The following is a 72,089-nucleotide window of genomic DNA, read 5'->3' on the forward strand; positions in this document are numbered from 1 at the left end:
ATCGATTTATAGCACATTTTAAAGTGATTTGGTAGCTTTTCAACGACCTAGGGCAACTAAATACAAAAACCTAGATATATATAGGGATATTTTCTCAAACAGGTGCTGGCCTTTTTCTCTTTCCGTGGAAGGACAAAACTGGCATCTGCTGAACGCATGAAAGAAGCAAAGACCTGATGACTTTGATCCAATAGCTGATGCATTTTCATGAAGGGGGATCCATCTGAGGTCCTTCGACAGCTTTTTCAAGCCAAGTCTTTGTGTCTGGGTTGCTCAGTCGGTAGAGCTTTCACCTTCGGATCACATGGTCATGGGTTCGATCAGGATCAGTGTATGAGTAGGTACGGTGAGTGTGGCGCTCCACCTCAGCAATACCAGGGGGTCTATAAGACCCCTGAGTTCTCAGCTGATACTGACAATAAGTCTCAGACTTATTTAATTTGAACAAGTGCAACTGCTATGACAACAACGTCAGTATCTGAGCTGCGAATCATGATGTGTCAGATGCTATCCTCTGCAGCTCTGCCTCAGATACTGACATTGTTGACATAACAGTTTCACTTGTTCAAAGACTTGGCTTGAATTAGCTGTGGATTGCCTTTGGAAGGAGGGAAGGATCTCAGATGGATCCCGTTCATGAAATTGCATCAGCTATTGAATCAAAGTCATCAGGTCTTTGCTTCTTTCATGCATTCAGGGGATGCCACACAGTTTCGTCCTTCCATGGAAAGGGAAAAAGGTCAGCATGGCAGACAACTTCTCCAAATTAGGTTCAACACCTGTTGCAATAAATGATAAACATATGCAAGTCATTGAGGAGTTCATAGTACTCATGTACGATAGAACTTCATAGAAGTAGTTCCTACAAGGAAGTGAATGCAAGTGAAGTGCATTCCAAGCAGGACATATATGGGGCCAGTGACTCTTGTGCAGTCCTGTTTGCCAAATTATGCGAGAAGCTGACACGATGTGGATGTAAAATAGCATGTTCTGGACACTGCAAATGGTTTAAGTTTGGACTTATCTGCACACCCCTCTGTGGTTGCAGTTGCTAGTACACTGGCCTGTCACTTGCCCAGCCACCATTGTAAATGAAAATGTGTTTATAATGACTTGATAACAAAACAAAAAGTAAGCACTAAGCTTTACCAAGCTAATAAATCACTTTCAAATGTTCCATAAATGGATTCTGTGTATGGTAATTAATACAAATACATGTACAACAAGCTCATGTGGATAAACCATAAGCAGGTGCACATTTCTGCAATTTATCGGCAGCCATATTGGAATACATGCCGCCATATTGGAACCTAATGTTATTTTTTATCTTACTTGGTAGGAATACCTCCAGAACATATTCTCTTATCGCTTTGCCCCAGCAAAGCGATATAGTCCAACACATTGGCCCAGTTGCAGACATTTTGAAAACTGGTGGTGGCCATCTTGAAATCTTAGGAATTCTGCGTGGCCAGAGGTTGATTATCAATTAGGGTCATATGAAGGTCATCTGTGCCAAATTTCACGCTTGTATCACCAAGTGCACTATGGTATCAAAATTCCGCCCTGCTATTAGGATTGAGCTCTCCTTTCTGGATTGATGCTCTCCTTCTGGTTTAGTAGATTTCATTTAAAGTTTTCACACAGTATATGATCAATATTAAAGCTCTGTATAACCTTTATCCATTAGGATTGAACCTCACCAACTGGATTGAGGCTCTCCTTCTGGTTTGTTTAGTAGATTTAAAGTCTCCACACAGCACAATATAGCAAAACATTTAATATGCCTGATATGGCTTTTATTGTGCCTTCAATTTGAGGTGCATTAGTTTAACTGAAGGGGTTCTGTGTAACCTTTATAGGTATAATTTTAACTATTTGTCATTTTCTAATGACTTGGGTATTTGTCACTTCTCATACTTTTTTCACACTGTATCAAAATGAGTATATATTTATATATGTGATTTGTATACTTTATATATGTGATTTCTAGGCATCATATCTGTTAAAATGATGAAATGAAATGTAATAATTGAAGAGCCAATGAACTTGGCATATGACTTGGTGGGGGTGGAGCATTCTGTATAAACTGATGATCACTGACACCTGCTGTATAGCACCTGAAGAAGCAAACAAGCGAAACGCGTTGTGCAAATAAAGAAAGCAAAATCAGTCCTGGAGTTGTGCGGTCCCTTCTTTTGAAGGTTTTTTCCTTTTAGTTGTATATATATATATATACATATTATATACGCATATATATACATATTATATACGCATATATATACATATTATATACACATATATATATATATATATATATATATATATATATATATATACACATACATATATATATATATATATATATACACATACATATATATATACATACATACATATATACATACATACATACATACATACATACATACATACATACATACATACATACATACATACATACATACATACATACATACATACATACATATATATATATATATATATATATATATATATGAGCCCATGTCTTTCAACATCTGTGCAAAGAGTGTGGCCTGGACACCGATGGCTCCAGAAATTACTGTATTCAACAACTTAAGAATCAGATGTCGTTAAGAGCGGGCCATCATAAGATCTTTCAAACGATCTGGGGTGCACCAGGTATTTTTTATATTGAATGTTAACCTACGCATGTTTAATTTTTTCTATTTGTTTTTCATATACATTAATGTTTTTCCAGGTGGCTGAGCAGCTATACTTTGCCCATGTGGCATTGTATACAGATTGAAGGTTCTACTCAGGGGAGAAAGCCCAAGGGACTACGCAGATCTCCTTCAGTCATGGCAGCACATGCCTAACGTTTGCGTTTCTGACCTTGCAAGAGGTTTGGCTAGGCACACCAACTTGAGGGCACCTGAGCGCATCCCTTTCAGCACACGAGGGTCTGCTGTTAGATCCAACTTTGGAGCCTGTGTATGGATGACAGTCAGCATCAGGAGGATTCTTAATTTCAAACAGCCAAAGATTCGACTCTCTCCGGCATCTCTGACGTTGGTCTTAGGCCTCACCCTCTCCTAGCACTCTCTGTTTATCTTCTTGTCTGTGGCCCATAGGGCAGGAGTATTAGCCCCTAATATTTGGCACTTTGACAGGAACGTTTATTCTTGCAGGAATAAGCCTATATACTTTATATACAAATGGTTGCATGACTTGAGGGTTAATATATTTTGGATCTGCGGTATTATTCCGACGGCCCATTATTCAAACTTTGCGTTGCCATTATAACTAAGCCTTAAAATGTTTCTCTTTTTCATCTAGGTGGCCGCAAAACAGTTGGGAAGAAGCCATGGACAAAGGAAGAAGCTTCTGCTGTGGAGAGGAACCTGGGTCGTTTCTTAAAGAGGTTCTAAGTGCCACAGAAAGAACTCTGCATGGCCTGCATCAATGCAGAACCAGAGACTTTAAAAGAGCGTGACTGGAAAGCATATTTTATCTATTATATTTTAAGAACAAGATATTGGCCCCGATTTAAGAACAAAATCACAGCCCTCAAGAGTAGCATCCCCCCATTCCCGCCACGCAGACATACTGTACCACCCTCGGAACTCCATTCAAATCCTCTCTACAACACTCAATATTTTGAGAAGCGTCTGGCTGCAGAACTGTTCCACGAGACGAGCTCAACACGGCCGAGGTGGTGACGTCACGTTCCAGCAGAAGAGGTCCTGCATAATTGTGTTCTAACCACTGGGGGCAGTAACGTTGAGTTCTTCTGCTTCTCCAAACAAAGAAGAAGGAGACTTGGACTGCAACTCTTAGCTCAGCTCGGCGAAATATAAGGTAAAACAACGAGAAAATATTACTATTCCAAGTCTTAACTTATAAAGTTAAACTGCCTGTAACCTAGCGTCATTAACATGAGTTTGTTTTTCTTTTTTGCTGTTTGGGTTGGACTTCTGTTCCGCGCCAAGTAGCCTAGCCTCTTAGCTTAGCTCACTGGAGTAATGTAATCGATCGAGACGGTATTAATATTACAAGTCTAACTGGCGTTAGGAGTTAAATGAGTTAGTTTTTTCCTTATTTTTTTGCTGTTTGTGTAACATGTACTTGTTTGACCTTTTGGTAAAATTCACGTAAGTATGTTATTAGCTAACGTGTAGCTAGCATTAGCTAACTGGCTCACTCGTATTTACACCGTGTTCTTGTTAGCTTTTAGATGCTTATCTTCTAGCACGCTTGTCTCCTAGGACAGTGTAGTGATAGCTGAGGTACAAATAAATGACTTTGAGGGGCTATTTCTAGTAGTTCATGAACCATCGTGGGATTGGGTAAATGACAACAGAAGAACGTATATAGCTACAGTCAGAAGCCTCAAGAATGGAACAGCTCTTTCTGTAGAATAACTACGATCAAAAGTACTTGACAGGACGTCGGAAAATGGAGCTAAAGTTAGTACTTTATATAAGAAAAAAAAGGTGGAATAAACATGGTACAAAACGTTCTTTTTGCTTGTTAGCTTAGCTTTCATTCATTCCCTCCAAAAGCTAGCTCAACATCACTGAATCACAACAACTTTCCCAGTCTTTTCCAACATCCGGTTTAGACGCAATGCATTGTGGAACATGCAGTTTCTTATTTAACCCTCACAATTCAGTGTCAAACAATGTTTCCCAAATAAATCAATATCAATAGACTGTATTAAATTAAATCAATCCTTTTAACTCTGCTTTTAACTGTAAATAATACTGTATGAATTTAGCAGCTTTTAGTCAATCATGCAAATGAATTATCATCACAAATTAACTATGTAACCCATTAAGTTACAAAACTTTCCACTAACGTGAGACCAGAGATCAAATACCCAAAAATCCAACTTTCTAACAACCCCTTTGTAAAGTTCCTCAAATTAGGCAAAAGAGGAGAACCGGCACTCACAAATAGGATTATTATTATTTAATGTTGGATGTTTCGGCCTGACGCCTTCTTCAGCAGAATATACAACGAATGGCATACAGGGAATGAGTAAGAAATACATGCACGAGCAAAACATACCGAGATATATTTTTATATATAGATATAAATATGTAAACATATTATACATAAATACATATGCATTTACATATAAATAGGCATCTCGAGTGTATTTAATAAATATCTCGCGTTCAATCCTTGACACACGGGCTGCTGTAGAACGCAAAAAGGACCTAGTGCGCATGCTCATAACTGTATGGTGTGTCCAAAAACGACTCAATAATTCTACTTCCGGCAGGCTTCCAGGTGCTTCAAAACGCCAGTGAGCACATTCATTGAAATGATAGCTGGGGGCGGGGCAATCCGCCCTCTAGTTATATTTTACCTCTATGAGTATTTCACTTTAAAACACTTCTGGGGTCATTTTAATGTCTACTCTGGCTTTGGTGTGCACCCCAGTCTGTTAAGTAGAATATTTTGAATATTTAAATATTGATTTCATCAGACATGCCTCCCTTACTAATTAACCGTTACTTATTCATCTACCACGATTAATTAATTCCAAACACACATCCCTGCTTCTGGTGACTGATAATCCTAATGCACAAGGGGGGTTGTGTTTTCTTTAACTTTTTTCGAAAATAAAAAAAAAGTTGAATTAGTTGAGACATCATAGCCTGTCAGCCTACGGATGTTGTAGGCTATGCACTTTGTATATCCCTGCTCTGCGAATTCAATGTAATTGTTACTGTACATTTTCTTTGTGTTTGTTTTTTCCCCCCAGATGCATCATTCCATCTTAAGAGCCACTGAGTCTGTACGGCTTGAAAAATGTACAACCTGCTGCACACTGTTCCATTGCCCTTGGTGTTTGAACTTCAAACCAGCCAGACTGCCGGGACTGCAGAAGCATATCAATGCCCATCAAAATAATGCACTCACTTTTGAAGGTATGTATGGATGAGCTATTTTTAAGAGAATTAGGACACTTGTTTGAAGGTATGTATGGATGAGCTATTTTTAAGAGAATTAGGACACTTGTTTGTGTTAGAGTACTGTAGAGGAGGCATTCCCATTATCTTTCAAATTGACACTGGGACTCATTCAATATTCAGACAGGGTGTGAACTGTGGGGTGATTGCTTTTCTCAGTCTGTAATAGAGAGGTCCTCTGTTATGTGGGTAATACAGTAGTTTTGGGAACTACAGCATGAGGGGGCAAATTGAACTAAAATTATATCCAATTGGCTTTTCAAGGCATGGCAAGGTTTTTGCCCACTGGACCAAACAGTGTCGAGCCCTCCTTCGAGGTGACCCGGCTTCAATATTGCAGCTGCCAAGACGCCGGGAACGGACGTTTTCTGAAGTGGTCAGTTTGAAATACATTTCAAACACTTGTATAATCAGAAGAACCATTGATTACTACAGGCGCTTCAAACACTTCATAGTTATTAACTAATGTTAAAGTGCATTGTAAAATCAATTATATTTTTCAGTCACCTTTCTCTTGTTGCTCTCTTGCATTACAGGAACATGACCACTCTCCTAGGAAGGCCAGGATCTCTGTCCAGGGCTCTCTGGAGGGCGTGGGCCAGTCTCCGACCAGCAACACCATGGCAGAAGACAGGCCACAAACACTTCATGTATGTGTTGAGAGCATATTATTAAATCTATTAGTTTACATTTTAACTTGTGTATATGACCAAATTGATTAGTTAACCTATGCACGTGCTATGAAATACTTCTCTACAAATGTCTGTTTTTTTAGACCTCAGAAACCAGTGGGCTGTTCCACAAAGCCAGCTAACTGAGTAACCCTGGCTTATCAAATAAAATCCAGAACAGCTCTTTACTTCAGCTTGAAAGGATTTGTGGGTGTTATTCTGTTGGCCAGCTTTATGAAACTCACTCTAGGACTTCTCACTAAAGGAACCCCTGCCAGTCAAAGCATAGGTATGGCTTATGACTACAGTCGATGATGATGACATGAGAAACATTGGGGGTTGTGTTAATTTATTTCAATTACATTTCATTCCTCAAATAGGACGCCGCAGTGATGAAGGCCGTGGAGGAAGCCTGTAAGTGGCTGGGCGACAACAGCCACCTCTTCCAGGGGGGTGTCCGTCGACCCAGAATTATGGACATATACGAGGTGGATTCTCTGCTAGCTCTGACCACCTACATCCTCTTTTTTTTTTTGAGTGAGGAACAACATGAGGATAGTTATGAGGATGAAGTCAGGGAACCATTTTTGTTCATGTTTGATCATCTGGATGACATGAATCTGTTTTTGTCCAAGGTCTACGATAACCGGGGGATTCGGGGGGAGGCATGCGTTAATCCGACAGACCTTTTCTCCGACTATGTGGCATCCGCGTGCGGTTAGGGTTAGGGTGCGGGTTTGGTTCGGGTTTAGTATTGAAATGTCGGAGCGCTGCGCTGTCGGAGGAATGCGCTGTCGGACTAACGTACTGCACCCGGATTCAGGTGTCTGCTGCGATCCAATAAAAGTTGTCTGACTGCACTCCTTGTTTTATTTCTGTCCTATTTTACAGCACAGTGTCTAAAAAAATGTATGGATTTGCACACTAGATACCCCATGAAGTTTAGTACACATTACATACACATTGCATTTGTCTCAGTGATGGATAATTTTGTTTCTGGTATGTTGCACTTAGCCTACATTATAAACGATAATCTACAAAGCAGAGGTTAATTTGATTGACTTCATGTATGAGCATGTGCTATCGCAACACAGTCTCACTCCGAAGAAGGCACATGTTGTATTTTAGTCAGAACCCCAAGATGCAAGGTGTGCCTTCGTCGGCGTCCGGCGACTTCATAATGCGCCTTCCTCGGCCTCCCATTGACATTGAATGCGGTCCAAAGGCGGCACATCGCTCCGTTTCCGGCGACTTCATAATGCGCCTTCTACGGTCACCAATAGACATTCATTGCGGTCCGAAAACGGCACATCGCTCCGTCTCCGGCGGTGATAATGCATTGGCTATCCAAAAGTGCGCTAATAAAGCTTGTTTAAAACGCACCAAACCACACGCCCGCACACACAGAAGCCTGTAAATATTATGAGCATTTCCATACTATTTTGGTAATTTTACGATGAGTATTTGTTGAGAACGAGACCTTTATTTAACGTTTACAACCCAGGACGTCACGTGATATTCCTTCCGCATGCGTGACATGATTGACAGTGTGAAAGATCTAATCAAAACTTCGATATTTACTATAATATATGTATATAATAGATGCGCTTGTCCATAAATCAATTATTCTGGCACTGAAATGCCTAATTTATCAAAATGTCCAGTATTAAATATTTAAGTGTAATTTCCTGGTTTCTGGCTTTCATTAAATCCCGCCTACTCCATCCGGTTTCTCATCACGTCCACATACATGGAAACAAAGGTAACGTTTCCGTATCCGCTCTAGACCGGAAGTGTAGTTATAGAAACCAACCCCGTTTCAAATGGTTTTAGCTTTCTTTTAAAGCCTTTTTAGATAAAAAGCATCAATCTTTTGCAGTCGCTTTGGAACAAATAGCAGCATTTATGTTTTCTCAAAACGATGGCCTGTTTTCTTGATACATTTAGCACGTAAACAATCACATTGATTCTGTTATCGATAGAAGCGTTATGACGTCATGATGTCGGCGACGGCGTTACCCATGATGCAGTGCGATATAACTTCTACCCGCGAAACGTAAGTTGTGTTATTATCCCTCTTGCATTATTTTATACAAATACATGGTTTAATCTGCACCACGACCACCATTAATCATAGAACCACAACACTGGGTTATTGCTAACAGGTTGGGGTGTGTAGCAAGTTGCAAGTTGGTCTGTTTGTATACCTTTAAAACTGTTTTACTGTGGCTAGACCCAAGCTATGCTAAGCTACAACAACAACATGAGTTTGGCTTTGTTTAGTAAGTGTGTACTCAATCTATCTGCCATGTTTGTTTGCACAACACTAAAAACGAAATGTATTCTTTATCTGTGTTTCCCATTTTGAGAGTATATCAAATTAATCAAATGGATGTTTCATGATTAGAGGCCAAAATGAATCCAATGAGCCAGTCATAAATATATTATTAGTGGGTTGGAGCAGAGGATTCAACTATAAAGGCTACCAGGAGTTATATAAAGAGATTTGAGAACAGGAACTATTTATCCAATGAATTTAAATGTGTTATGGGGTACTTGTTGTTATTGGGATACAACCAGGACAGGAATTTAAGGGAGGTCATGAAGGCCGTGGTTGCCCTTCTCCCCTGCGAGGAGCCGAGGATTATTTGCGAGGACGAGTGGTCGAGCGGTTTCCCTCAAAGGATCGGACTACACTCAGCCAGGGCCGGAGTGGGACTCCAAATCTGGCCGGGAGATACACGCCCACCCAGGCCACCCTGCGCGCGCGCAGCGCGCGCCGTTTTTTTTGGGGGGCCCTTTTTTTGGGGGGCCTTTTTTTTGGGGGGGCCTTACAAAAGGGGGGCCTTTTTGGGGGTTAAAGGTAGGGGGGAGGCCCGCAGCTGCACTGAGCTGCAAGCAACACTGACTGCATTGAATTGAAATTGACTGTGGTTGGCCTGGCCTGAGTTTAGGAAATATTTTTTTTTGCTGCATCACTTAAGCGCTGCGCTGGCTGTGGATGGCTGGCCTGACCTGATATTTTTTTTTGATGCAGGCCACTAGAGGGCAGGCCACCGGGAATAGTCCCGGTCCTCCCGACGGCCAATCCGGGCCTGCACTCAGCACGTCATTTCAAAGCGACGGCGAATTCCGCGATCACTAATGACGTCTCACACAGCTGGATCACTGGAACACAGCCAACACAGCCAACCGAAACGATCATATAGCTTGTCATTGCCATGAAAATAATATATATGCATAGAATAATATGCAGGTATAGAATAGTACAGAATAGAAGAATAGACTATTCATCGCAAATCTTCCTTCATCTCTTGTGTTCATTCCCTGCAACGGACACATGATTTGAAAGTCAGATGTGAAACGTTATCGATCTTATCGTTTACTATCCCCTATTGGCTGGCAGCCAGGTGATGCCTGTCAGTAACTAATACATGATTAGTAATCATGGGTCGAAAGGATACAAAAGGGGGTTCAACACCAAACACCGTGTTCACCAGACAAGATGAAGAAGACAGTGGCAATCGCATCTTGGCTATGGCTGCAGCTGCAAAAGCAGCAGAGAAGAAATGAGGAGCATGCCCTTTCACAGCGCAGGAGAGCACGTATGCGTCGCACAATACTCCTGCTACTCTACAAGGTAATAACCACCCGTTCTTAAATCAAATGTTAATAAGTAGCCAGGGAATTTCATGGATGCTAAAATCCTACAAGTCACACATCTTGTGTTTGGCATGCAGACTACATCAAGCAATCATTAAGATCAGAGTCATTTATATGGATGGATCGATGGATACATACATAGCAAGTAATGACAGACCATGAAGGGAGAGTGACATCTGCTGGATATGAGCAGTCATGACAGTATCACCAATTCCTTTGGAGTGCTCAGACTCATAATTGTAAAAGGCATCATAGCGTTCAATTTACACATCATGAAGACAAATGGTTCCAAAACTATTGTTCAAACTTAGGTCTATCCCTAGCTCTGGTCCAGCGTGTTAGACTATATTACATGGCAGTACAAAGGTTACATGATTCAGTGGTTGTGATGCTATTAACATACTTGCAGTCATATAGTTCATGTGTACATGCCAGCAATCACACACTTTCAACTCAATTCACAGGACCACAGTCCTGCTCTGGTGCAGTATGCCAGCATCAACAGGCATGTGCCAGTCCTGGCAATGTTCTTTGATCCTGAGAGGGATTTGCGCCCAGACTACCGCCTGGGGCGCGAGTCCATCCTGGCCCTCATCAGTCTTTTCCATTCAGAGGCGACCCATGGCTGGGGAAGGGACATCCTGGTGCTGGTGACTCTGTACTGGCTGGTGTCGTGTCAAATGAGGCATAAACTGTGGTTAGCAGGCTGGTTAGTTGTTATTAAGAAGTGGAGGATAAGAGACGTCTTGGCCAAGGTTTCCACTCATTCATTTATTCAGCATAGGCAGCATCATAACAGCAGAGAGCCAGGAGCCAAAGCTCCCTGCAGCCTGACGGCCTGTGACAATACTCGGGTGCAGTACGTTAGTCCGACAGCGCATTCCTCCGACAGCGCAGCGCTCCGACGTTTCCAATACTAAACCCGAACCAAACCCGCACCCTAACCCTAACCGCACGCGGATGCCACATAGTCGGAGAAAAGGTCTGTCGGATTAACGCATGCCTCCCACAATACTCACTAACTAGTCACTTACAGTCACCCTTATACAATGTCGCTCACACTCATTACAATGCAAACGGTTCATGTGGGGTGGGGGTCAAGCCTCCACCTGTTGATCAATGAGATCTTTGAACATTGGCAAATGGTACTGTCTCTCGTAGACAGATTCTTCTTTTGTTTTTCACTTCTGTTATTATGAGTGTCCTGCAGTACTGTAGTACCACCTGGTATGGATGTCTGTCTGTAGCTTTAAAGTCACAACTGCTGCAACAAGTGAACATTTGTTCAAAGATTGTTGGACAACCACTTCAGAGGCTCTATACATCTACGTATGATAACAGTATGATAAGGTTGGCAAGGAATATCACTTCAAACACTAGCCATGCTTTGTATGGAGAATATAGGTTGCTGCCTTCAGGAAGGAGATACAGTGTTCCTACATACAATAAGGTCAAACTGAGGAGGTCCTTTGTCCATCAGACGACATTGAGGCTTAATCAGGAATTATGAGCCAGGGGTGGGCTGAGTGGTGGACATTGCTTTGCATGTCTTTGTGTATGTATTTGTGTTTTGTTGTTTTCTTATGTCATGTCAAATGTGTATACTGTTATATGTTGCATACATGGCTGTTTCTGGGTCGCAAGACAAATTTCAGTGCAAACTGACAATAAAGTATTATCGTATCGTATCGTATCTCTATCTGATTAGCAGCTGTCTTGAGGAAGCTAGACCTTGTGACTCCAGGTTAAACAATAGAAGATGTAGATTACTTTTCACATCAGGGCAGAGTCCCTGATTATCTATGCAAGCACCTGGTTCACAACACTCATTTCTATGAGGCTTTTACTTAGCAAGATTACATTTCTATCTGATGTTTTACTTGAATACTGTTTCATAAAATATAGCACATGATACGACACTGGCCCATGGCCTGTCGTACGTGGTGGTGTCCCGGGCCTTCGATATCCCCAAAACCACCGTCCACAGGCTGGTCCACAGTGGCACTGATGGGATCGCAGCACTTCGAACACAGGTGATCCATTTTCAGTTCTGTTTATCATGAGAAATGATATTATAGCAACCTTTCATGCTTCAACATACAAACAACAACAACAACAACAACAACAGTAATTGAAACACAACACATAAAGACACAACAACTCTAAAATACAGATGCAATGCAGAAAATAATCATAATGTTTTTAACAACTATATGCAGGTCATCCGGTTCCCTGCTAATGATGATCTGGCAGAGGTTGGCCGCGGTTTTGCAACCTTGGGCAACAGCCCGGTGTTTGCCAAGTGTGTCGGTGCCATCGATGGGTGTCATATAAGGATTAAGATCCCCGCTGGGCCCCACAGCCAGGAATATCTGAACAGGAAGCTGTTCTATGCCATACAGGTACGTCATACGTTGCTTTTTTTTATTTATCTCTCTTCCCCCTTGACCCCCTTCTCCTTGTTCCCTTTTTTTTTATGTAAAGAACCAAAACTATGGGCCTTCAAAAACGCATTTCACCCACTGTTTTACACCTGTAAACCTGTGTTGTCACAATAAAGTTGATTCTGATTCTACAGCTGTAAGGCTTATGTGACGCAAAGGGGAGGTTCATCAACACTTTCGTGGGATATCCTGGCCGTGTTAACGACGCCAGAATCCTAAGAAACAGGTAAGATAATTTTATCATTTCGTCTTCCATAAAGATATCAAATAGCAATAAATAGTGGTGCTACATGATGGGACTAAGATATTGTGACATTATTTCACTATGTGGCTGAATCATGGTCCAAATGCCTGTAGTTGGCATCATTTTAATGGTGGGTGGGTGTGTGTGTGTGTGTGTGTGTGTGTGTGTGTGTGTGTGTGTGTGTGTGTGTGTGTGTGTGTGTGTGTGTGTGTGTGTGTGTGTGAATTCCAAATCTACATTACATTGGTGTGGGAGGCCCAGACATATTCCCCTTGCAGCACAATAAATAACAGATGTTCTTTTCTCCTCACAGTGGGATGTACAGGGATGTGCTGTACCCTCCTCCAGGGTACTTCATTGTGGGTGACGGTGGCTACCCCTGCATTAGTGCTCCCATCACGTTCCTCGCCCCCTTTCGGGATCCTGTGCAACCCATAAAAATCCGGTACAACCACCACCATGCCAAGGCTCGCTCCATTATTGAGCGGGCCTTTGGCAGGATGGAGGTTCGCTGGAGATGCCTGCTCTTCAAGGCCCTGGAGGTCCACAACATATTTGTACCAGCGGTCATCACGGCATGCTGTGTACTGCACAACATTTGCATAGATGCCGGGGACATTATTGAGGAGGAGGAGGAGGAGGAGGAGGAGGAAGAGATGTCCATGGATCCAGCTGGTCCACAGGGGGGGGAACAGAGTGGTGATGGTCTGCGGGACAGGATGGCAGCCGAACTGTCGGCTCCTCGGGCTTTACCTCACCATTTAAATGAGCATGATTATTTGTAGTTTGGTTATATTAAGAGGCATTATTTGGTTATATTAAGAGGCATTATTTGGTTATATTAAGAGGCATTATTTGGTTATAGTTATTGAGGCATTATTTGGTTACACTTTATTCATTGTAGAATTAAACATCTGGCCGTTGAAACACTAGACTTTCATTTAATTGTCCTACATGCCTACTGTAGTATGTCTAGTGTGTTTCTTCTATTTAAGTAGAAGAGTATGAGATGGAATTGGCAATTTGGTTTAAAGTTGATCATATGTGAGTTCAGTGAGTCATACACATGATCCTGGATGTGCAGATATTTCACATGTAGAACTGTTGATACCAACTGAACTGATACATTCTTGTTCTGATACTCAACTGATGTTCAGTCCGCCTCTGATGCCTGTGTTAATTTTGTGTGTTTGAAAACTTTTCCTTGCTTTCCTTGCCCAGCATGTGCAAATGCGGTCCTTGTACAAGATAAAACTGCCTTACCACTACTTGTGCTGCTGCCCTGATTTCCATAAATGACTGAAATGCTGTTGAACAAAGATGTGCCATTTTAATGGAAAAAAAAACATTTACATGGAAAAAAAAATGCCTCTGAAAGAAATCGAAATAATGCCTCCAAGAAAAAAATGTCTCTGGAAAATGAAATCAATAAAAGCTATTTCAAAAGAAAAACTCTGGACCACTTAAATGTCTTAAATACATTTTAGAGAGAGCTGGTGAAATCTAAAAGAAAGAAATAATGTTTTAAGAGTCCAAAACATTATTTCTTTCTTTTGGATTTCACCAGCTCCTCGAAGAGGCTGCTCCCCGAGCTCGCGCCGCTCTTCCTCCCTCCTCTGCTCTTCCTCGAGAAAATGTGCAATGGTCTTCCTTTTTTTGGGGTTTTGTGGTGGGGGATCAGCTGAGGTGGAGGGTGCTGATGGACCGGTGGGGGGCCTGGCAGAGGAAGATGATGATGTGGTGGTGGTGGTGGTGGTGGAGGAGGATGGACCAGTGGGGAGCCAGGCAGAGGAAGATGAGGAGGAAGAGCAGTGGGGGGGACAGACAGAGGTGGCTGGCTCACCTTCCTCCTGGGCCACCTGAGCCAGGTTGTGCCAGCTCCTGGCTCAAAGGGGCCAGAGGACATGAGCCAGCAGTTGAAAGTTGGGAGGACACACCCTCACTGGCCGTCTGGGTGGTCTCACTACATGAATCAATGAGAACCGGGGGCACCATAGAGGGGTTGCCCCCGATTGCGTCATGCATGGCGTCAAACCAGGGCCAGGTGTTGGGTGTGTCCTCCCCTCCTTCTGTCCCCCCCCCCCCCAGGGACATTTGATGTCCTACAAGAATAGAAGCAACATTGTAGTTGAGTTATGAGCCTATTTGAACAGTCTTACATGAGTTTCACACTGTGAGAGTATCTAAATGCACATAGCAAAGGATAAACAGCACTAAGCACTTGAAATTGCACCCATACCTTATATTTCCTTTTTAGATTGTCCCATTTTTTACCCAGCTTGGTGGTGGTAATGGTGGTGACAACCCCCATCTCTTTCTGTATTATCCTGAGGAACACAAAACATGTTACATGCACAGATTCTACTAATTACATCAATGACATATTTATGTGTTGGGAATGTGAAGGTAATGCTTCTTGGAATAGGGATGATGTCAGGAGATACACACATTCGTACAGTTGTCAACTCTACATACACTAAAATATGCATTGCAGTCCAGCCGACTCAAACATTGATAGACTAACAAAGATGAACATGTATTTCGTTGAAAGCTACAAGACAAGTATGTGTATATGCAGAATGTTATCCTGCAAATGAAATGACAAATGAAATGATAATTAATAAAACTCACGTCCAAGCTTTTTTTGAAGAATTCTCTGGAGGAGGAACGGATGGAGATGAGGCTCCGTGTCTCCTCATCTGTCCCTGTAAAGAATTATATTTGTGTGAAGCTCAACATATGTCCGAACCGAAAGTTCCTGGTTTACGATTTTTTTACATTTACAAACTCTGACATGTACACAACGTTCAGATTTCAAATATAAAGTGCTGACCCACAAGCCACAGATGTTACAAGTTGATCCGACCCGTATTGTTCAATAAAAAGCATTTAAATACGATCGCCGGCTATTTTCTATTTTATTTTTAATTGTTTTGTAATGTATCAGAGTGCAATACACCTCCCAACCATTAGTGTCGCATAGTTGAAAGCATCGGAGAAAATGGCCGGCGATTGAATTAAAATGCTTTTTTTATTGAACAATACGGGAGATACGGGTACTTATCCCGGGTCGGATCAACTTGTAACATCCGTGGCTCGTGGGAAAGCACTTTATATTTGAAATCTGAACGTTTATGTACATGTGAGAGTTGTCAATGTAAAAGAATCGCAACCCAGGAGCTTTCGGTTCCATGACGCTTGTGATAGACGAGCGTCATGTGAACCATTGCTAGTCAGATCAAAAATGTGTCTTTCGTTGATGAGACACTGACGATATGCACATGAGATTCATAAGATGGTTATTTACGGATATGGACTGGAGTCACTACAGTCCATATCCGTATATAAGCATTTTGTAGTGTTATGTACTGTTTATTACGGGGCCAGAGCTCTGCTCTGGAACCGTATTGTTATTGGCAGTATTCTGTCACTTCTGCCACTTTTCGCAGTTCTGGCTGAACCGTGCTGTCGCTTTTTACGAAACTCGGCCATATGGTAGATGGTCATGAAAAACGATCAAAAAATAATTCTCACAATCTTTCGTCCAAAGGTGGCGCTATAGCACTCAATTGAAAATGCCAACTTTGAACAGGTACAACTCATGCCCTGTTAGACCTACAGCCATGAAACTTGGATACACATATGCGTCTCCTCATGCTGAACAACTTTCACACTCTGACTTTTGACCTCTGACCTTTAGATCTCCCACCATTTTGAATTATATGAAAAACAGTCATTGGCTCCTAACTTCTGCATTTTTTCACTTATGGAAAATCCGTTGGAAATTTTTGTAGGCAGTGGTCCAAAGTTCAAGTGCTAAACGTTTCGTGCAGATTGCTCAAAAATCCCAGGAGGAGATAGATTTTAACTATTACAGTTTTATGAAAATTATTCATCTGTGCCTAAAACATACATGCAGACTCACATTTCTTTGAAACTTTGCAGAAATGTACAGGGTCATTCCAAATATCACTGAAACCAATCTTACTCCAATTGGCCAAAAGGGGGCGCTATAGCAATTTTTTGAAAAGGCAGACTTTAAACAGGCATAAGTCATGCCTCGTTTGGCCGAAAGTCGTGAAACTTGCTTACACATGTGCCTTGACTCATGAGGAACACACGTATCGATTTGACCATTAAGCTCCGCCCTTAGATTTTCCGCAATTTTGAGCAGTTTGAAAAATACTTGTTTTTGCCAGTTCTGGCTTAACCGTGCATACGCTTTTTACGAAACTCGGCCATATGGTAGATGCTCATGAAAAACTACCAAGAAATAATTCTCACACTCATTCGTCAAAGGGTGGCGCTATAGCACTCAATTGAAAGTGCCAACTTTGAACAGGTACAACTCATGCCCTGTTTGACCTACAACCATGAAACTTCGATACACACATGCGTCTCTTCATGCCCGACAACTTTCGTGGTCTGACTTTTGACCTCTGACCTTTAGATCGCCCACCATTTTGAATTATATGAAAAACAGTCATTGGCTCCTAACTTCTGCATTTTTTCACTTATGGAAAATCCGTTGGAAATGTTTGTAGGCAGAGGTCCAAAGTTCAAGTGTTAAACGTTTCGTGCAGATTGCTCAAAAATCCCAGGAGGAGATAGATTTTAACTATTACAGTTTTATGAAAATTATTCATCTGTGCCTAAAACATACATGCAGACTCACATTTCTTTGAAACTTTGCAGAAATGTACAGGGTCATTCCAAATATCACTGAAACCAATCTTACTCCAATTGGCCAAAAGGGGGCGCTATAGCAATTTTTTGAAAAGGCAGACTTTAAACAGGCATAAGTCATGCCTCGTTTGGCCGAAAGTCGTGAAACTTGCTTACACATGTGCCTTGACTCATGAGGAACACACGTATCAGTTTGACCATTAAGCTCCGCCCTTAGATTTTCCGCAATTTTGAGCAGTTTGAAAAACACTTAAACCCAGGATTTTCAGCTATTTGCGTGAAACTGTATCATCTGTGTGATCTCCTTTTTCACAGTTACTTGTCTGTTGGGCCAATGGCGTCTCCCTTAAATGAATGCCTCACAATCTCAAGGTCGCCAGTTCAAGCCTCACTTGATGCAGACTTAATTTAAGTTGAATTGCAAACAACATGACTGTATCAATGAATACTGTACATGTGCAAATGGTAAAGATAACCTGAAATGCTTATTTGAGAGTACGTTTTTTCAACGTATGACATACTTCATTCTGAAAATAGCTGATCTACAATCTCACAACTTTTCATGGTTTGTGAGCTTGTAGATTGGCTACTTTCACTAGTTTTGGTTCTGAGGAGATGTACAATTTCTTCATTGGTAAATGGTTTGTGAACGAGTGATCTTGGTGTTAGTGAAACAGGGGCTTGGTTCATGAAAGAAGGCAAGAGTTTATGATCTTCAACAGACAATATCAGCCTGGACAAAGCTATAGCACTATAGGTAGTGTTGCAGCCTATTAGTCTGAAGGTTGAGAGTTCGAATCCTGTTAATGGCAGTAGGTTGAGATGTCCAATCAAACCATTATGTTTCCATCTCTCTCTCTCATCAATCTATTGTTTCCATGTCACTCTCTCTCTCTTCAATCTATTCCGTTTCCATGTCTCTCTCTCTCTCTATTCACTGGCCCCGTATTATCGCTGCTTGCAGCTATATTTTTCTTTATGTTTTGTTGTATTGTATGTGGATCCTAACAAATAAACAGAACATGTTTACAAAACCACTGTTATTGTGCATCAATGTAGATGGCCACATTGGTATCTTTATAATTAACATTGTTGGTGTGCGGTGTTCACAGCAATTTAGTCCTGAAATAGTGAATGAAGCGCCTGCATGCGCAAACTTACAAACGTGAATGGGATCCTCGCTGGGTTTTTTTTTAGGAGCCATGCTGCTTCTGTTTGTTTGGGGACCAGCCACATGTGGAGGAGGAGAATTTATACGTCACGGGAGAAGGGAAAAAACAAAAAAAATGTGTACACGTGATGCGGAAGTCTGCCGCGGAGGAGCTGTTGAGAGTGGTCGAGCGTGCACTTTATGTACACTTGCTCAATGCGGAAGTGGAGAGCCTCCTCGCCTCCTCCACTCGACTCCACTCGCCTCCTCCAAGAATCACATGAACAATTGGACCGCGACTACTTCCGGTTCGAAGTCGGAGTGACCGAGTGGGAGTGAGCGAGTGGCCGAGATTTTCAGTATTGGAATTTGGCTATAGTGGCCTTAGGGCCCTAGATCAGTGGTTCTCAAACTAGTTCATGTCCAGGACCTCCAAATTGACACTTACTAGCCTGCGGACCCCAATTTGAAAAGATATACCAGAGACCCTCAAATAAAAGATGTTTTTTACAGCTCCAACAGTGATTTTCAACCATTTTAATTTCAGGGACCCCCAGTTTGACATGAATTATTTGCATTTATTGCATTATAATGGCATTTCTGTGTAGACTTGTACCAAATGGACACTAACGGTTCCATTTGTACACTCTCTGAGTTACAGACCCACAAGGGTTGGTTCCTAACTATCATTTAGCTGGGGACCCCCTGGAATTCCCTCAAGGGACCCCGGACCCCACTTTGAGAACCAATGCCCTAGATAATGCCAACAGATAAACAGCTCTTTACTCCCCAGTGACCTTGATTGGTGCAGGGTTAGGCATGGATCAGATTGTAAAGTATTTATTGCAACGCAGATAGTCTGCCTATGATATACTAATTATTTACCCTTCCTGCCCTGGCATTTGGTCTTTGTGCCCTCAAAAAATGGACAACAATAAAGGTGGCTTAAACTTATGACATTTCAGGCCTTCTCACAACTCATTGTGATGTCACATGAGCTATGGATCTAGCTATTAAAACTGAGATGTTACATATTAGTTTCTTTGACATGAAAAACATGTAGAAGTACTGCCATAAGGGTCTATTCGGTTCTGTACACTCCCATAGTTTATCTGGGGATTACAGTGTATGGAGCTATTAAAGGTATTGTGAAATGTTTTGGGCTTTATTAAGATTATGGATGTCTGGTTAAAGTCTCCTTTTCCTATTGTACATTGAAATTCAGAATATTTTGCTTTCTCTTACAGATTCTTGCTTTCTATTACAACCACACTCGTAAACAACAAAAAACCAAAAGGCACTTTTAAGAGCCTCTCTCTCTCTCTCTCTCCCCCCTCCTTCTCTACCACACCCCCCTCTCCCTCTCTCTCCCTCTCCCTCTCCCTCTCCCTCTCTCTCTCTCTCTCTCTCTCTCTCCTCAACCACACATCTTTCTCGTGTGTGTGTGTGTGTGTGTGTGTGTGTGTGTGTGTGTGTGTGTGTGTGTGTGTGTGTGTGTGTGCGTGTCTGTGTGCGTGTGCGTGTTTGCCCTTGTTTGTCTTCTATTTTTATTTTTAAGAAAAAAATGACAAAAAGAAAGACCATCATCTGCCCCTCCTGCTTTGCAACAACCTAGGCCAGGAAGACCACCTGTGCTACCTGTTCCACAGCCCTTCCAGTTAGTCTCCCAAAAGTAGCGGCCAAGCTGGAGAAGTATGGCCCGGATTGGGCCGAAAAGCAGAAGAAATATAAAAACGTGTCCCGGCAAGAGTTGCTGTAAGTATAACAATATGTATATCCTTCTAAAAATCATCGCAAAGTATGAAGAGTAGACAATTTTTTAGCAGAAAGGGGGCGTGAACCTTGAAGCTAAATTAAGCTATGTTTTGTCATTTTAGCTGTTAGTTTAGAGTAGCAAAGTATACATTTATGGGTATTTGTATTTGAAAATATAAAGCATTACATAAAAAAGCACCATAAAAATTCTATAAGCAAAAATAGTGTAATCAGGCTATCTTGATAATAAAAAAAAAGCAGTCTTAAAAACATTACAGGCTATAAAGAAGAGGAAGAAGAGGCCGCCGGAGACGGCCTAATTTCACGATTTTTCAAAAATAGCAGACCTACAAGCTCACAAGCTTGTAGATCTGCTATTTTTCAATAGTTAAAGCATAAAAAAATCCAGGTCTTAATGTGTTAAACTTAAAGGCTTTGTGCTTGAAAAAAAGAATAAAGTAAATAATTTACTGTTATATCATGCTTGTTTGTGAATGTATTTTTAATGTACACCTCATATTCGAACTATTAGGAGGTGGATGTTAAGTATAGTCTTGTGTAGGTCTACATCTGGTGCGGCTTGCAAAAAGGCATGTTTTGAATATCTGCAAACAACATACTGTATGTACTCTCAAGTGAAGTAAGTTTTTCATCTATCAGGAGGTAGAAGTATTAAATATTTGCCAAATGAGCTCACAGCTAAATTACTGGTGCTGTGGTATTATACACATCTTCAAAATAAAACGCACATCCTCCGTTTTTGTGGTGCTGAGCCAAACTATAAATATAGTGAAATCATGAACACAGATGGGGCTTGCAACTCACTTGAATGCTCCAAAAGTTTCTTTATTTAGCGACAACAGCTGGTATACGACATTTTGAGCCTTATGGTCTTTTTAGTATAAAAAAAAGTATAAAAAGTATAAGTGGCATGGAGATGGCTTTGGTAACCACTGGTGGTTTCATCTGAGGTCAACCTAATGAAATGGGGTGACAAGCTAACCATACAGTAGCCTATATCTAGGCACCATCAGTACGTTTTTATTGCTTGTGGTATAAAGTGCCGATATATGGACAAATAAAGCACATAACGTGTGTGCGGCATAATGTCAGCCTGAGCATTGCAAAAGCTGTGTGTGTGTGTGTGTGTGTGTGTGTGTGTGTGTGTGTGTGTGTGTGTGTGTGTGTGTGTGTGTGTGTGTTTTACTTTCCAGGAAGAGAAAGCCTGTAGTTTCTATTAGCTTGGAATCCCCTCCAATTATGTCGTTGATAAGCAGGTTTCGGTACTGTTCACACAGTTCACCAATGAGCCGCAGAGTGAGTCGACGGAAATGGTATGTACCATCTAATAATGACCATTAGTGAAGTTCTCCTTTAACCACGTTAAGCCTGACAGATGCCCTATTTTGGACATGCAGGGGCGGCCTTAATGATCTGGGGGCCCATTTCAAGAGCTCATATTATGCACCATATGCACCACCCGCAAAAATAAATAAAAATGAATGAATTAAAAAGTAATTTGTGGACTGAAGTTGGTTTGCTTCCACAATCCATAATGATGCATTTCCGAACTAAATTAATTAGGCTATCTGCACTTCGACCCGGCGGCACGCGAACGCCCATTGGGATGCCCCAAATTATTGGATCATCCACGAGGAGGGGGAGGCACCGGTCGCTGACGTCCTCCCGGTGACGAGCTACACCACACGTGTCATTGACAGGCTCCAGGAGGACGGGGTTTTTGAAGGGAGGTGTGCAAGGTTCAGGGAGCTGGGGTTCCCCTGGATGCCAGAGGTCCTGAGGAGGCTCCCCAGCTCCCATGTACTTTCCACCTCCGAGGCACAACAGGATACTCTGACCACCGTCCTCACCCTCGTGTCATGTGCTGGCATCTACATGAACGGGGAATACCTGGAGAACAAGGTGGTGAGGGGGTATTTGCTCCGGTCGAGTTATTCACAACTGGAACTCCAGCGGTTACACGTGCTTAGCCAGTTCGAGTGCAGGACCTTTGGCCTCTTGAAGCTGTTCAAGTTGGGGAAGGACATACCATATCGCATGGAGACGGACGCGGAGAGGGCGGCAAGGAAAAAAAAGGAGAAAAGGGAGGAGGAGAAGGAGGAGGAGCAACAACCCCAGGTTGTAGTTGAGGGCCTCTACCCAGAGGACCCCGAGCCGCTGCCTGAGCAGGATCCTCAGGAACTTGACCCGGCCGTGGAGACTCCCGCCACTGTGGACATGTCATTATAGGGCGAACATAATTAATTTTAATAAAAGTGTAGATTGGCTACGCGGGCATGGCCGCCACGACCGCCGAGTTCCATATGAAGAACATAATCGACTTCCTGAGCTTCGTCCTGTACAGCCCGCCTGCGGACTGCACCATCTCCAACGGCCGGGTGGTAGCGCTGATGCGGGAGGTCCACCACCGCCTCAAATCCATGAAGAGGAAGGTGACCGTCCACCGTAAGGCGGTCAAGGCCCGCCACCAAGGGCCACGGGCCAACTAATGACCTCAAAAGGGGACACAGTGACCTCAAAATGTCAACTTTGGTGCAATGTTTGCTTGTATTTTCTGCGAAGAGATTTGGTGTAGAGGGAGAATTACAGAGCCGACCCCCCCCCCCAGTCAAGTTGACCAAGTTTAGAGGGTTTAATGGGATATATCACCCAAAAAACTATTTTTATTTCTATACTAAGCCAATAATTTGATGACCAGCGGACCGGGAGGCAGCGGTTCCAGTAGCAGACACAAAGGAGACTCTTTATGTCTCCTACTGGAACCACTGCCGATCATCAAAAACAAAAAAAAACATCCATGAATTCAAGTCTCGGTGGACGTCAGGAACCTCCTCCCCTGGGAGAAAGCGTTCGTGATTGGAGGGGAGCACTTACACGCATGAGAATCATGCAGACAATACACACACACACACACACACACACACACACACACACACACACACACACACACACACACACACACACACACTCCTGTCTCTTAATGTGCTACTTGTGTTTTTAAGAGATTTTAAACATCTCCAAACAAAACACAGGAGTCCTCAAAACTCCACATGATTTGATTATGAAGTGAAAGCTGTCTGCTGTCTGCTCCATGTTTTTATTTGACTTAAATATATTTCTCTGTCTGTAATTTAGTTGATTGTAGTTGTGGAGAAAACACAAGTGTCCCAATATTCTCCAGAACACGTCACTGCTTTCTGATTGGTGGGGAACATAAGTAGAAGTGTCTCCCTGGGGCCATTTCACATAAATAGCCTCATCGGGCGTCAGGGTTAACATTGCCAACCTAACCTTTGGACAGCATCAATGATGAACCAGATTCAAGGCATCCTGGCAAGACTCCCAGCCCAGCAGGGCGGTAAGGCGGCAGCCAAGAAGAACCATCTTGGCGGCGAGACTACCCATACTGCTGCGGTCAAGGCTAAGGCTAAAATCAAACGTTGTGCAGCCAGAAAAATAAAAACAAATTAGCGCCAAGCAGTCGCACACAAACGCAGAGCTGTGGCTACAAAGAGAGTCGCTGCCGCTGATGCAAAGAACAGAGCCGCCCAAAAAGGCTTGACCCCAGCGGCTAAAGAAGAGCCACAGACCCTGTTCGGCCGACCGCTTCAACCCAAGACCACCAGAAAAAAAACCAAGAAATAAATCTACATACACGAACCCCCACAAAGGCTCTTTTAAGAGCCACCACATTTTCTATATAGAGTTCCTTCTCCTATAGCCCCATTGCAAGTCTAATGTCATCGCAAGGTGATTCGTGATAACCAAGCAGCTTATGGCGGTGTGAAGCGTCACAATGGCATAGTTGGCACAACTATGCCATTCTCTCAATGAATAGATAGATATTATACATGTATTGATCTCTATGGGGACACTGTCAAAAATAATAATCCAGATCTATCTATGAGAGAAGTAAACAACCATGTCTATGAACCAGCATCATTATGCACTACTTTACTGACTGAATTACATGTGAATAGTGAAGCTATAGACCAATCAATGACAAAGTCTCACATCCACCCAACAATGAATCAGGCTAACTAGTGTGAAACACTGGTGGAATTACTGTCATAGTCTATTTGATTAATGTTATGTTCAACAGTCCAGCTCAGCCTCCAACAGCCTGTACTTGTTTTAGTTTAGCATATCTAGTTATGGTCCAAGACCTTAGTTGTCATGTATACTTTGTTCATAACAGGTGATTGAAATGTAGCTTAAACTAAAGTAAGACTTTAGGCCACCATATCCGGTTCCGTTTCCGGTTTAACGGCATGTTCCGTTTCCGGTGTGGTTCTGTTTCCGGTATCGGAAAATCGGCCCCAAAAATATCGGTATCGTATCGAATTGAAGAAATGTGGTATCGGCACATCACTAGTCTCCATGGGGCGATTGAAAAAAGGTAATTTTGGGGGTGAACTATCCTTTTAAGTGGTTCGCATTGAACACACCCACCCTCAAATGTGTGTGAAAACGGCAAGCTTAAACGAAAAGGAAATACAAATAAATGAATGTACAAAAGTGTGGGGGGGGAGCACAGAATGTTGCTGGTACTTCAGTTCTCTTATACTTTAACGTTCTAGAGACCTAAAAGTCCCACATGTAGAGGGACAGCAGAGACAGGTGTTCCTGTTTCTGTCTGTATATTTAATATTGTTTTCACTTTGACAGGAAAGTGTGGAGACGTCATCCCTCACCCTGTGTTTCCCCAAAGGCTTACTGACAGTTGTTTTGTTTTGTATTTAAATGTAGCTTATATTCTGTACTTTAATAACCTGAAGAAAAAAAAGAAAAAATGCTACCTTGCGGCATAAAGCATTTTTTTTTGTGGGGGGGCTTCTTTGTTTTGACATTTGGACCATCCCTATTTTGACTGTCACAAAATAGGGGCACTATTTTGAAAGTGATTAATACTCTTTGAGTTCAAATACATATTTTTACACCAGCAGTGTACCCAGTGTTGCCAAAAACACAAAGCAATGTTTGTGCACATGTCTGGGAATGGTTAGTCTGTACATTCAGTATTTATAATAAATACTTTGTTGTGGCTATTGAAGAAAGAACATTATCTCCCTTGTGTTTTTTTTTTGTTTACCCAGACCTGCCGATTTGAAGACGTACACAAAAAAACCTATATGATGTTTTTAATGATTTTTATTATTTACAGACATCTCCAGCTTTAAGTAGTTAAATGATTAATTGAAATAATTAAAATGTTATCGCATTAAAAAAATCTTATTGTGGTAACATTTTAGATTTTACCCTGGACTATCTTGTGTGTGACTGTGTACCCATAGTGGATTATGTGAAACATTCGTTTTCTAAGCTTGTTTTAATTCAAGAATAGCTCAACAATTAATTGAGCTATTTTCCCTGCTTTTATTTGCTATTTTGCTTCATGGCTATTACTATTGTTATTGTATTTATATGAATGGTCTGCACTGGATTTCACTGCCTGGTCTAAGTGCATGTGCACACATTGACCCTCTACACACGATTGTTTCTCAGAAGATCCGAGGATCCCCAGGGATCCTTGACCTTGAGGGGGTTCCAGGGGATCCCTAGGTAAATGATTTAATGTAGCTAAAGCTGTTTAACCACTTTAACCCCATTTACTGTACACTGCGAGGCATTGTGAGCTTGTAGATCGGCTATTTTCATATTGTTTGACTCTTCCTTACGTAATTTGACAATTTGTCTAATTTGGTATTAAAAAGGTCTTGAAAGTGTCACGATATGAGACAAGTGTTGGACCCAAGTGCAGAACCAGGCAGGCAGGGAGGTAGACCAAGTTCAATGATGATCTATTATCAAACTTTCAATACAAGGTGGCAATGAAGCAGGACATACAAGGCAGGACACACCATGACATTAACTTTAATCTGACATGAGGATTTTCACAAACACAGGGCTTAAATAGATACAGGACTAACAAGACACAGGTGAACTCAAAGACAATCAACACAGGGATTGGCTGGGAGACTAACAGGACACAGGTGGAGAAACGAGTAATCACAGAGAGGTGAGACAAGACAGGTAGCAAACACTAGGGCAGACAGGAAACATTAGGACATCACTACATAATAAAAGTACAAGGAGAACATGACATAAAGTCATTAAATTGTAACTTTATAAATGTGCAGATACCCTTTATACACATACTGTATGTTGGTTTGTTTACTGTTTAGTAAGAAAACAATGTTACATATTGAGCTAATCATCTGGGGACCCCGCCAAAAATAATTTGGGGACCCCCCTGCCAGTTGTAGTTTGAGAAATATACCCCTGCAGTGTTCATTTTGACAGCAAATTTTGATTTAGTCTTAGTCTTTTGAATAACACACCATTTAGTTTTAGTCCTATTTTAGTCTTCTGAAATTGTTTAGTCTTAGTCTATGTCTTAGTCGACTAAATATCAAGTTATTCTCACACATGAGAAAAGCTAGTTATCTCCTCAACAACACAGCACCAGCAACCTACTGTACATGTTTATGCTGAGAAATATGTTGCATCACAGAAACTCCAGGCTGAACAAGGAGACTATAACACACATCAAGCACACATTTGAAAGAGCTGTTCAATTCAACGTATACAGCCAGGCAGTCCTACATACTTATTTTTCACTCTTTTTAGTTAAAACCATTTCGCTTTAAATTAACGCATTACTTTTTACGGCAACAAGTAACGCAACTAGTTACTTTTTTCCTGTCAGGGTAAGCCAATCAGAGACCGAGTTGGGGGGGTCTTGCCTTTTGGGGAAAATACACACACACACACACACACACACACACACACACACACACACACACACACACACACACACACACACACACACACACACACACACACACACACACACACACACACACACACTAAACTCGGCAACACGCCCACCACCAACACACACACAATGGTCAAATGTGTGCAGGACAGAAAATGTTGTCCACATCTAGTAAAAGCAATGCTAATCTCCTGAAGTACCTAACAAACTAGTGGCCAAAGACCCCACCGTCTCTGATACCACCGGCGGTGACCCAGGTGGAGCTACTTCATCTAAACAGCTACTGTAAAACTCAATTTTAAATCGCCACAGCATGTAAATAAGACTCAACTAACCAGATCGATTGCCAGGTAGGCTATGTTGTTGAGGACATGTTTCCTATCGCAACCGTTGAGTCTGAATACATTTATTTTTAAGTTAAGTAAAGTAACTAGTTACTTTAATATTTTAGTAACTAGTAAAGTAACTAGTTACTTTTTGAGAGCAGTAACTATAACAAGTTAATTTTAAAAAGTAACTTGCCCAATAGTAGATGGTAGATGTCCTTCCTATCTTTTTTCTTTTAATTGGCAGAATCCTCTGGACAAGAGCGCGGATCGTGGGAGATGGGTCAGGCTCCACAGAAATCCCTGATTGATTAGACCATGCAGAACCAGGTGACAGATGCAGCGTTTAATTGTATTAGGCATGCTTTCTCATCTAATATGACACTTTTCTCTTTAGCTAATGCAGTCCTTTTTGTCATTTTTTCTGCTTGTTTATTGTTCTGTCAGTATGTGGCGAGGGCTGCCAGGCTCTAACATAACTGGAATACCGGACAAGAAGAGATGTGGGACTTTGCAATTCACGAGGGACAGCAGAAACTACAAAGACTGAAAAAAACACAATATGGCAGACCGTGATTTTGTGACATTTCTACCATAATATGTTGGATATCTTTCCTTAAGTTTGACTATGTGCTAGACGGGCAACGCTCTCCTGAAGAGCACATTATTGAAGTTGGCGCCATTACCCTAAAGATCTCCTGACTTTGGGGTTGGAGAGGGAGCCGGAGGCCACGGTGAGTACTATATCATGATCTCAGAAGTTAGGGGGCAAAGATCAGATAATAGGTTTTTTCATAAACCCATCTTATTCATGCAACCTTACAGATTGTCAACTGCTGTCTCACCATGATTTCTGAGATTTCCAGATGTCAGTTGTGATTCTGTTAAGAAATAATTCATTTAAATAATGTTTTGGACAGATATTAAAAGGTAATGGTAACTTAATGCTGATCCCTTTCTTTCCCTACTGGTAAATAATCAAACAAATCTGTGATCTATATAAATGAAAGCTCTGTGACTCTACTGTTTGACCAGAATGGTCATTAGTATCATTGGTAACACTGAAGGGAGTAAGGAAGAGGCCCAATTTCTTTCCAATATGGCTGCTGTGCATAGAGCCAATTGGACAACAGTCCAATGTAGGGACAACCACAAAAAAAAGCATATTTAAAAAAAGCCTAGTTTCCTAGGCTGTGTGTTTTCCACTTGCTGTCGATTTGATCCAATGAAATCCAATGTAACTGGTCAGATGACCAATGATATCCAATGACATCGACAGGAAGTGGAAAACACAACCGCCTAGGAAACAGGTGAATAGACCAGGTAGGTCCATATGCTATTGTTACAGGGCCAGAGCTCAGCTCTGGACCTGTTTTGTTATTGGCAGTATTCTGTCACTTCTTCTTCTTCTTTTTCTTCTGCCACTTTTCGCAGTTCTGGCTGAACCGTGCAGTCGCTTTTTACGAAACTCGGCCATATGGTAGATGGTCATGAAAAACGATCAAAAAATAATTCTCACAATCTTTCGTCCAAAGGTGGCGCTATAGCACTCAATTGAAAATGCCAACTTTGAACAGGTACAACTCATGCCCTGTTTGACCTACAGCCATGAAACTTGGATACACATATGCGTCTCCTCATGCTGAACAACTTTCACACTCTGACTTTTGACCTCTGACCTTTAGATCTCCCACCATTTTGAATTATATGAAAAACAGTCATTGGCTCCTAACTTCTGCATTTTTTCACTTATGGAAATTCCGCCGCCTAGAAGTTGTCGGCAGAGGTCCAAAGTTCAAGTGTTAAACGTTTCGTGCAGATTGCTCCAAAATCCTAGGATTCCATAGATTTTAACTATTGCAGTTTTATGAAAATTATTCATCTGCGCCTAAAACATACATGCAGACTCACATTTCTTTGAAACTTTGCAGAAATGTACAGGGTCATTCCAAATATCACTGAAACCAATCTTACTCCAATTGGCCAAAGGGGGGCGCAATAGCAATTTTTTGAAAATGCAGACTTTAAACAGGCATAAGTCATGCCTCGTTTGGCCGAAAGTCGTGAAACTTGCTTACACATGTGCCTTGACTCATGAGGAACACACGTATCGATTTGACCATTAAGCTCCGCCCTTAGATTTTCCGCAATTTTGAGCAGTTTGAAAAATACTTGTTTTTGCCATTTCTGGCTTAACCTTGCATACGCTTTTTACGAAACTCGGCCATATGGTAGATGCTCATGAAAAACTACCAAGAAATAATTCTCACACTCATTCGTCAAAGGGTGGCGCTATAGCACTCATTTGAAAGTGCCAACTTTGAACAGGTACAACTCATGCCCTGTTTGACCTACAACCATGAAACTTCGATACACACATGCGTCTCTTCATGCCAGACAACTTTTGTGGTCTGACTTTTGACCTCTGATCTTTAGATCGCCCACCATTTTGAATTATATGAAAAACAGCCATTGGCTCCTAACTTCTGCATTTTTTCACTTATGGAAAATCCGTTCCCATCATTATGTCGGCAGAGGTCCAAAGTTCAAGTGTTAAACGTTTCGTGCAGATTGCTCCAAAATCCCAGGATTTCATAGATTTTAACTATTGCAGTTTTATGAAAATTATTCATCTGCCCCTAACACATACATGCAAGACTCACATTTCTTTGAAACGTTGCAGTAATGTAGAGAGTCATTCCAAATATCACTGAAACCAATCTCACTCCAATTGGCCAAAAGGGGGTGCTATAGCAATTTTTTGAAAATGCAAACTTTAAACAGGCAAAAGTCATGCCTCGTTTGGCCGAAAGTCGTGAAACTTGCTTACACTTGTGCCTTGACTCATGAGGAACACATCTATCGCTTTGACCAGTAAGCTCCGCCCTTAGATTGTCCGCAATTTTGAGCAGTTTGAAAAACACTTAAACCCAGGATTTTTCAGCTATTTGCGTGAAACTGTATCATCTGTGTGATCTCCTTTTTCACAGTTCCTTGTCTGTTAGTCCAATGGCGTCTCCCTTAAATGAGTGCCTCACAATCTCAAGGTCATCAGTTCAAGCCTCACTTGCAGACTTCATTTAAGTTGAATTGCAAACAACATGACTGTATCAATGAATACATGTGCAAATGGTAAAGATAACCTGAAATGCATATTTGAGAGTACGTTTTTCAACGTATGACATAAAATAGCCGATCTACAATCTCAATCTATTCCGTTTCCATGGCGCTCTCGCTCTCTCTCTCTCTCTCTCTCTCTCTCTCTCTCTCTCTCTCTCTCTCTCTCTCTCTCTCTCTCTCTCATCAAACTATTCCGTTTCCATGTCTCTCTCTCTCTCTCTCTCTCTCTCTCTCTCTCTCTCTCTCTCGCTCTCTCTCTCTCTCTCTCTCGCTCTCTCTCTCTCTCCTATTCCGTTTCTATCTCTCTCTCTCTCTCTCTCTCTCTTCTCCCCCCCCTATTTTTTCCCATCTGAATTATTTTATTTACTAATTAATAAGCGAATTAAAAGCATTCAAATTTGGAATTTGAACATTTTAAACATTTCAACATTCTTTGTTTAGACTTTCTCGTAGAATTCACCGGCCACATGAGAAGCGGCTGTAGAGGACACGTACGTCCAGCTCGTAGCCAGAACTCTCTTGGCCTTGTAGTAACGCGCCAGCCTGTGGACTCTGCTCTCAGTGAGAATCAGACGGAACTTGGGGTCTTTATCCTTTCTGTTATTCTCCAGGTGCTTTCTTATGGCCACGGCCTTCTTAATGAGATGGTACAGGTCCTCCGGGATGGCTGGAGCCAGCCCCATGGACCTGAGGATTCTCACAATCTTGTTTCCGGTGACCAGTGTTTCTTTGTGAAACACCTGTCCCAGCCAAGGGGCAAGTCTTAGATATTTACGATGAGGCCGACAAAATGGCCAGAGTGGCGCTGTTTTACCCTGCGCCGACCTGCGGTGTCAGAAATAATTTATTTTAACGCAAGTGAATGGGTTTTTTGACAAACTTTAGACTAGATTTTCTTACTGTAATAAAAATTGTCATAAATTCTATATGCTTCCAGTCGCTAGTTTAAAGTCTCCTTTCAATCATCAGGATATGCGTTTTGCTAAATTATGGTCCTATTTATTTTAAAATTGACGATAAAGTAGGCTATTCTCTAGGAGGGGCGGGATGATTTGATTGACAAGCATTTATACAGTCTATGGTCCCACCTGTCCCACACCAAAATAGTCCCTCAGAATCACACCAATCTGCGATGGGGTCAGGCCTTTCTTGGCCAGTTTGAGGATCTGCTCTTTGACTGCATCAACGCTTATTGTCAACCAGGTAGGAGCACTGCGCTTGTACGGGATGGCTGACTGGGACAAGCCCTTTCCGGGAGCGTGCATATGACCCATGATGACGGTAGAAGAAAAGGGCCCATATGCTATTGTTTGAGGCTTTGATTGTGTGACATCACACCATGCAAATACCCTCTGTTAGCACAAACCGTTTTCAGTGAGTGCTCTTGTCATTATTAAAAAAAGATTCAGGACAATATCAGTCACCAAAACCAGGGACATGTTTTAAATGAGTCTAATATAGTTTAAATGGAGTTTGAAGTTCAACACAGTTCTGGCATGGAATAAATGCTTATGTTCATTATTTGTCTTCCAGTGAAAAACTGCAAAGCCATAATCAGACGGTACAACGCAGTCCTGGAAGTCTATGGTGAGATCCATGAAAGCGGCCTTTGAGGAGATCGGCTTTGACTCAGTGTCCAAAACTCAGCATTGCATCCCCAGAAGCTTTTGAACCGTAGGTCAATGGCACGAGAAGGCTGAGACGCTGACCTCATGTCCAGAAGTGTCGCTCATGCCTTTACACCAGAGATAAGGCCGGGATAAATTAAATGAAGAACAGTGATTTATTGCTTATGGTATTTTCTTTGTTTGTAGAGGAGAGGTACAGTAGTTCTGAGATTTTCGGAACTACTGTACTCCTGATCTGTCTGCTGGTGAGTTTTCCAGTGACATAATGCTCAGAAAACGGTCAGACATTGACTACACAGAACCGGAAGTTCCAGACGCTGGCATGCAAAATTACGATCTCACGCAGCTCCTTCTCAATAACCCTAACGAGTCCATGACTGGTGTGTTTGATCATCTGCTCATCGCCGTTCCCCGCCACGCCGGGATTCCTGACACCATCGGAGCTTACCCAGGCACGCGACCGTGCAAGTATTTGTGTTTAAATGATCACAGGTATAGACCTATACACACATTGCAGAAATTGAATGAGCGCAGAAGAGCCCCACAAGGTTATCTCATTGGAAAGACTCCAGGCGATCGTCTGCAAACAAACATCATTCCAGTTGACCAAGTGTACACTGTGAGTCTGGCAAATTTTTATCCAAATTGGGTGGTGAGATGTCCAAAAGTGATACGTCTGTGGGAAATGCTCCCGCTATTGTAGACATCTTCAAAACAGAGGTAAATATGTGTTTTACTGGTTTACTGTTTACAGGGGTGGAAAAAGTACTCCCATTTTTTACTTAAGTAAACCGAGCCAGGAAGACCCTGCCTCCTGGATTTGAGATTAGAAATTCACGCATTTGAGGTGCAGGTCTAGGAGTGTTTTACTGTGGACACTCTAAGCTTCCTGCTGGGACTCACTTTGGTCCGTATGAAGTGCAGTCTTTATTTATTTATTAGATTGTTAAAGCTTGAATTGATAAGACTGCTAAGATTAGATTCATTTAGAGAAAACGTGTGGATTGTCCCAAATCGTTTTTATCATTTTAATTCCACACTCAATTATTCAATGTGAAAAGTTGCACTTCCTCTTAGGGACAATCTATGGAAAGGTGGATGTCACAGACGTGCAGGCAGTCTGTGAGAATGAACCATTCAGCGGTTGGAAACAATACAGTGGCCTTAGGGTAAAGTGCAACCAAAAGTGTGTTTGTTCACAAACACTTCACAAGGGACAAACAGGGCATAACAGCAGCCCCAATCCAGCTCTCCACTCACTGCTCTCACTTGTTGTCAACTGGCAGCACTTTATACCCAGCTGAGCTAATGAGCTTGGACTGCACCATGTCAAGGGGTGTTTTCTAGATCTTGAACATACATACATAAACATGCAATAAATAAATTAATCCACATCAATTATTTTAAAACTCTTAATTACTATATGTACGTAAGGCTTCCTTCAAAATGACTCTGTGCTACAACACTATTAGCAAATTAACAAACTATTAACAAATATAGTGCACTCTATATTGCAATTGCTCATACTGTGTGTGTGTGTGTGTGTGTGTGTGTGTGTGTGTGTGTGTGTGTGTGTGTGTGTGTGTGTATGTATGTATGTATATACGTATATATATATATATATATATATATATATATATATATATATATATATATATATGTATATATAGCACTAAGATAAACTATGCAAATTAACAAAAGTACAAAGATTTTTTTTTATTTTTACACAGTGCTATTTTTTGTCTTCTTTTTTTTTTGACATACTGTTCTGTTTTTTTCCCCCCTTTAACATCACTTATTACCCCTCAAAGTGTCCAAAGAAAAAAACATAAACCAAAACATTGTGCATGCTGCAAATGTTACCCCTTAAATGCAGATTACCTCAAATGTCATGAATAGGATCACAGATTAGACAGTACAATCATGTTCAGTATATGCATAGATTCAACCTACACACCATATCTAATAGGTGGTCTAACTTGTCTACCAGACCTGGTTTGATATGAGAATGTTTCAGATTGTTCACCAGTTGTCTTTGGCTGGAATACAACTGGGTGCTCTGGTGAACCTGTTGGTGTTTCACTTGTGTCACAGTCTGTTGTCCCTCAGTCTGTGTTCAAGTCAATGTCCTGTTCAACGCCAATATTTACTATTTGTACCGCCTAACTAAACCAAATTGACTAATAGTCCACACACCACATAGCATTTCAAGCCTAGAGGGAATAGCCGATCCACAAGCGCAGAGGTTGTGGGCACGCAGATCGGCCATCCCCGCACGGCAGACACTGTGTCTATGTGTGTGTGTGCACGTGTCCGCCGCAGACACCCTCCCTGCACTGGGAGGCATGCGTTAATCCGACAGACCTTTTCTCCGACTATGTGGCATCCGCGTGCGGTTAGGGTTAGGGTGCGGGTTTGGTTCGGGTTTAGTATTGGAAACGTCGGAGCGCTGCGCTGTCGGAGGAATGCGCTGTCGGACTAACGTACTGCACCCCCCTGCACTAGCAGACACACACACACACACACACACACACACACACACACACACACACACACACACACACACACACACACAGACAGACAGACAGACAGACAGACAGACAGACAGACAGACAGACAGACAGACAGACAGACAGACAGACAGACAGACAGACAGACATAGACGCGAGCAAGCCTACCTTCAGTAAGTCGTCTCCAATACGCATGGCACACAGATCTTTCCATATCATGGAGAAATAAAACTCCATCCACGGACTCATGGCTACGGCGCGTGTGTTGCAAGATGATCACGATCATGGTAAGTTTTTCTTTATTGGTTTCAAAACAACAAAGATGGCGATGCAATCAAATCACACAGCTGATCCGAGGGGTAACGTGCGCGTGGGCCGCGTGTCCTGCCTGTGGTGTGTAACAACAGGTCGTCGCCCGCGCGCGAGTGCACATGCGAGCACGAGCGGGGACACGCTTGTCTTGCCCCATGACTTCTCACCGGCAGATCTGTGTAAACTTTTGGTGTAGGGTCAGGAGCGCCCCCGCGTGTGTGCACATACGCGAGCGAGCATGTGACGTGCACACGCTTGCCCCGCCTGCTCTCACTGCTCACTGATAGTTTAGAGTCAGAATGTGCTCGCTCCGATCAAACTTTCGGTTCGAGTGGCGGTACTGCAGGTCCCCTGACTGACGTTATGGCGGCTTTAATGTTTTGTAATAACGTGTTTTGTGTGATCACGTGACCGAATCACATCATTTTTTTACTTATCTGTGGTCTAGATGAATGATATGAACCGACGATGTGCGGAAGGACCCAATCTAATGTAAAACACAAAAAAGACCTTATCCCGAGTATCCCGGTATTGGTGTTAAACGCCCTTGATTGCTATCTCGGTTTTGGCGGTGAATGTGTTAAAGGGGCACTGATTTGATATTGGATCATACCATTGAACCTCAATAATTCCTGCTTGTCCTGTGGCGGTGGGAGCTGTGTCACTGCTCTGACCTTTTCCTCATCTCCTTTGTGTGTCCCTGGACCCCCGGTTCAAACATCTAAAATTCCTTGATGATGAGATGAAGGACAATACATCCAGGTTAGACTAATATATTAAATATGAAAGACACTACTCCGATATTCACACAAATATCTTAATATGCCACATTGTAGCCTGTCTGTGCATAACCTTTTCTCCGATTTTAATTATCAATAAAAGATGATTTCCAGGTTGTTCTCCTTGCTGGCCACTTACACCAGCGTCTAACAACAGAGGAGATGGTGCTAGCTGTTTTACCTTATTTTGAGTCTTCTTGACGATCCACATAATGTTTTTTTCAACCCGGATGTAAACAACAATGTCTTTTCACCAAAAACGCTATCTGGGAAAAGAAATCCGAGATACATGTTTTTTTTTTATAAATCTGATAACATTGTAGTGGACGGGGTGGAAATGTTTCATTTCCGGGTGGTTCCTTCTCTCGAAGTCAAGGCATCATTCATCGCTTGGCGAAGAGCGCCCTCTAGCAAAATCACTAAAAACACCATGAAGATGTAATATTACGTCTTTGGTAGTGAAGCGTTGGATTTGAGATGACGTCATTTTATGTCCTTGGCAGTCAATGTGTTAACTCATTGACTGCCATGGGCGAGTACACTCGTCCGTTGGCACTTGGTCCACAGTTTCCAAGCACAAGTTTGACGAGTTTGGGGTTTTCAGTGGTTTCCCACAAGATGGCACTGTTCTGCAACTTATGAGCCATCATTTCAGGCTCGGTGACATCTAGGAGATCACGTGATCACAAGATTTACTCCTCCATCCACTTCCTGGTTAGCGTATTTGGGGAAATGTCTGTATCTTGCTTTCCTTTTTCCCCCTTGCATTTTTGGCAAGACATGGTCTCCCCCGATCATTGGTAATCACGGGTTTCACTGTGTTCCTCCGAAAAGAAAAAAAAAAAAATGGCATGGGGATAAAAAAATCAAGGTTATTAGCTATATCTCTGCTGTCCGGTAGACCAGCTAACTCCAAAATGTTAATTTTTCAGGAAATTACAAAAACAAAACAAAAAGTGGAATTAGGTGGTTTTGTTCATCATTGATAAGAACAGCTGAATGGATCTCCAAGCTCACAATGAGGTTGTAAGTCAAAAGGGGGTGGAGCCTGAAGTCAGCAAAAAAACAGCTAACTCCTCCCCTTTGGTGGACTTAGCTGGTTTAGCAGAAAGTTTGAGGATCCAATGGAGTTAGCTGGTTTTGTCAGAAGCTTATACTTTTAATTGGTTCAATATTTTTTTAATCAACACATAGACGTAAAGGGTTTTCAATAGCACTGATTTATGGGAAAAAAATGCAAAAGCAGAAACATTTAGTTAGCTGGTTTCTAGACCGCTCGTCTATCATTGAGCTGCTCTAACTGAAAAGTGCTATATAAAGTTTGTTGTTGTGCATTTTTTTAAAAAATGCAAACAGCTTTCTGGGGGCTCCTTGACTAACGCGCGTCGCAGCGTTAAGCCTTTACGTTGACGTTGTCAAAATGTAAACAACACCGGTTGGACGTGGGACATCATATTATGGAATATAAAGACTGGGGTAAAAGTTAATAATTACCACCATGCTCTCTGAAACCAAGACAATGTTGGCATATGGAACAAAAGTGCGTTCTCTTTCGTCATCTTTGTAGAAGGTGAGTAACTTAAGTAATTAATCTAATGCTGACGGAGGTGGAAAGTAACTAAGTACATGTACTCAAGTACCTGCTGTACTTGAGTAATTTTAAGGTATTTTTTACTTGACTGGAGTATTCCAATTTGCAGTACTTTTACTTCTATTCCAATACATCTCAGAGGCAAATATTATATTTTTACTCCACGATAATTATTTGAAAACTTTAGTAACTACTAGTTGCTTTGTAGATTTTAATTATTATGACAAAACATACATAAACCACTTCAGCCCTATTTAAACTTTGGCTATTTGAAAATAGCCGATCTAGCTCAAGTGATGCAACGCGTGTTGATTTTAGCCATGGACCCCCATCTGAAAATGTTTTGTGCCAGGGACCCCCAGAGAACATTTGTCTTAAAAATTAAAAAGTATAAAAATAATGTTCAAATACTGCACAAAAATAGCAGCTTGCATCACGGGTGAACTGGTTTTAGAGTATTAGGTATTTATTGTACAATATGGTCAAATTGGACAATATATAGCTCTGTTTTCATCATGTGTATCATGGGTGCAGCCATGGGTGGGCCATGGCCCATCTACATAGAAAGCTGGCCCACCCAATCGATTTAGCAAAATAATAATATATTTTAATACATTTGAAATGTTTTGATAATAAATTGGTAAAATCAGGCAAAAATAAGAATGAAATAACATAACCCTAACCTAACCCAAACCCTAACCCTAAAACCGACATAAAGTTGCCAAAAACAGAAAAAAAAATTCAAAATTCACCCAAAAAACGCAAAATGAGTCCATGAGTCCAGGACTTATTATTGTATCCAAAGCCACTGTCATTTGGTATTGTACAGTATGGTCAAATTGGACAATATACTGTAGCTCTGTTTTCATCATGTGTTGGGTGCAGCCATGGGGTGGGCCTGGGTGGGCCGTGGCCCACCTACATAGAAAGCTGTCCCACCCTATTGATTTTGCAAAAAAAAATATATATATATTTTAATTGAATTTAAATGTTTTGATAATAAATCGGTAAAATCAGGCAAAAATAAGAATGAAATAACATAACCCTAACCTAACCCAAACCCTAACCCTAAAACCGAAATAAAGTTGACAAAAACAGAAATCAAAATCCACCCAAAACTGCAAATTTTTCACCCAAAACCGCAAAATTTCGCGCGCGCAAAAGTCCAAAGGAGGGTTCCCAAAGCGAATCCAGGCCATTTCCACCACTGGCTATATGAGCTCTTTGATTCTGTTCCAGACCTACAGCATTTGCACATGTCGCTGATTGGCCACATTAGGCTCTTGATCTCCAGATGAAGCAAAGACTGTAACTTTGAAAAAAAACATCCTTTTGCTTTGGGATTTAATCATAATAGACATCAGAGCAGACAGATGTCTTCTATGTATGACTGGAAAGGACTCAAAATGGCCTTGGATGCATTGGAGACCATGAACTGTGTCTCCACTGATGTCAAGCAATGCAGGGTTCTCCTTTCTTGCTAGTGTCTCCACTCCAGTCTTCTTCCCTCTCATCACAGAACAGTTGTCCAAAAGAATACTGACGACTTGAACGACAGTTAAGGCTGTAGGACTCCAGAATAGCAGTCAATTCCTTTCTGAGGGTTGATGCATCTGCAACATGTGCTTTTCTTGAGGCCAAGTGATGTGTCACGACTTTCACCAAATCCTCGTCATGAAATCGTACCAGAACATTGAGCAGTCTGTCCATGTTCTCATTTGTGGTCTCATCAGCATTTAAAGAAACAAATCCTGTCTCCATCTTGTTAGACAACTCCTTTTTTTATGTGAGAGGAAATACCATGAGTGTACATAAAGGACATTTGTGTATTTGATACACTTAATCTTGACAGTGCATTCTTGTCCTGTGCAACACTCCATATCAACAATGGGTTGTGTGACAGTAAATGAAAGGTCATGTTCTGCAATAAAAGTGCAGATGCAAACCTTATGATTGCACACACGATAGGCTCTATGCACAGCAACCATATAGAGGATATGCTCATGCTTAAAGTGAATGGCACATCGAGTGGCAAAGCGAGTGGCAAAGCAACATGCAAAGTGAGTTTAACATTGTTTAATGTTGTTTAATGCAATCAGATTACGGGTCCATTTGGTTCCATTTGTACACTCTCAGAGTTATGGGGGTCCTTGCAATTAAAAGGTTTGAGAACCACTGTGTTACACTTAATGGAACGGAGCCTTCATTAGTATCATTGGTAACATCTGTGAAGGAAGTAAGAAGAAGCCCAATTTCCTTCCAATATGGCTGCTGTGCATAGACCCTATTGGTCATTGATTCGCGTGCCTCCTTGCATGTTGTTGATGCACGCGGTGGCACTGTAGTGTGTTGCAGAGCACGAACAACAGCTTTGTGAGCCGGTTCATTATTATGGCGGCAACCTTTTTGCCATTTTTGCCATAAAGCAGTTTTCTACACACACAACAAAAACATGCTCCTGGTTCTCTGACCTTTTTGCACCATGACCTGAACGGCTATCCCGTTTCAACATATCCATTCAGCCAAGCCCATCTCCGTTCATCTTTGACTGTGCGGTCAATGGCATTCACGTCCGAACCTTCTTTTATTACTAACGCCTCCATGATATCGCTCGACTACCGCGACCACGTGTGGGAGTCATTTAATTGCGAGAAAGAATGCAATGTAAGCTGGATAAACCGCCGCCTACTCCCTTGGAAACCAATCATGGTACCGTCCCAAATGAAACACCGCCCAGTATTTGCATTGGTGTTACAGGTACCAGGGTATGGCACCAAATAACATATATTTGTGACCTGGGAAACAGGTTAAAGTGGTTAAGAATAGAGGCAGTCTTTCCACCGAGTCCTCTCAGCTATGATTTATTCAAAACATATATTTTTACAATACATTCCCTGTCTACTGCTGCATTGTCCTTTTACTTATTATTTACCCAGTATATAACAATACAACATATTTTACTCAGCATATAATAATACTGTATATTTTACTGTCTATTTAGACATATTGACATTTTCCTTATTCATAGAACCTTCAAAATTACATCAGAATCAAAACAAAATACAATAAACATTCGCTCTGTCATCTGCAATCTACAATACATTCAAAAGAAAAACCTTGTAACCTCTGTGTCACTCTTATTTTCATTACCACTTCCCAAATCCGTTTTGGGTAATACTGTAACTTGCATCTAAACTGCATTTTATATAAATATGCTCTAAGTGTATGTTGCTCCTCTACTGTACACTTTACAGTACTACCCACACTGGGGTTAAACGCATGCACAGTGAGCACTGTTGTTCAGATGAAAATATGGAGGGATTTTATAAGTCGAAGTCAACATTGGTAGTAGAGGATGGTTTGAGGATGGCTGCAAACTACAGAGTACCGCCAAAGTTTGACAAGCCAGGCCATATAAATTAGTAGGGCAGTTTGGCTCCCAGAGCACCCAAAAAACACATCTCTGTAACCTGTTTTTTTTTAGAACCCTAAAGGTGCTTAGTTATGATTTCTTCTTGTTGCCCTGGTCAATTAATGGCCCATGGGTTTAATTTGTAACCCTTTCTTACATATATTTTCAAAATATTACTACCCCCTACCCAAACCATAACATGGAGAACACAGAGAATACCATAACTCTTGAAGTAAACAAACTACAGAGACAAATGAACACATTTTTCTATACTAGACCATACCCGTAGGGGAATATGAGCACCCAAAGTGGGCAGTTTGGCTTATGCGCTGAGAACAGACAGTTTATCAGGGATCGAAAGTGAATTTGTACTGTAGTCGTGTCCCGTCGTGGAGGCACAGAACACACACAAACACCCGTCGGCTGTCAGCTTGGGGAACAACTAAAGAAACAACAGCTGACTTGCACAGGAAAGGACACCCACATCTGTAAACCGTGTGATAAGAACCTCACTTTAGGTGACTTGAATATACACCAGCATGTCCACACAGGAGAAAAACCTTTCCACTGGAAACAGTGCGACAAGAGCTTCAGTCAATTATATAATCTGAAGACACACCAACAAATTCACACAGGAGAAAATCCTTTCCTTTGTAAACAGTGTAACAAATGTTTCAGTGAGTTAGGTAATCTGAAGAGACACCAGAGTATTCACACAGGAGAAAAAACATTCCTCTGTAAACAATGTGACAAGAGTTTCAATAGGTTAGCTCACCTGAAGCTCACCAACGAATCCACACAGGAGAACAACCCTTCTTCTGTAAACAGTGTCACAATGATTCAGTGAGTTAGGTAATCTGAAAACACACAAGTTTACCCACACAGGAGAAAAACCTTTCCATTGTAAACAATGCGACAAGGGCTTCAAAATACTCTGAAAAGACACCAGCATATCCACACAGGAGAAAAACCTTTCCACTGTAAACACTGTGACAAAAGTTTATGTCATTTAGGTAGACTGAAGACACACCATTGTATCCACACCGGAGAAAAACCTTTCCAATGTAAGTAGTGTGACAAGAGTTACATTGAATCTTGTAAAATGGTAAATGGTGCATTTATGTAGCACTTTTATCCGAAGCGCTTTACATGGATTGTGCATTACATTCACCCATTCACACACACACACACACACACACACACACACACACACACACACACACACACACACACACACACACACACACACACACACACACACACACTCATACACCGATGCAGGAAACCATGCAAGGCACCAACCACCAACCTGCTCATTGGGAGCAATTAAGGGTTCAGCGTCGTGCTCACATTGTAACTTTACTTTACTTTATTATGGATCCCCATTAGCACTTGCCTAAGCATGGCTATTCTTCCTGGGGTCCGTCACACCCAAATACACATCATACACAACAATGCTACAGATACAAACACAGGCAATAGTCCACCTACAAAAGTTAAGAAATACATGTCAGACATTTTACAATATTGTATATTTCATGATCAAAGGGAGAAAAGGGTTACCCATACCTCTTACAGTTTTTCTTTTTTTAATACAATAAACAAGTCAATAAAATGATAATGGCTAACCACAAATCATTAGGTTCATGAAATATTGGAAGATACTGTTTTACCATCATTTTGAATCCTTCTCTTGTATTGGCTTGAATAATATAACCTGGCAATGAATTCCACCTTACAATAGCTCTATACATAACCGTTTTCTGCATACCAAAGTTATCACTTTGGGAAAATTAAACCTTCCATCTATTGCATGTCTTGTTTGATATTCATGATGTGCACAATGTTTTAATAACTTTTTATATAATATCTCTGGAGATTGTGTGACTTTTATGTTTCTGATGACATTTAAAAAAAAATAAGTTGACCTTTGAATAACAGACAGCCATCTCAGACTGTCATGCATGTCTTTTACAGTTCTGTAGGGACAATTTAATGCACAGCATGCAGCTTTAACTTGTAATTTCTCCATATCCATCATTGGGGCACTAGACCAAAATACAAAACAATAATCAAGCTGTGACAGAACTAAAGCTTTTAAGACCTGTCCTGACCCTTAGAAATTATTTGTGTAACTGAAACAGCCCTTCACATTGTGTGTGGTTGAAAGTAATACCTAAGAGTGTTGTCTCTTGTACCTGGTCAATGGGAATATTGTTTATATTTAAGTTCAATTTTGGTTCAGATATCATCTGATACTTTGATCCCATTAATATAGACTTTGTCTTACCAACATTAAGTACAAGTTTATTACTCTTTACCCATTCTATTACTAACTTTAATTCATTATCTAAAATAGTATTTATCTCATCTGTAGTTAATCCTGCAGCATATATGGTCGAGTCATCTGCATACATCGAGATTTTATGTAGAACTAACGGAAGATCATTTATAAAAATTGACAACAATACGGGCCTTGAGCAACTTCCCTGAGGAACTCCACGATTAAGATGACTGACCTTTGAAAAACTACCATAAAAAACAAAACAACTGTATGCTTTCTGTTACTTAAAGGAGTAGTTCACCCAAAAAAGTACTTATTTTCTATCAATTGCACACCCCATGAAGCCTTCAATTCATGGATTTATTTTTGTTTTGGTCGCATTCCTAAGCCAATAATTTGATGACCGACGGAAAGATGCTAATGTATCCGGTAGGAGACACACAGTAGACTCTTTGTGTCTCCTACCGGAAATATACCCGGTCATCAAATTATTGGCTCAGGAATGTGTCAAAAACAAAAATAAATCCATGAATTCAAGGCTTCATGGGGTGTGCAATTGATAGAAAATAAGTATTACTACTCCTTTAAGTAACTCTCCATCCAATGTAATGCAGTGACAGTGAAACCATATTGTTTAAGATTATCTAATAACAAAAGATGATATTTCAAATCAAACACTGCACTAAAATCAAGTAAAACAGCCCCCACCAATCTTCCATTATCAATCTCACATTGCCAATCATCTGTGTCACGGTCGTGCAAGTGGAGTGACCAGGCCTGTAGGCATGCTGATATTCTGTATTTAACTCATTTGAATCAAAATAAAGTTGTATTTGTTGAAAAATAATTCTCTCCCTTTCCTAAAGCTGGTAACAAGCTTATAGGGCGACTATTTGTACCAGAAAATGGTGCAGCTGTATGTTTTTGTAAGTGGCAAGTTTTTAGCTATCTTCCAAGCCTGAGGACAGAAGGATGTCTCAATACTCAAGTTAACAATATGACAAACAGGGACAGCAATGCAATTGGCAACCAAACTGAGAACATTTAACATCTACATTGTCAACCCCTGGTGGTCTATCTTTACATTTATTAAGCAGACACTCAACTTCATTAACGGTTACTTTTGCTAGTTTAAATTTACAGTTATTGTTATTCTTTGAGTTTTTAATTAATGTAGTTGAGGGATTTTGCATATTGCTCCGTAAACAGTTGATCTTAGAATAAAAATAATCAATAAAATAATTGGCAATTTCAACTGGTTTGGTCAAACATTTTCCATCCACTTCAAGATAAGATGGGCAGGATTTAGGTTTTCTGCCCATCATGTCATGTACTAGCCTGGGACCAGACAAATCTGCGAGTGCAAAAAAAAATTACACTCTGCGATTTGGGTCTGGCACCGCTCCATAGAGAATCCATTTCTTGCTCCAGAAGACGTGTGTGACCAATCAGGGCCCAGTATTTGAATATGGGAGACTGTAATTGGTAGTTGGTTGTAGGTCTAACCAATTGCGTCGAGGGCCATTGTTTTGATGAGGGCCATCTTCCATGAGGACGTTTTTTTTCCCCAAGGGGCGGGCCCTTGGAAAAAAAAACGTCCTCATGGAAGCACCAGACTCATATCCACGCAGTGATATAGTCTGTCTACGCCAGGCTAGTCGTGTACTACATTCCACATTTTCTTTTTATAATGTTTCAAATGTTTTATTTTGTTCTCATAGAATAATTGTTTTTTTTTTCTTTTTGTGTAGAGCTGTAACATAATTTCGTAGCCCCTTTTAAATTTGCCAATCAGACTAAAAACTTGATAAGATCGCTGACGCTGCTTGTTTTGCTTCATCTCTTAATCTCATTGATTCTCTTAATTCAGTGTCCAACCAGGGTGATTTCAAATTCCTTACTGTGTATTTTCTAATTGGAGCATGTTTTTCAATAACTTGTAAAAATAATACAGTTTACAGTTTACATTGTAGGCATTTATCAGACGCTCTTAATCCAGAGCGATTTACTGTACAGTAAGCAAGGACACAAGATAATACATCATAATACATCATAATGCACATAATACATCAAATGCATAACAATTGTAATTTAATAATAAAGTAATAGATAGTAAACCAATAATCTAATGATAACTAATACATACGTAAGCCAGGAACCTATCATCAGCCTGCATTGAAACTATACACACTATAGGATGCCAGGCCAACAATGACCTGGCATCAGTCACATAACATGCTATCGAAGTTACATTTTAGCCTTTGCATAATCCTGCAAGGTCGTTTAATGTATTAAAGACTTATTAAGAAGTGCATCGTCTGGATTTTCCTTGTCCAATACTTTCTTCCAACATATGTTTTTGATATCATCAATAAATACTTCTTCATTAAATGTTTTTATTGATCTCCTATAAACAATTTTTGGTCCTGATTTAGGCGCCTTTGCTTTTCTTACAGCTACTACTAAATTATGATCAGTACAGCCCACTGGTATGGATAATGCTTTAGAACATAAATAACTGCAGTTTGTGAATATTATGATCAAGGCATGTTTCACTTTTACCACCATCTTTCCTTATACACACTTGTGTTGGTTTTTCCACCATCTGTATTAAATTACATGCTCTAGCAGTTGATTGAAGCTTCTCTTTAAGTGGGCAGTTAGTCGAGTTCCAGTCAATAATTATATCACCTAAAAATGTGTTTCATGACCAAGATCACATACTCTATCTAACATTAAACACAGTTGATTAAGAACATCCATATTTGCACTTGGTGGTCTATAGACATATCCTATAAACGTTAAGGCACTAGGTGGGCCAAATGCTACACCTGTTTAGTCTTCTACAAATAATTTACAATTCAAACAGTGCAGTTTTACATTTGTTAACTTAATGTTTTTCCTTTTGAACCATTTATCTATGAATCAATGTAAGGCAATACATTACAAAAACACATTACAAGAAAACAACTTATTACAGAAACAATGTACCCAATGAACACATAAAACAAAAAAAATCAATGAAGTTTTAGGTCTCCTATATGCCATTACAACGGAATTTTCTTATGGCTTGGAGCAATAAAAATAAGACAAAGACACGATGCCAGCAATATTTAACCCCATTGATTCCGAAAACAGAAATTAAAGGAGGCGGACTGTTGTCGGCAATACAGATTTGCTTGCCAGGAACTGTCCGCCCCCCTTTTCTCAGACTGGGTAAGAGGTAAATTACTGAAAATGGCAATGCCAACTCCAAACAGCCCCAAAGACAATGCCAGCACTATTTGACCCTACTAATTCCGAAAACAGAAATTGGTCTAAAGGTCAGGACTTGTGCAGAGCAGTGACAAATGGTGATTGGAAACTTCCCAAGCACATACTTTTATGTGCCACAGTCCGTCACTTGTACCGCAGCAAGCAGTTGACAACCATTCTGTGGAAACTGGGCCACTGCGAGTTATATGATTTTGGGTTGGAGCTGGGGACTGCCCTGGCAAAGGCCATTGATGAAGTGTCGACACACCTCACACCCTCCATCATCACAGGGGATGGGAATGAGGTATTCCACAACGAGTGGGACAACCTCAACAAATTCACAACAAATGTCCATGGCTCAAATATAGTTAACAATGCTGGCGGCTTCATGGTGCAGGAGACAAAGCCTGGTGCCACAAGCAGTCAGGAGAGGACACTTCCTACATATGTCAGGACCATGGACCGACGACTGAAGCTGGACGCACCCGAGACCCTCCCTCCGCTAAATATTGGCATCAGAGTTGGCCCCAAGTTCCATGCAAAAATGCGTCCTTCATCCCTCCTGCTGAGAATGACCACTAGTTCAAGGTCTGTCTTCAAGTGTACTACATTTGGATGCTGAGCAGGTTTGGGTGTTCCTTGTAATACCTATGCATATGTTTGAATTCATGGTATAATTAATTGAAATTGGTTTATGCATTATATTGATATGGTGAAATGATGGTTTCAGGGTGATCTCAAGTAATGAAAAGCAGAAGGTGCCGAGTTCGGGCGGCTTCATCTCTTCCACTGGTGTTCCCCCCCAAAATAACTAGACTATCGACTATTACATGCCAATCAACCAGCCCATCACACAGTAGGAGGTGGTGCAGGAACTACTGAGGCATTCTGAGGAAGCCACAGCTGCGGTCGGTCAGAAGTACACGATCAACACCTTTGATCTGGGCGTGTGCATGAAGGCCCTGCCGATTGTCTGGAAGTTCCCGAAAAAGTACAAGAGCCACATAGTCCTCCTAGGGCAGTTCCACACTGCCATGAACTACCTCGGAAAGGTCACTAATCAAAAGTGCCATGGTTCAGGCTATGCTGAAATCCTCCTTGAGGCTCAGCTGGCCACAAGTGGCTGCCTGAAGAGTGTGCTAAGTGGAAAGGCATACGCCAAGGCCCTCTTCTGCTTCAAGACAGTCTGCGAAGCACTGGAGCGACTGCTGCTGGAGCGCTTCATCGAGGAGGAGGATGTCCAGCTCACACCTGAGGCTCATGGTCCTCGACCATGCTCTTCAGGATGACTCTGCCCTCAATATAATCAGATATTATTTGGCATACCAAGACAAAGTTTGCAAAGGTCATCTTGGTAAGACTGCGATGTTCTGGCTGTCTGTCATGGACCACGGGCGGCTCATTTTAATGCTCCTCTATTCCGTGAAGACCAACAATCTGGTGCTTTTCCATAAATGTAATGGGGACATGGCGGACTTGTTCTTCGCATTTGATGGTCAGAACTACTCCAGGAACTGGGTGAAACCATTTCTGATGAATGGTGGGATGGAGCTATTGATCAGATTAATACATCAACATCCTGTCAATTTAAAATCTTTCATAGACTTCATTACTGCAAATCTAAACTTGCCACGATATATCCTGGAATTGATGATAAATGTGACCGTGCTCTATCACCAGCTAACCACACTCTTATGTTTTGGTCTTGCCCCAAATTGGTACATTTCTGGACTAAAATCTTGAACATTTTGTCTGTTATTCTTTCGGTCCGTCTGGAGCCTTCACCCCAGATAGCCATTTTTGGAGTTCCACCAGATTTCCAGCTTCTAACCACAAAATAAATCTAATATAGTAGCATTTACCACACTGATAGCGAGACGCATCATTTTGTTAGGATGGAAATCCCCAACCCCTCCTTCTGTTGCTATGTGGCTTAAAGATGTCATGGGTTTCTTAAAATTAGAAAAGATTAAATGTACAACTAGAGGGTCAACAGAAAAGTTATTTTCTAGCTGGCAACCATTTATTACTTACTTTGAGAACCTGACAGTACATCCAACGGGCTAACTGTCATATATATTTATTTTATTTTATTTTTGACCAATGAGGACCTAGACCTGTGTGTGTCTGTGGTGGGATGTGTGACTGGTGGACGGCAATTTGTGACAGCATTTCGACTCTATGTTGCTTACATGGGCTTGTGGCGCGTGGTTTGCATCTGGATAATCCATCTTGTGTGTTTATTTTTGTTTGTGTCCATTTATTTTTTCTTGTGAATATTTTTTTTATTTTATTTATTGTTTGTTTTGTTTATTGTTTATTGATTTTTTTTATTGTCTTTTGAAAAGGAAAATATGACAGCATAACAATATGGGAGGAGGGTTGGGGAAAGGGAGAAAATGAAAAAATGTCTAACTGCCAACTTGTTAAAATGTCAACTCTACGTAACTCTAATAAAGATACTTATTAAAAAAAAGACTACTACAGGTAATTTAAATAAATACATAAGTAAATATTAATTATGCGTTAATGCAACAGCATTGTTCCCACTTCATCAGGTACCAGGTATGGTTTGAGGTCTTCCTCACCAACCTGGAACTGACTCATCCTAGTGCCACGGATCCCATGAAGAAAGGAGCCATCGCTGTGGCGCGCTCCCTCATTCCTGGTGCCCTGAGTGCTGTAGACAAGACCATGGAAGAGACCTTCATGAAGTTTGCCAAGTCCTCAGGTATTCATCAATAGTCATGATGCGCAGCTTGCGGAGCTAGTTCAGGCAGGCAACTCAAAGCAGAGCGCCAACCTGATCAGGTGACTAGGGTTACATGGCGGCTTTCCGACATGTCGCCTTTCCGACGTTAACGAACCCTATACCTAACCCTCACCCTAACCCTAACCGCACGCGGAAGCCACTAGTCGGAGTGGCGAGATGTCGGCATGGAAGACGGTTACCGGTGACTAGTCACATGCACTCTTCTCCTGATCTGGGCGGTTATTTAAACTTCTCTGCCTACCTGTTCATTCTGGCTTCTCTCTATGGCTGTGCTGTAATTGTAGTGTGTTCTATGCTTCTGTGTTTTAATTTGCACAATATCCCCCCAGAAGCACCTGTTTAGTTTAATGCTCTGGTGCAGTGCTTGCACTATATGCTTTCCTGTTTCAGCTCATCCAATGCCAGGATCAGAGCAACCTGGCCTTCCAGCTGCTTGTCAAGTCACATTTACGGGAGGAATCGCTTGATCTTGATGAGCTGATGTGCTATTCCCTTTCACCTGTCCCTCACTCCCTGGGCACTCCTGATGGGTTCTTTGCGAAGATTAACAAAGCTGCCATGCTGCACTTACATTTGGCGGAATATGCTGGACCAGATGGTGGCCAAGAAGAATTTCATTTTCTCCACTGACTCCTACCAGCCTGATTCCATCAAGGCACAGGAGAGGCTGAGGCGCGGATCTTCGGAGAAGTTCATAGTGCAAGGTCCAGCCACCAGGAAAGCCCAGGACTTTAAGTTCTGTCTGGGCAATGAGGATAACAAGCGACAGCTCTGCCAGTTGATGCTTAAGTCGGTGAGACGGGAAAACGGATGTGACTGGCACTCTGTCCTAGACTGGGCTCTTATGGCTATGAACTGTATGCACAGTGTTCATGGTTATCAACTGGTATTTGGTCAAAAATCCTAACCTTCCCTCTGTATTAGTTGATAAGCTACCTGCACTGGAGCAACAGGTAGTTCATATAGTGAACAAGACACAGACACTGACAACGAACAGGAGAGTGACTGGGAGCAGGGGTACGTCCACTAGTGACTCAAAAGGATGTGACACAAACTGAAATGGAGCACACTGTCTGTGATGATAACACTGTTCTTTCTGCCAATGTAAAGTTAACCCTTTAAGACCTGGAACGCATCTGTGTCACTTTTAGATTTATTTAGGCTATTCAAAAATAGCAGTGTGCACACACCGAGTGCCGCACTATGAGCTTGTAGATCTGCTATTTTTTTTTAAATCTCTAAAAAAAAATGTTTTAGATTTTTTTCCAAAAAATGTTTTGAATCGCCTCAGGTCTTAATGGGTTAAAAACAGGACAGACTGCAACCTTTATGAAAAGAGATGAAAGTGTTCCATGTAGAGCTAAAGTTCTATGCAGAGCAGGAAAGGCCACAGGAGGGTACAACAATTGGTATAACCTGCAACTTCTTGAAACTGATGAAAGTCATGGTCAAGAAGAGGCAGTTGATCTGTCCTGTGTTAATAGTCTGAGCATTGAATCAGAAGTCAGGGATGCTGATGTGGTAATAACAATAGACATTTGATCCAGCTAAACAATAATGATGTTTTTGAAGAAGTTGAAGATGCAGGCCAAAAGTGTGTTTCCACCCGATGAAAATACTGAAAGGGTATTGTGCCCAAAGCCAGACTTGTAGCCAGAGGTTTTGAAGAGCTTAATATCCAACAGCTACAGAAAGATTCACCAACCCTTTCTATGACGTCCTGGATGTTCTCATCAAACCTTCGAGCCTAGGAGCAAGCCAAGTTCAGAGGTACCACCCAGAAAAGTATTTCATCTTTGCATTGACGCCCCAACAAGTTCGAGAAGTATGCATATCCAGAGACTTCCTACCAGGTGGCAGGAGGGACTACATGGTTCAAATTCAAATGAGGTTTTGTTTGTCAGAGACGAGTTGTCCTCAGGAGGACAATTACCCAAACAGTCTGTGTATACAAGTCAACGGGAAAGGCGCCTCTGAATCCCTAAGGTTATTGCTAGCTGTGATGTGTCAAAATCAGTGGAAAGTCCATTCTATGGACATTAAATCTGCATTTTTGCAGGGCATGGGGTTGTCAAGGGACATTCATGTCCATCCACCCCCAGAAACAGACAGTAAAGGGGTTCTATGGAAATTAAATAAATGTGTATGGTCTAGCTGATGCATCACTTTATTGGTATAATAGAGTGAAATAAATCATGCTGGGCACAGGTGGTAAAGTGTCACAAGTGGATCCTGCAGTCTTTTATTGGCTAGATAAACATTCCAAAGTTAAAGGTGTACTTGATGTCATGTAGATGATTTTCTTTGGGCAGGCACACACAACTTTGTAACTGATTCCTCGGCTGAAGTCTGCGTTCCATGTGGGACGTGAGGAACATGAGAATTTCTGCTATGTGGGAATGGATATTGCCACTGTTAAGGGTGTAATAGAGATGCATCAGCACAGCTATATTGAAAACCTGCAATACATTCACATGCAACCAGCACGTGCTATACAAAGGGAACAAAAATAGGACAGATTCTTTGGGTTGCAAAGCAGACCAGACCTGATGTTATGTTTGATTTTTGTATTTTGGCATCCATTCTAAAAGAAATGCTACTGTTCAGTCAATTCATGATGCAAATAAGGTGATTCGTAAACTTAAAGCTGAAGAGGTTACTCTGAAATTTCAACATTTGGGTAATAATGATGTTTTGAACTTGATTGTTTTCAGTGATGCTTCGCTGGGAAACTTGCCAGATGGAGGTACACAAGGAGGGACATTTATCACCATCATGCGGGAGAGGGGGTGTTTTCTCCTCTTTGTTGGCAATCTAAAAGGATCAGATGTGTGGTGTGGAGCACCCTTGCGGGAGAGACTCATGTCAGATGTAATAGACAATGCAATCTTCCTTGCCACACTCTTGTCTGAGCTCACTACTGGGACTGTTGAACTAAATGCTCTCACGTTGTATGATGCCCTTAAGTCAACAGGTCATAGAGAAGAGACTTTGTTTAGACATAAGCGGAATCAAAGAGCTCATTCAGAGCAAGTAAATCAAAAAGTTACTCTGGACAGTGTGCTGACTGTCTAACAAAAAAGGGAGCATCGCCTCTATTGCTCTTGAAAACACTTAGTGATTGACTTTGGAATCCAGCCTAAATGTTATGCCCTTAAAAAAAAGAAAGGGGAAATGGCGATTGCATTGGATAAGACGATTGTATTTTGTTATTTTGTTGATTTGTTTTTTGAAATGCACTTTTCAGTAGTGCATCTGTTTTATGGGATGCCTGAATTCATTATTTATTTTCCTTTTTCTTTTAAAGAAAAAAGAGGGAGATTGTTAACTTATGTTGCTCCTCCTCTATTGTACACTTTACGGTACTACCCACACTGGGGTTAAACGCATGCACAGTGAGCACTGTTGTTCAGATGAAAATATGGAGGTAACCGGTGTTGCAGTTCTACTGCCTGTTCACTGTGAATAAAGTGAGTTAAAAGGAATAAATATTTTGTTTATTAAGTCGAAGTCAACACTAAGCACCACTATAGGACTTGCATATACCAGTAACAGTTTTACTGAATGAATATATTTACAGCTGCATGGTTTGAAACCATTTCCCCAAAAACGTTTTTAACGCTGTTCAATTACTCTCCAAATATACACATACACATAATATAATAAATATATTAGTATATACATCAAAACACAAACCTAATGGAGATGTGATACCCAGATACTTTACAATTAACGCGGCACAAGACGGAACACAACGTGGGTAGACGCCATTACATGACGTTTACCTTTACAAACAATGAGAATGTTTGACGTGTTTTGATTGACGTTGATTGATCGATTGAATACTTTATTAACAGTTTGTCAATTCTACAGAGGTTTACAATGATTGTTAAAAGATAACACAAAAAGCCCTATGGGATTGTTTCCATTGTGGTCTTGTGTATTTAATTCATTAAGACATTTAAGGACCTACAATATAATAAACAAGACATAATCAACGCCAGTAGCAATGCATGTACTGTATATATGTACACGTACAGTAAACATGGGTCTTGGGGCTCCTGTCTACAAATTGCAGAGAGGTGCTCTTTTATGGCGGTTTTGAAGGAGGTTAAGGAGTTACACTTTTTGATGTTTGTTGGTAGGGCATTCCACATTTTGGTGGCACAGCAGTAGAACACATTTTACCCCATGTTTGTGCCTAATCTGGGTTGAGCGAGATCAGTGGAGCTCCCTCTCATAACGTATCGATAGATCAGATGATCGGTCATTGGTTGATCGGCTTTGTTACATTTTCACAATAAGAGTCTTATAAAGGTATAAAAAAACATAATCCATAAAAAACGATGAAAATGTTCAAATGTTTTTTTTTGCTGATTTCAAAAACTGTGACCTGTGCTTGTGGACGGGCGGAAGTGAACGGTGTGCGTGTATGAGTTCATATTTCCTACATACCTACTATTAGTTTGTTTTTTATTTTATAAAAAATACAATGAAAACAAACAGGATGAGTTGCTCCTTTTGGTGTGGTTTCTCCATGAAGAGACGTTTGTTCTCCTCAGATTCATTCTGTAGTTTCTGCTGCATCATCACCTGTTCTCCTGACTGACACCTGATGGAGACACACAGGGACATCACATGAGAGGGACGTGTGTGTGTGTGTGTGCGTGCGTGCGTGAATACGTGTGTGTGTGTGTGTGTGTGTGTGTGTGTGTGTGTGTGTGTGCGTGCGTGCGTGCGTGCGTGCGTGCGTGCGTGCGTGCGTGCGTGCGTGCGTGCGCGCGCGTGCGTGCGTGCGTGCATGCATTGTTCTCACCAGTGTGTTCATCTCCATGAGTTCCTTCTCTTTCTGCTGCAGCTGCACCTTCAGACTCTCCACCTGCTGCTCCAACTGCACCATATAAGAGAAAGAAAGAAAGAATGAGTAAGTAAGTTAATATTGTTTCAGGAACAGTACTGGCTCAGTTTTAGTGAGCCCTCATGTCGTGACAGATTGACACCAGCAGAGGGCAGTCATGGACAACCAGTGTTCAGTGATGCGAATGTCTCTAGTGACAGATGCCACACAAACACTCTTTATTTGACTTAGGCCCAATTTCATACAAACTCTTTTAGTATGATCTAACTAAGCAGTGTTTGATAAAACTATAAATACATTGTGTGTTTATTTCATTTGATAAAACTATAAATGCATTGTGTTTATCTAATTTGATAAAACTATAAACGCATTGTGTGTTTTATCTAATTTGATAAAACTATAAACGCATTGTGTGTTTTATCTAATTTGATAAAACTATAAATGCATTGTGTGTTTATTTCATTTGATAAAACTATAAATGCATTCTGTTTATTTAATTTGATAAAACTATAAATGCACTGTGTGTTTATCTAATTTGATAAAACTATAAATGTATTGTGTGTTTATCTAATTTGATAAAACTACAAATGCATTGTGTTTATTTAATTTGATAACACTATAAATACATTGTGTGTTTATTTACCAGACTCTTCTCCTCTTTCTCTGCTTTCAGCTGTTCAACCAGGACCTGATTCTCTGATAGAATAATGTGTTCCTGTTTGAAGGGATGAAGAGAATACAAATAAAACAATAATATCTCAGGAACACCTGGTTGACATTTCATAACATCTGGCAAGAATGTCCACTTGAACTCTACTACAATGTGGGGTTCAAATGTCAACTTTTGATTGAATTGAATTCATTCAAGTCTTCACTATATGATAGAGGCCCTGGAAAATTAGATGCTACATGTCAATGGGCTTTGCTTTCAATTCATTATGACACATTGTGAGAATGTACAAACATGGATGTAACTCCATCTGGCTGGTAGACACAACCAGATAAGAAAAACATATGTATCCATTTGGCAGAGGGTGAATGACATTAGCATATTTGCATTTCCACCAGAATAATAAAATGGATTAAGTCAATACACAGTAGATGAGTGTAATTGTTTATCAAACCATAGTTTCGTCTTCATCTATCACAGACATCACATCAGCCTCTGTCTGGCTGGGAGCTTCACTCATGGTGTCATATCCTGAAGAGGACACCATTGGTCTAGGATGTCTCTTCATCAGCCAATCAGAGACCTTGGCAGGTGACCAGCGGTATGAACTTCCTGGTTCAGATGGTGTTCCGCCGCTCACTGTAACACACAGCAAGATATTTACATTAATACAAATCATAATCATCATCATCGTAATGCACAATTGCATATTTAAATATTAACTCATGTGTTTTCTATCTACTTATAATCATGTCTAGAGCCCGCCTCCTTCCAGTTTCTGCCATACATATAGTGAACAGTCAATAGTAATTGTAATATGTTCTGGCCCACCAACCATCTACATCAAGGTTGTCGAACTCAACCTTTTTTATGTAGGCCTGAGAGCTTCCAACAATCAAACTCTTTGATTGTTGGAAGTCTTTTTTATTGAAGTGATGAACTATAATGTAATATTCAGGAACATATCAATGAATCACAATATGATTAATGCTCATTAATAATCATCATCATCGTAATGCACAATTGCATATTTAAATATTAACAAGGAATACATTTTTAGTTCATGGATTGTTACTGAAATAACTTATATTAAAGTCTAGGTAATATTTGTCAGTTATCTGAGTTATCTTGTCAGTAATCTTTAGAACAGTGATTCTTAAACATTTTTAATTTCAAGGATCCCAAGAGTGTACAAATGGAACATAATGGTCCATTTTGTTCCATTTGTATACTCTCAGAATTACAGTCCTATAAGGGTCAATTTGGTTCCTAACTATCAATCATTTAGCTCGGGACACCCTGGAACCCCTTTAAGGACCACTGGGGGTCCCTGGGCCCCACTGAGAACTATTGCAATTCTATTGATACTCACGGCTATGCATATGGCCTATGTCTTTGCTGTTCCTTCTCCTGACAGCTGGCAGGGTTGGTTCTTCTGGCTCCTTCACCACAAACTTCAACATCCTGTCTATCATCTCCTCCTCTCTCCTCCTCCATTGCTCCTCTTTGTCTCTTAATGTCAGCTTCCTGTTCGGTCTTTCAGACGGAGTCATCTGTCTTGTCTCACGTTCCACCCTGAAGTGTCCTCTGTTCCTCGTCACCATGTCTTCTAGTTTCTCCATCAGCTCTGTCACTTCTGAAATGTCATAGTTGTAGAACTGGAGAACATGGTACCTGTAGCCACATTTCTCCAGGATCCACCTCAGAGCTTCTCCTTCAGACTCTATGTACTCCTCAACACGTCTCTCTCCCAGCCACCGTCCCCAGATAAACAGAACCAGACTGTGTCTCCAGACTCTGTCCCCCAGCAGCTCCATGTGTTCCTCCACTGATCTCCTGTCAGCTTCAGAGAAACTGGTCCTGACATCAACAGTCACCAGGACAGCGTGGGGTCCAGGGGAACACAGAGTCACACCGTGTAGGAGGACGTCTTTGATCTTCTGTGATGGCGGTGTAGTCGACCAGTCTGGACAGTTCACCACACTCACCTTTCTCTCAGCAACTCGTCTCTGTTGCCTGACACATTGTGTCAGTTTAGGCTGGGTTTTAAACTCCTGGAATATGAGGTTTACTGTATGTTAGTCAAAATAATGAATACATGTGACTTGGTTTTAAACAAAACTTTCATTTAAATTACTATTCTGTCTTTATTAAATACTGTAGTTCCACATTGAGCTTGACAGAGACGAACACACATTGGTTTATTATTCTCCATTACTTTGTCTAACAGTGCCACTACAAATTAAACAGTAATTAACTATATGGAATAAATGAACCAAAATATACTGGCTTGAATGTGAATACTTATTCAGTGTAGTGCTACTATGGATACATTATCTGTGACAGTTTGATAAACAGATCACAGTGAAATATGAATATATAACAGAATGAAATGTTACAAATCTATATTTTTGGATTGTGTTAAAATCTGTCAATCATACTTTTAACCACTGCATGTAAATCAAGACAACCATCACCCATGATCTAATGGAGACCCCCTTTTGCAGCAGACTCCCATCTGAAAATATTTTGTGCCGGGGACCCCCATACAAGATTTGAGTTGTTAAACTGAAAGATATCCCAATTTTTTCTAGATTTTTCTAGATTTTATTTTAAAATAGCCGGCCGATCTACAAGCTCACAACACGTTGCATCGCGACACGTTGTGATCTTGTAGATCGGCTATTTTCAAATAGCCAATTTATACAGTGGTTGATCATTTTGACGCTATAGCTTTGCTGGGGACCCCTTGAAACCCCCTCAAGGACCCTTGGGGGTCCCGGACGCCACTTTGAGAACCACTGATCTAATGACAGAATATTCTGTATTGATCACTGACCATTTATTGATCACATGATTCTCAATCATTAAAGACAGCACATACTGTCACATTATCATCAGACAACATGTATATGTGATTTCTATTGTGTTTACATTGATGTATTTCCATCAAATGTATTTACTCACCGTCAATAAAGAGTCTGTAAACACATACTCCTGCAGTATGAAGTTTCCAGCTAAGCTCCTTCCATACTGCTCTCCTCCAACCAACATCAGCCTGACATCTGGAACACTCTGATGTTCTCCTGGAACAAACTATACATTAGTTCACTGAACACTGATATGACTGTTTAGGACTTGGATTCACACATTCACTTCTATTCATTATTATATACAGTATATACAGTACAATGAACACTGATGTGACTGTTTAGGACCTGGATTCACATTCAGCTTTATCCTCAGTGGTGTAAAGTAACTAAATACATTTACTCAAGTACTGTACTCAAGTACTGTACTTAAGTACAATTAAATGAGTGAATTATTAAGCACCTAACTTGTAACATTGCAAATAGGCTATGTTAGGTTTTAATGATGCGGCGACGGGACGCGCGCGTGTTGTGTTGGAACTGTTGCAGGTACGAAGTACAAAGACACTTTCCATCCCTGATATACTGTCTCTGCACAGCGCATAAACCAAACTGCACATGCTTTTGCTGCTCATATCCCTGGACGGGTATGGACTAGTTCATTTTTATTTATAAAACATTCTGACTGAACTGACCACAGAGCTGTACTAATGTATCACTCATGATATACAGTATGTTATCATGAGATCAGTTATGTAAATGTGCTGAGCATTAATACACTGATCGCTATGTCATTCCATCAGCATAATGTCTCACATGTCATTGTTGTCGGGTGGAATCTTCTATGTTCAAAATCGTTCCTTTTTAATAATCATTTTCAAAACAACAATCAAAAATAGAAGATCTACAAGCTCACAATGCATCCCGATTCAACTTGTTGTGAGCTTGTAGATCGGCTATTTTTGCTACTTTTGTGACACTATAGTATGAAAAACTAGGGCATTATTTTATGAAAAAATATTGAAATAAGGAGATACAAGGTTTCTGCCTGACTGCAACGATATGAATAATGCTAAAAAAATAGAGGCCGTTGTACTCCTTACACCCAAGGACTGTAAATGATGGCAAAAATTCACTGAAGTAAATGTCATGGGGTCACACAAATCTATAGGGTTCGTCCAGGAATCTGTCTATTAGTTTATGAGATATTTAATGTGCAAAGTTGACATTTTGGCTTGAGGGTTGCTCTAGAGAAAAGGCCATGGGGTCACCAATAGGGGACATCCTCTGAGGGGCATGAATGTGCTCAGCAACTTACATTATAATACACCCATTAGATATAAATAAATACATGAATATAAGGAAATCACTGCCACACTGACCTTCAAACAGAGCTTTCAGAGCAGCTCTCTGTCTCTGTGTCCTGGTCATGACGGTCTGGGCGTGTTCCTCTGTTTTCCTCTTCCTCTCTGACAACTTCTCTGAAAAATCTCCATCAACTTCATGGTGTCCACCTCTGTTTTCTTCCACCATCTCATCTATCTTCACGAGCAGCTCTGTGACCTGAGTGTCATCTCTCTTCTGATTGTTGAAGACATGATACCTGTTCCCACACTTGTCAACAAGCCAGCGGAGGTCTTCCCCTTCAGCCTCAATGTGCTGCTCAATGCGTCTGTCTCCGTAGGTGAACAGTACCATAGCGTGATTCCAGAGTCTCTGTGGCAGAAGTGTCATGTGCTCCTCTAATGCTACTCTCTGTGCTTTGGTGAATGCTTCATCAAGAGGAACTATCAGAAGAGCAGCATGTGGTCCAGGAGGACAGAGACACACACTGTTCTGGATCTCCAGTTTGTCCATCTCTGAGGTGTCCTGTAGTGGACTGTTGTAGACCCAGCCTGGTGAGTCCACCACTGTCACACGTCTCCCTGCTACTTCACCATCTCTGACCTCACACTGCACTGACCTCTGACCTCCAGCTTTAAAAACACTTCCTCCCAGAATGGTGTTTCCTGCTGAACTCTCCCCAGAGCCCTCCTTTCCCAACAACACAATCCTGAGGCCAGTCACTCCTGCCAGAGAAAACATTGTTTAAGGAACAAAGCTACAATGCCCCCATATACTGTGTGTGTGTGTGTGTGTGTGTGTGTGTGTGTGTGTGTGTGTGTGTGTGTGTGTGTGCGCGCGTAAAATACACTGAAAAGTAACTTTATATATTACTTTGTGTCACAGTAAAAAATAACATACCAATATGTTTTGGAAGTCTAGTTGTTTGTTTCCGAGCATTTGCCCTTGTTTCTGCTCTTCTTCTGATAGTCCTCTCCATCTCTTTCAGTTCCTCTGAGAAGCGTTCTTCTGTCTCATAGTGACAACCATTACTAGCATTACTAGTCACCATCTGATCTATCTTCTCCAGCAGCTCTGTGATCTGACTTCCATCTCCTCTGTCAGTGATGTTAAGAACATGGAAGCGCCCTTCACATTTCTCAGTAAGAGATCTTAAGTCAGGGTTAGATCTAATGAAATCAGGTCTCATGTTTTTTTTATCAGCTACAGTGAACGCCACAATAGTGTGTTTCCACACTCTGTCACTGAGGAGACTCAAATGCTCCTGTACGACTGCTCTGCAAAAAAATTCGCAGAGCAGTCGCATGTCACGGTGCAGAGCAGAGCGTTCGTTGTCGCTCTGTCGGCAGCTCATTTTAAAGCAATCCTTTTTATAGCAATTACAATTTTTAGACACTTTTTTACCAGTCATGTCTGGACTGATCTGTTCACTTTAATTTAACAACCATTCGGATACACAGATCAAGCTTTTATATGTAGTTGTGTGCTGCTGACTGTGTGATACCGGCATTAGCCCTGGGGCTAGTTTGACAGCTAGCCTACCGGGCGCTAGCCGGCTGCTAGGCTGACAGCTGTCTAGTACTAAGGAGAACTTCACCCCAGCCACCGAGAAGAAGACTACTGGCGGATTCAACGCAATAGGCCCAGTCTCTGGGCCTTTGCCGGTGAGTTTCGTTCCGGTCGGGACCTCCTGTGCTGTATGTTTTGTGTCTACTCCTCGCTGTGGGCTACCGTTGTGTAGCCCTTGCGGGTACGTCTCCTGAGCTACACCGCTGCGTGGCGGCCAACTTCTCACCTAGCCTGCTATATCACCCAATACATTGCAGTTACACTTTTACTGGTCAAAGCTTTTTTTCCCCTCAGCAACACGATGGCCTCACTTACCTTGACATCTAACTGCAACAGCTGCCACCGCCTGTCCCAGATAGTGGACGAACTACAGGGAAGGATCTCCATACTCCACCAAATCAAGGACGACGAGACGCTCTTTGATTTTCTATGTCCTGATGTCGTCACCTCAGCCCCAGGAATGGACTCGTCCGACCCCGAAGTATGCATGGGTCCTACCGTATCATCCCGGGCGATGCGTGACTTGGACCTCACTGTCCCAATGGAGGTGCGCACAGGTCCTGTCGCCTCAACCAGGGCGACGCGCGATCTGGACCTCACTGTCCCGGTGGTGCCATCTAACTGCCGGGCCCTGGACGGAACCCGGCCCAGAGCCCGACCCCAGTCGTGTTCCACTCCTGTCCCCTGGTCAACAGTCTGCCGTCGCTCCAATATATCCGATACATCTCATCATGTCCCACTCCCACTGATCTCCACCTCTAATAGATACTCCATTCTGGGCGAACAGGACTTTCCCACACTCCCTGGGCACTATACTCCCTCTGCGCCGCCAGAATCGGGGGGTACGTCTTCCCATGCACCCCCCGACCCCGCAGTGATGTCCAAACCGTCCGCCCCGGTCGCTGATCGCCGCTCTCAGGTGCATATTCTGCCCCCCCGACTCGGTTCCGTGCCGGTGCCAGCGGCCGCACAGGCCACCTGTGAACTAGGTACTAGGCAAAGGGAACAGCCCCCCTCTGCTCGACGAAGAATGTTGCTATCAGCTGTAAACAGACAGGCCAGGGGGTCCCCTCCCCTCAAGCCTGGTGCTGAGAAAGCAGCACCGACGCTCACTGGATCCACTCAGCCATCTTCTACCCCCTGCCCTGGTGCAGTGCCTCCAGCACCGGCGTCCTCTGGAACCATTCATCCCCCTCGTCCACTTTTTTCTCCCACCACACTGATAATCGGTGATTCCATAATCAGAAATGTGCGTTTTTTTAATGCAACCACCATCTGCCTCCCTGGCGCCACGGTAAATATCGTTCAGAAATCACTCCAAGAGTTGTTACCGTCTCTCCCATCCACCATTAAGCGCCTGATAATCCACATTGGTTGTAATGAAACATCACGGCAGGAGTCAGAAAGAACGAAAAAAGACTTCGAAGCCCTCTTCGAAGTCATAAAACAATCCGGGATCCCAACCCTCTTCTCTGGCCCCATCCCCCCACTGCCCCGCGGTGCAGGCGGCCGCTTCAGTAGAATTCTCTACCTCCACACCTGGCTACAATCAGTGTGCAGAGTCCACAAGCTAGGCTACATTGATAACTTTAATCTCTTCTGGAACCGCGTGCCCTTTTTTAAAAGAGACGGTTTGCATCCCAATCTCTTGGGATCTCAAGCTCTAGCAAGCAATATTCAACACGCTGTCCACTGTTGACATACGGGCCGATTTTCAATACCCGAACTTGTCTGTACTCCCGTCCTCACGAACTCGTGATACGTCATCAGTCGCTGCCAAAGTACTGTTCCAATTCTAAGTTCGCATTTGCCTAAGTCCAGACCAAATACCCGGATGGGAACTTGATCCGCCCCCTTTACCGAGCATGCTTCAGACCAGACTCGCTGAGGACTTTACACAGCAGATTGCCCAGAATGCAACACCGCACCGGACCGGAGCGCTGGAAAAACAGGACCAATATGGCGGACACGGACCGCGGTAAGAAATGTCCGAATTATTTTTTTGTTTTGCCACAGAATGTAAATTTAAGATTTATTTTAGGCTTGAATGTTGTTAATTAACTTCAAATCTGTGGCTGATTTGTGCACCGAACTTTCGGACGCTTGTGTAGCCGGCTAGCCGCTGTTAACCCGGCCGCAGATGACCGGCCCGTCAGACCACTGTACCCCGCGTAAGAAGCCTTATTTGCGGCCAGTCCTTTTGAAAGTGTCCGCTGGTTCAGCGGGTCTTCTTTGTAGTGGTTCAAATGAGATCTAATTAGTTGTGGATATATTTATTGGACTTCTATAGTCTCAGCCAATTTTGGGGAGATATAACTGCCTCTGACTAATGTTTGATATGTGTTTATGCGAGTAGTATTAACGTTATTTTACTTCAATTGAAGGTATGCGTCCAGGGAGTTCATTCTGCACTGAGCTGTCAACGAGACTTTTCACCAAGCAAGAGGACTTCATCCAGAGAAATATGCATGTGTTTATCAGTTGTGTTGTGGAAAAAGTACTCACATTTTTAACTTGAGTAAAAGTAACAATACTGCAATGTAGAAATACTCTGTTACAAGCACAAGTCCGGAATTAAAAATGTACTTGAGTAAAAGTACAATAGTATTGGTATAAAAATGTACTTAAATACCAAAAGTTGTAAGTAATCCTTATGCAGAATGTCCCATTTCACAAGTTTTCTAATGTATAAAATGTATAGAAATCTTTTGAAAATAGCAGACCTACAAGTCCTACAAGTGAGCTTGTAGATCGGCTATTTTCTAATGGCCGAAATATAGATATGGCTCAAGTGGTTAATGCATGTTTTGTAATAATAATCTAAATCTACATAGTAACTAGTATTTCAAATAACTGTAGTGGAGTAAAGGTACAACATTTTCCTCTGAGGCATAGTGGAGTAAGAGTAGGCTACTGAAAATTGGAAATATACCAGTAAAGTAAAACTACTGTACCTCAAAATTGGACTTATACAGTACTTAAGTAAATATACTTAGTTACTTTCCACCACTGGTGTTTATTAATATTTATCAAGCTTGATTCATGTCGTACGCCTGTACATAATTCATGTATTTTTTATTTTGTCATTCCGTCAATTTCACTCTGGTTATTTATAGTTTGGAAATAAAATTTGAGGTCCACTCTTATTTGTGTGCGATTTTGTCTGACTAGGCCACTTTGACTTTTGTATGTGTGAATGTAAGTCTTAACTTCTTTTGATGTGCAGCTATTGTTAATTATAGTGTAGCCTACTTAGGCTATTTACTTGTAACTAATATAATCCACAATGACAGCATTATATTTTCAAATGTATTAATAGCCTTAGGCTAAATGGTGTGTGTGTGTGTGTGTGTGTGTACTGTTTATTCGGTTATATATGTTTGTTCTGTTTAGTTTTATATTCTAAAATAAACCACTCACTCAATACACAAGCAATACCTAGGGGGAAACAAATTATTACAAAAAGCCAGAGAAGTGCCATATTACATCACGTCGCCTCGCTCGCCAGCCTCCCGTTCTGATCAACTTTATTCCACACGGGTAATTATTTAGTCCAGTGCTCCCAGACCCTTGCCAACGCAGGCTTCTCACCCGCAATCGCCTCCTGACTCCAGCAGGTATGAGGTATGCCAACAGATACAGGATAGGTGGGCACTATGGACATCTGGGCACCTCGATGTAAAACTGGCTATTTTGTCCAAAATGTTAAAACATTAAATATTTCAAATATGGTCTTAAGTAAAGTACAGTATACATGATGTGAACATGCACGGTACATCATTATCACACTTAATTAAGTCTAATAGTAATACGTTTAACCATTTGAAACCTCTACAGCGGAGGGCTGCGCCGAAATGAGGTTCCACAGCATCGCGTGCAGGCAAGTGACGACACGGGCGAAAATTGGCCACTATGCATGATTCTTACCCTTTCCCGCACATCGTATCCAAACAGTAAAGGTAGTCCAGATGTTTTACATTTTAGCGGCCAAGAAAATGTTACCGACGGGTTGAAACAAGCGTTTAAATCGCGTATTTAGTCAGCCTGTGCCATGATTTCCCAATACAATCTTACTGGAGCAGTACAGCGCACGCGGACGGGGGTTGACTGGCCACAGGCTGACTAAAAAAGCGATTTAAACGCTTGTTTCAACCCGTCGTTGAAAATGACTTGGACGATGAAATGTAAAACATCTGATAGAAGGGGGGCTGACCTTTACTTTTGTGCGGAAAAACGGAAGAACCATGCATAGTAGTGGGCAATTCGCCGGTGTCGTCACCTGCCTGCACCCGACGCTTGTAACACCCTGCCTGCCCCCTGTGTGCCCTGTCTGCTGAAAGTGCAGGGGCAAGATCGGCCAGGGGAAAAAAACAAAAAATCAACATAAGATTAGCAGCCCCTCACCCTCTTCTGTTGTAGCCAACCACAGCAAGTCGCATTTGTTTTCAAATGAGCCTAATTTGCTATCGGCCGAATTGTAAATGAGAACCATTTGAAAACCGGTTTGGCCACCGACAGGCGCCCATGACGCGTGGATGCATATTTATAGGAGAAAGAGCTTAACATTTAACTATAGCCATACTCATTCAATTCTGAACCGATTCTTAAAATTAAAAGTTCTGTATTAGCTGTGAAGGGTCTACTCTTCTTTCATGTGTATCAGATCACAATTGTTCACCATCAAACAATATCAAGCAAAAAGAAAACATGGGCCGTCCTTCTCTCCATTGCGCACAGACGAGCACCTCTCTCTCCATTCATTCTCAATAGACTTATCAGCCGTTGTTGCGCGACCCCCCCGCCCGCTTAACCCCCGATTGGAGCTAAACTATCAGACGTTATCCTTCAACTTCTCATTTATGCTCCCAAATGACTGGATATACAGGTTTTGTTGAAATTATAGAAATATTAGACCTTGGTTGTCGAATGTTTAAGCATGTTGTAATCACATATAGGCTACTTTACCTTAATATTTTTGGGACAAAATAGACCATTTTACATCGAGGTGCCCAGATGTCCCTTGTGTCCACCTATCCTGTTATACCCTGGTGGGTCTGTAAGTCATTTAAGTTGTTACACAAATCGGTCAGTATTGTGATAAATAAATACCAAATGGCATATTTCTATGCGTTTTTTTCTGAGAGTATATAGGCTAAATACATTACATTAACAAAAACGATGTTTTAACATTTATATATATTATGATATACGTTAATATATCTTATGTTTATATAATATCATTATATTGTAAAATGTACGTTATGTTCTGTTGTGCAAAAAAACAGATCTACAAGCTAACGCCGCGTCGCTCAGCAATGCGTTGTTAGCTTGGAGATCTGCTCTGAGCATATCCACACTGTGGACGAGCTGAGATGGTGACGTCACCGAGAACGGTGCGTTCCAACTACCGTACTCCCGTACTCCCGTCCTCGCGTCCTCGCAAGTTTATACTCCCGAGGCGAACTTGCAAGTCTGAACTTCCAAGGACGCAAGTCCGTGCTTCCCAAGTTCGGGTATTGAGAATCGGCCACTGTCTCTATCTCGGTCACCTCAGGTCATCCAGCCCACCACTGTTCTCCACCTCAGCTCAACAACGCCCCCCACTGGTTGGGGGTAAAATTGCACTCACAAATCGCTGTACCAAGTCCAACACACCCTATTCCAGTTAGGATTACTCCTAGGTTGAATAATAAATACCTCACACGTTCTGTAGTATCACTAAATCTAATATCAATCCCCCCATGTAGCAGGGCGGAATTTTGATACCATAGTGCACTTGGTGATACAAGCGCGAAATTTGGCACAGATGACCTTCATATGACCCTAATTGATAATCAACCTCTGGCCACGCGGAATTCCTAAGATTTCAAGATGGCCACCACCAGTTTTCAAAATGGCTGCAACTGGGCCAATGTGTTGGACTATATCGCTTTGCTGGGGCTTATTTCAATATAAGAGAATATGTTCTGGAGGTATTCCTACCATGTAAGATCAAAAATAACATTAGGTTCCAATATGGCGGCATGTATTCCAATATGGCTGCCGATAAATTGCAGAAATGTGCATCTGCTTATGGTTTATCCACATGAGCTTGTAGTACATGTATTTGTATTAATTACCATACACAGAATCCATTTATGGAACATTTGAAAGTGATTTATTAGCTTGGTAAAGCTTAGTGCTTACTTTTTGTTTTGTTATCAAGTCATTATAAACACATTCTCATTTACAATGGTGGCTGGGCAAGTGACAGGCCAGTGTACTAGCAACTGCAACCAGAGAGGGGTGTGCAGATAAGTCCAAACTTAAAGCATTTGCAGTGTCCAGAACATGCTTTTTTACATCCACATCGTGTCAGCTTCTGGCATAATTTGGCAAACAGGACTGCACAAGAGTCACTGGCCCCATATATGTCCTGCTTGGAATGCACTTCACTTGCATTCACTTCCTTGTAGGAACTACTTCTATGAAGTTCTATCGTACATGAGTACTATGAACTCCTCAATGACTTGCATATGTTTATCATTTATTGCAACAGGTGATGAACCTAATTTGGAGAAGTTGTCTGCCATGCTGACCTTTTTCCCCTTCCATGGAAGGACAAAACTGTGTGGCATCCCCTGAATGCATGAAAGAAGCAAAGACCTGATGTGTGTCAGCTGCAGAGGATAGCATCTGACACACCATGATTCACAGCTCCGATACTGACGTTGTTGTCATAGAAGTTGCACTTGTTCATATTAAATAAGTCTGAGACTTATTGTCAGTATCAGCTGAGAACGCAGGGGTCTTATAGACCCCCTGGTATTGCTTAGGTGGAGCGCCACACTCACCGTACATACTCATACACTGATCCTGATCGAACCCATGACCATGTGATCCGAAGGTGAAAGCTCTACCGACTGAGCAACCCAGACACAAAGACTTGGCTTGAAAAAGCTGTCGAAGGACCTCAGATGGATCCCCCTTCATGAAAATGCATCAGCTATTGGATCAAAGTCATCAGGTCTTTGCTTCTTTCATGCGTTCAGCAGATGCCATACAGTTTTGTCCTTCCACGGAAAGAGAAAAAGGTCAGCACCTGTTTGAGAAAATATCCCTATATATATCTAAGTTTTTGTATTTATTGGTGAACATATTGAAAAGTCTGTTGCCCTAGGTCATTAAAAAGCTACCAAATCACTTTAAAATGTGCTATAAATAGATTCTGTGTATGGTAATTAATACAAATACATGTGCTACAAGCTCATGTGAATGTACATTTATGCAATTTATCGGCAGCCATATTGGAAAATATGCCGCCATATTGGAACCTAATATAATTTTTTTTATCTTACTTGGTAGAAATAGCTTCAGAACATATTCTCCTATATTAAAATAAGGAGGAAATCAAAGATTTACAGCCCCAGCAAAGTGATATAGTCCAAAATGTTGGCCCAGTTGCAGCCATTTTGAAAACTGGTGGTGGCCATCTTGAAATCTTAGGATTTTTGCGTGGCCAGAGGTTGATTATCAATTAGGGTCATATGAAGGACATCTGTGCCAAATTTCGCGCTTGTATCACCAAGTGCACTATCGTGTATTGAAAACGGCAAAATTCCGCCCTGCTAATGCCCCACACCGCTTGAACATCCTGATTCCCTGCCCATGCCAAATGTTATGAATAACCCCCACTCATTTAAATCCAGAAATGGGCTTGGGGTTCTTCACTTAAATATCAGAAGCTTACTTTGCCCAGATAGGTTAGACCACCTGAAAATATTAGTCCAGCAGGCTGACCCTGACATTTTAGTGCTAACTGAAACCTGGTTGAAGAAGTCTACCAATGACTCTGAGGTAGCTCTGAGTGGTTTTAACTTGTTCAGAAAGGACAGATCTGGAAGGGCAGGTGGAGTTGCCATTTATGTAAAAACCCAATTCCCTGTCATAGTATTGCATACTACTGCTATCCCATCTTGCCTTGAAACTCTTGCTTTAAAAATAAATATAGGATCTAATGACTCTATTACAGTAGTAGGTGTGTACAGACCTCCCTCTGCAGACCCCTCTGCCCTAGATAAATTGGCTCAATTAATGGCTAAATTCTCTAACACAGAGCTTTTAGTCTTGGGTGATCTAAATTATAACTGGCAAGCTCCAGTATCTGACAAATTAAAAGATATCTGTAACAACCTTAACTTAACACAATTAATTAAAGATTGTACAAGACCAAATAAGAAAGATATCACCAGATCAACTTTGATTGATCTGATTCTCTGTAACAGAGAGGATAAAATCATTGCTGCTGGTGTTTTTGAACAAGGCATCAGCGATCATTGCCCAATAGCATGTGTCAGAAGCACTAAACAAATAAGAACACAGTCACGAATAATCACCAAGAGAAATTTTAAATCTTTTAATGAACAAGCATTTTTTAATGATTTATTTTATAGTGATATCCACTATACCTCAGCTATCCCAGACACTGAATTAGCTCTGGAACATTTCCAGAAATCCTTTCTCCCCATTGTCAACAAACATGCACCCTTAAAAAAGGTCAGAATAAAAAATAGATTAAGCCCTTGGTTCTCCCCAGACCTGTCAGCCCTCTTTAACAGTCTTGCAGCAGTGTTTTGAATGAATTGCAGGCGGTCGATGGATGTTTTATTGAGGCAGGTGAGAACCGAATTGCAGTAGTCAAGGCGAGAGGAAACGAAGGCATGTATGATCATTTCTAGGTCAGAATGTGAAACAATCGACCTAAGCTTCGCAATATTCCTGAGGTGGAAAAAACAGGTGCGGGTCACTGATTTAATGTGTGTGTCGAGGAGCATGCCCTGATCAAAAATGACCCCAAGATTCCTGAGGTTGGTGCTCACATTGCTTTTGAGGGACCCTAAACAATCAGCCACCTTGGATTTAACGCCATCAGAGGCCACAATGAGCACCTCGGTTTTGGCCTCATTTAACTGCAGAAAGTTGTTTGCTAACCAGGCCTTAATGGCAGACAGACACTCGTTTAAAATAGTGATATTAGAATTTAAATGATCAGGGCAGTCAGGGTTAAACAAGCAATACAGCTGGATATCATCCATGTAAAGGTGATAGGAGATGCCTTTAAAATAATTTATAATGTGTCCTAGTGGGAGCAAATACAGTGAAAATAAAATTGTACCAAGTACCGAGCCTTGGGGGACCCCACAGGAAAGGGGGACAGACTTCGACACATGAGGGCCTAATGCAACAGAGAAACATCTACCAGAGAGGTAGGACTTGAACGATTCCAAGGCACTCCCTGAGACTCCCACCCAATTTCTGAGCCTGTTGGTCAAAACATTGTGATCTACCGTGTCAAAAGCAACACTAAGGTCCAGTAGTACTAAAATGGAGCATTTACCAGAGTCGGCAGACATCAGTAAATCGTTAGATACTCTTAAAAGTGCAGTCTCTGTGGAGTGTTGTTGGCGAAAGCCTGACTGGAATTTGTCAAAAAGATGGTGCTCATTTAAAATAGCTATAAGCTGGTTGGCAACATTTTTTTCTAAAATTTTGGACATAAAAGGATACCTTGGTAACGAAGCATCCAGGCTTGGCTTTTTTAAAAGCGGCTGAACGATTGCCTGTTTGAAATAGGCAGGGACCTGGCCAGAGACCAACGAGAGGTTGATGATGGAAAGCAGACATGGACCAATAGTGCTAAAAACGTCCTTTAACAGAGAGGTTGGAATGATGTCTTATGGGCTAGAGGAGGTTTTTGTGCTACTCACCAGCTCTGTTAGGTCATGGAGGGAAATGGGTGAAAAGGAATTCAGAGTAGACTGGCGGTTTGGAGATGAAGGTTGGATTGAGGTGGAGGGTGTAATACCTGCCCTGACACTGACAACCTTATTGATAACAAATTGTAGAAAATCTTGACAGTCACAAAGTATTTCCATATACACATTTGACAAAAAGTGGTGGTCATATGTCTTAATCTCTGACCAGAGCTAGTCTATTATGTTCTATAAGTCATACGTCTATTATCTTCTATTTGTCATTTATATGTGAGAGAAAGAAAGAAAGAAAGTTAATAAGAAACTAATTTCAGAAAAAAACAACTTCTGGCTCTGTTTTAGTGGGCCCACATGTTGCGACAGTTGTTCACCAGCAGAGGGCAGTCATAGACAATCAAATCGCCACCACTGTTCACTGATTTCAATCTGTCAAGTGACAGAGAAACACTCTTTATTCATTTACTAATAATTGTATTCAAAATGGTATACTTGTATCTACAAAGTTTTAAATAATTGTTGAGGAGTAAAAAGTATGATATTTGCCTCTGATGGACAGTAGTATAAAGTATTGCCATTTTTAAGTAAAGAGTAAATGCACTTTCCACCACTAGACAGTTTGATGACATGACCAAGGTGTGTTCAGTGAGAAGTAATGTCTCTCTCTCTCTCTCTCTCTCTCTCTCTCTCTCTCTCTCTCTCTCTCTCTCTCTCTCTCTCTCTGTCACACACACACACACACACACACACACACACACACACACACACACACACACACACACACACACACACACACACACACACACACAGTTCTCAGTAGAAAGCAGGTTAAACAGGTTAAAGTTAAGTATTTGCATATCGTCGGTCAAGTGGAAACCTCATATGTCCAGAACTGTTAATTTTCAGAATTCAAATTGAAAAAGTAGCAAAAGTAGCAGATCTACGAGCTCAGATTTGAGCTTGTAGATCTGCTATTTGTACTACTTGTGTGTGACACTTTAATATGATGAAGAAGGACATTGATTTATGAAAAACCATTATAAAGTTAAAATATGGAGATTTCTGAGGTTTCTGTTCGACAGCAACAATAGTCTGACCACATCTTGTATCCCACAAAGAGGACATTAATACTCACATGATACTTAAAGATATTAAAGCTTTACTCAAACATATTTTATAGAATAGAAAATGCAGCTTTGTAACAAAATAGTAACTTTAGCCAAAGGTATTCAAGACACTCAAAGTTCACTCAAAGAAGCTTTATAATTATTCATGCATTTATTTTTCAATAATGCTTCTTCTGTATGAAGAGAACATTCATCTATGTAACAGAATAATCTCTCTCTGTAACAAGTCTTCAAGGCTTCATTTATCTCTAAAATGTGATGATAATAATAATTATAGAATAATAGCTTCAAAAACATAATCATTTAACAATAACAACAAAAGAAGCCCATTGGCAGGGCCGGACTAACCCTTTGTGGTGCCCTGGGCTCGAACCAGGTTTTGTGTCGACTTAAAAATGTCTGTGGTTGTACCGGCCAGCTCCCAGGTTTTAATGTGTGTGTCTATATGCAGGGTGTAAATAAGGAACTTTTTTATTTTTATTATGCTGCCTTTCTTTCTTTTTAGCCAAGTGTTTGGTGCCTGCAATGAACTGAGTG

At 41.4% G+C, this 72,089-nt stretch overlaps 2 protein-coding genes across 2 annotated transcripts; both read right to left on the bottom strand.

The window, feature by feature from the left end:
• Positions 1 to 31,258: 31,258 nt before the first annotated feature.
• Positions 31,259 to 32,097, bottom strand: LOC311065181 (small ribosomal subunit protein uS15-like; the record flags this gene model as incomplete). The annotated part of the gene is made up of 2 exons (XM_084085398.1): positions 31,910 to 32,097; positions 31,259 to 31,561 (listed from the first exon to the last, which is right to left on the bottom strand). The coding sequence occupies exons 1-2, from the start codon at positions 32,093 to 32,095 to the stop codon at positions 31,259 to 31,261; spliced, it is 489 nt and encodes a 162-aa protein (XP_083941524.1). The 5' UTR covers positions 32,096 to 32,097.
• Positions 32,098 to 53,418: 21,321 nt separating this feature from the next.
• On the bottom strand, positions 53,419 to 60,337 carry LOC311065085 (GTPase IMAP family member 8-like). Its single transcript, XM_084085295.1, has 8 exons — positions 60,008 to 60,337; positions 59,146 to 59,832; positions 57,861 to 57,979; positions 56,266 to 56,947; positions 55,348 to 55,532; positions 54,867 to 54,938; positions 54,182 to 54,256; positions 53,419 to 53,977 (listed from the first exon to the last, which is right to left on the bottom strand). Exons 1-8 carry the CDS (start codon positions 60,294 to 60,296, stop codon positions 53,930 to 53,932), a joined length of 2,157 nt encoding a protein of 718 aa, XP_083941421.1. The 5' UTR covers positions 60,297 to 60,337; the 3' UTR covers positions 53,419 to 53,929.
• Between the last annotated feature and the right edge of the window lie 11,752 nt (positions 60,338 to 72,089).

This window comes from Gymnoscopelus microlampas (genome assembly GCF_963454915.1).
Source record: "Gymnoscopelus microlampas genome assembly, chromosome: 17".
NCBI lineage: Eukaryota > Metazoa > Chordata > Actinopteri > Myctophiformes > Myctophidae > Gymnoscopelus > Gymnoscopelus microlampas.

Coding starts and splice junctions, on each gene's coding strand:
- LOC311065085 (XM_084085295.1), bottom strand. CDS start 60,296: ATGAGACCTGATTTCATTAGATCTAACCCTGACTTAAGATCTCTTACT. Junction 57,980..59,145: donor TCTGAAAGCTCTGTTTGAAG/GTCAGTGTGGCA, acceptor AGTTTGTTCCAG/GAGAACATCAGAGTGTTCCA. Junction 56,948..57,860: donor TTACAGACTCTTTATTGACG/GTGAGTAAATAC, acceptor CTCATATTCCAG/GAGTTTAAAACCCAGCCTAA.